The 72,089-nt window shown below is 38.4% G+C and overlaps 6 protein-coding genes and 1 pseudogene across 6 annotated transcripts; 5 read left to right on the top strand and 2 right to left on the bottom strand.

Moving 5' to 3' along the window:
- Positions 1-511: 511 nt before the first annotated feature.
- Positions 512-1,447, bottom strand: LOC131914677 (olfactory receptor 10G6). Its single transcript, XM_059267258.1, has one exon. The coding sequence runs from the start codon at positions 1,445-1,447 to the stop codon at positions 512-514; it is 936 nt and encodes a 311-aa protein (XP_059123241.1).
- Positions 1,448-12,190: 10,743 nt separating this feature from the next.
- On the top strand, positions 12,191-13,117 carry LOC131914246 (olfactory receptor 10G9-like). Its single transcript, XM_059266836.1, has one exon. It carries the CDS (start codon positions 12,191-12,193, stop codon positions 13,115-13,117), a length of 927 nt encoding a protein of 308 aa, XP_059122819.1.
- A 5,724-nt stretch (positions 13,118-18,841) lies between these two features.
- Positions 18,842-19,777, top strand: LOC131914245 (olfactory receptor 10G9). Its single transcript, XM_059266835.1, has one exon. The coding sequence runs from the start codon at positions 18,842-18,844 to the stop codon at positions 19,775-19,777; it is 936 nt and encodes a 311-aa protein (XP_059122818.1).
- Positions 19,778-29,682: 9,905 nt separating this feature from the next.
- LOC131914243 (olfactory receptor 10G7) lies at positions 29,683-30,618 on the bottom strand. Its single transcript, XM_059266834.1, has one exon. It carries the CDS (start codon positions 30,616-30,618, stop codon positions 29,683-29,685), a length of 936 nt encoding a protein of 311 aa, XP_059122817.1.
- An 8,489-nt stretch (positions 30,619-39,107) lies between these two features.
- Positions 39,108-40,867, top strand: LOC131914676 (putative olfactory receptor 10D4; annotated as a pseudogene).
- Positions 40,868-52,730: 11,863 nt separating this feature from the next.
- On the top strand, positions 52,731-53,699 carry LOC131914242 (olfactory receptor 10D3-like). Its single transcript, XM_059266833.1, has one exon. It carries the CDS (start codon positions 52,755-52,757, stop codon positions 53,697-53,699), a length of 945 nt encoding a protein of 314 aa, XP_059122816.1. The 5' UTR covers positions 52,731-52,754.
- Positions 53,700-67,193: 13,494 nt separating this feature from the next.
- LOC131914241 (olfactory receptor 10D1B-like) lies at positions 67,194-68,087 on the top strand. Its single transcript, XM_059266832.1, has one exon. It carries the CDS (start codon positions 67,194-67,196, stop codon positions 68,085-68,087), a length of 894 nt encoding a protein of 297 aa, XP_059122815.1.
- The last annotated feature ends 4,002 nt before the right edge of the window (positions 68,088-72,089 follow it).

The raw sequence follows: 72,089 nt of genomic DNA, 5'->3' as shown, positions 1-72,089 counted from the left end.
AAGTACAACTGGAGTTTGTTTGTCAAATTAAAACACAGAAAGAAGAGAGTTGGGAAAGTCTTCCTGCTTCCTTGAATTTCAGTTCCTCCATAGTTGTATGATATTGACAATAATACTTAACTAACACAAGGTTTGCTTGTCAAGGTTAAATCTGACAGTTTACATGTGGGTTATTTGTGTCAACATGGGACTTAGAAATTAAAATGCACACATAGATGATGCCACAGCCTTTATGTGACCATTATACGTATCGTACAACTTTCCTGCTAGAAGTCGCCCTTGCCCATTGGGATTTTTGACTGATATTCCATAGTGCTGAAGGATGACATGGAAAAATCATGAGTACCAAGGGGTTACAATGTGGAACTTTCTAGGCTCCTGCTTTTCCTAACAAGGAGTCCTTTCCTTCCCACACTAATCCTCTTTTCTTTTTCTGTTCTAACTCTTCCTGTTTGGCACAATGTCTGTCGTCTTCGTGCTTGTGTGTACAATAGGCCTGTACTGGATGAAGTCAGCGAGGCTGCACCTCCTTGAGGCCCCCCAGCCTCCGCAATGCTGCCTTCATCTCTTTGTTTCGTAGTGTGTAGATGATGGGGTTAAGCAAGGGAGTAATGACTGTGTAGAAGACAGCTACCACCCCATCCAGAGGTTCCTGTGAGCCAGGCCGTAGGTAAATGAAGGTGCAGGGCACGTAGTAAACGATGACCACAGTGAGGTGGGCAGCGCAGGTGGAGAAGGCATTGCGACGCCCATCTGCAGACCGGATTCTCAGGATGGCAGCCACGATGTAGCCGTAAGAAGTGAGAATGAGCATAAAGCACGTGAGGGCCAGGAAGCCAATGTCTACAAAAGTGACTAACTCATTGATGGTGGTGTCCGCACAGACTAGACGGAGAATGGCAGGGATGTCACAGAAGAAGTAGTCAACTCGGTTTGGGCCACAGAAAGGCAGCCTGAATATGAAACTGGTTTGGAAAAGTGAATGGATGGTCCCTCCAATCCAGGTGCCCAAAGCTAGGTAGTTACAGACACTGCGAGTCATGATGGTAGCATAGTGTAAAGGCTTACAGATGGCCAGGAATCTGTCATAAGCCATAAGCGTGTAAAGAAAACATTCGGTGCAGCCCAGGAAATGGAAAGAAAACAGTTGAATCACACAGCCCCCAAAGGAGATAATTCTACTATCCAAGAGAAAGCCAGCTAGCATCTTTGGTACAATCGCAGAAGAAATGGTCATATCCAAGAAGGAGAGGTGACATAGGAACCAGTACATGGGCCGGTGAAGCCGGATGTCCACCAAGACAGTGAGGATGATGAGCCCATTGCCAGAGACAGTGAGGAGGTAGATGACAAGGAATGCTAGGAAGAGGGGGAACCCGAGCTGAGGTGGGTGGTGCAGGCCCACCAGAATGAAGTGAGACACAGAAGTCTGGTTGCCGCTTTGCATGTCACATCTGACAGAAGATGACAGTCACATCTGACAGAAGATGACAGTCACATCTGACAGAAGATGACAGAAGGAAAGAAAGGCTTAATGCTCTTGTGAAGTCTCCAGCCATGGCACATATATTCTGCAGTATTCCCAAACAGGCACAGAAAAGATTTTCTCCCTTCCCTCTTTCCATGCCTTCCTCCCCCCTCCCTCCTTCCCCCTCTCCCTCTCTCTATCTCTCTTTCTCTTCCTCCTTCTTCCTCCTCTCTCTTCTGTATCACTCACTTGTTCCTTATCATTTTCCCCCTCTCACCCCCTCTGATGGAGATTGTATTTGCTTGCAGAGAACATCTCAGGGCTAAAGCTAATGAACGATTTTCCTTGTCCACAGTTTTGCTTTCCAAAGTTTTAGTTACAGTCACCCATGGACTGAAAATATTATTTATCTTACTTTGTCATGAGAGTAAGAACACAGAACTTTTATGGCAGTATATTATCAGTTTTTATTAACGGTTGTTGCAAATCTTATCTTTCAACTTTCTGGACTGCCACAGACATTGCTGTTCTCAGTGACAAGTTTGCACACTACATCATCAGTATCCAGCATTCTGATCTGTACAGTGTTCATGAAGGCTTGTGACTGAGGACACCAGGGCCCATGTATCTGCTTCACCGTTATTTTATGTACCTTAAGATAAACTCTGAAGAGCATTTGGATCAGAAAACTCCAAGACAAGACTGACCTTTGCTAAATGGCACTCAAAGACTCTCCTGTCATATGCAATGCTTTAGGTCTCAGCTGTCTCCTCTGTTCCCAACCCCTGTAACGTTTAATAAAGTCGCATCTCCAAAGGATCCCCGTTACTATACCTCTCCCTCCCCTGCTCTTCCTGGAGCCTGCTGATGAGCTCTGCCTGGATGAGAATCTGCAGTGAGGCCAGCTGTTTCCCTCAGCTTCTTGGGTGTTGCTGCTCCGTAAGGAGACCCATATCTGCAGCTTTATGGGCCGTGACCCTTCTTGCTTGTGAAACTGTGCTCTTTCTGCTTCCCCTCTTATAGCCTATGTGATGCTGTGGGCAGTGGGGTCCCTTGGTTTTGGCCTCTGGAGTCTTGTTTTCTGCTAAGCAAGTTCTTCCTTCCTGTTAATCAGGTTCTTCCTTCCTACAGTCTCAATGGGGTAGGAGTTAAGGGGGTGCTGAGATTCACTCTGCCTTTTCCATTGGGGGCAATTAACTACCAAGCGTAAATAAATTTCACTGGGCTTTGTTCTCAGAAGACCCTTTGGAAGTTTGCTGAGTGGCCAGTAGTGTCCCTGTAGCACAGGATCCTGCTGAGAGCAGGTGCTTGGTAATCCATGAGAGGCCCCTTCCTCTTCTCTGGGTTTTAGTTTTCTCACCCTGAAACTTCAGATAATTCTGAATTGCTCACATATTCCATGAAAGTTTGGGTGGAAGCTGAAAGAATATTAAAGCTACAGGTATTGAACCAATGCCACTTATTAATTACTTTAAATGAGCCATTCAAATTTAACTTGGAGTCAATCACTGGGGTATTGTACTAGAGTATGTCACACCATCAGGGGCAGAGTGGTGTCTGGTTATCAGGATGAAAACAGATGAACTGTGAGGGTCTTTGAATAAGTGATTCAGAGCACATACCATGCTACTCTTGAAGAAATGGAATTATGGCAAGTAAGGTTGTCTCCAAAAGTTAATGTCATACAATTGAATGAATTAAATCATATTCAGGTCTATGTTGACAGATGACATGAATTCATTCAGATCTAGGCATGGAGAAGCTTGTAGTTTTGAACTAGAGAAGGCAAACTACAGATAGCAAAAATTTGCTAAAATATATTTTGTCCCGTGTTTAACATAGTTTAATTATTAAAGAAATTGTTACTCCACTTTTCAGGAACATATTTGTGAATTAACACATTGCATTGGGCCTGTTTCTGAATAAATTATTCTGTAATTAAGGAATCACACTGAGTACTTTGGTTTGTGATTATCAGCTTATTTCCCTATTGCATGAATATTATTTTCTTTACTTCCTGATTATGGAAAGTGTAAATCAAATTTATCATTGCTAGTAGATCGTTCCACATAGAAAGTAAGGTGGGAGGGACTTAGGACTCCAGCTACATCATCCTTCCATTACATCTAATATTCCAGGTGAAAGTACACATTTAAAAAGAATAATATGAGGAAAGGGAACATTTGATTGTACAGGAGGCTTTGGCTTCAAATTCTGGTGTGGATCTCTGGTCTTCCGAAGTTAGGACAGATGTTTATCTATTTGGGAAACTAAATGATTGTTAGTTTGTTAACTCTAGACCTCCAGTAATTTGATTTTCTACACAGGTGAGTATATGGAAGGAAGGAGGAGAGACTTTTTTTAAGGAGACACTACTGTATTTTCTTACACTTTGAAACAGAAGGAAAAAAAAAGAAAAGAAAAACAGGGCAGGAGAAAATTTGTCTTAAGAAGATAAGTAGAAGGGAAGGAGAGCACGGAGGAAGGGGAAGGCCATCTGGGACTCGGAAGGTAGATAAGAGTCTCCTAACTGGAAGTAGGAACATCTAGGTAACAGTGAGTAGGATTGCCGGCTGGTTGGATTGCTCAGTGTGTAAAGATGTTTCTGCCCAAGCCTAATGATCTGAGCTTGACTTCCCAGAATCCATTTACAGATGACTGCAGAGAACCAAATTTACCAAGTTATACCAAGGCAGGCACATGCCTCATCCTGCCATGGTACGTACAAACAAACTAATAATTACTATAAACATTAAAAATTAAAGAAAGAATAAGTGAGATTTTCTGAGAGAAACAAAAAACTTTATAGTGAACAATCACAGATTTTGAAGGGGGGTTATTCATATTGTTAGGCTTTACGTATTTTAAACTCTATGTAAATCAGACTATTTCTTGTTATGAATTTAGATATACAGACACTGGGGTCTAGAAACTCCATTTCAGGAACATATTGTTAGTAGAAGCATAAGTACATAAGTTTACTCAATTAAGTATTTGTGCTTGATACATGGTTTATAATGGCAAAACAGTGGAAAACCAAGTCAAGATGATTGAATAAGTAAAAGTACTTTTTTTGTGAAATACAAAATTTGTTTATTTGCTTGAGTACTTACAACAGAAACCATATGGTCCGGAAATGATAAATTAATATCTGGTTCTTCAAATAAAACATTTGCTTTATCCTGTGATAAACAATCAGTTCTCTGTTGACCACATCTCCTGCAACTTTACCTTCTCTTTTCTTCTTCTTCTTCTTTTTTTTGTTTGCAGGCAAATGGATGGAACTAGAAAATATTATCCTGAGTGAGGTAACCCAGACTCAGAAGGTATCACTCATAAATGGATACTAGATATAAAACCAAGGATAACCAGACTGCAACCCACAGTTCCAGGGAGGCTAGATAGTAAGGAGGACCCTAGGAAGGACACATGGATTGCCCAGTGATGGAGAAATGGATGAGATCTACATGAGCAAACTGAGGGTTGGGGGGTAACGGAGGGCAAGCGTCGGGAGATGAGAGTTTAGGGGGGCGGGAGGTTTGAGCTGGAACAGGAACAGAGTAGGAGAGCAAGGAAAGAGATACCATGATAAATGAAGACACCATGGAAATAGGGAGAAACAGTGTTAGGGAGGTTCCCAGGAATCCACAAGGATGACTCCACCATAGACTACCGGTAATAGTCAGAGGGTGCCTGAGCTAGCATACTCAGGTGCTTGGATGGCTGAATAACCTGTCATCATAGAACCCTCCCTCATCCAGTGACTGATGGAAGCAGATGCAGAGGTCAACAGCCGGGTCCCAAGTGGAGCTCCAGGAGTCCAATCGTTGAGAGAGAGGAGGGATTCTATCAGCAAGGGATATCGAGACCATGACTGGAAAAAGTACAGAGACAACTAGCCAAACTAGTGGAAATGCATGAACTGTGGACCAATGGCTGAGGAGCCCCCATGGTACTAGACTAGGCCCTCTGGATAGGCAAGACAGTTGTTTAGTGTGAACTGTTTAGAGGGCCCCCAGGCAGTGGGATCGGAACCTGTCCCTAGTGCATGAGCCGGCCTTTTGGAACCTAGTGCCTATGGTGAGACACTTTGCGCAGCCTTGGTGCAGGAAGGAGGGGCTTGGACCTGCCTCAACTGAGTGTACCAGGCTCTGCTGACTCGCCATGGGAGATCTTGCCTTGGAGGAGGTAGAAATGGGGGGTAGGTTAGGGGGGAAGGCTGGGAGGTGGGAGGAGGGAGGACAGGGGAATCTGTGGTTGATATGTAAAATGAATAGAAAAATCTCTTAATAAAAAACTTTTTCTAAAAAAATAAAGTACTCAACCCTAAAAAATTGAATAAGTAAAAGTATTATACCACCATGAAATATTAAATAGCAGTAGAGAAAACTAAACTATAACTACATTTTTTAAAATATTGACTGTCTTCTTGTGATAACTTTAGTTGGTGAAGAAGGCAAGAGCAGAAGTGTGGTTAATCCTGTACCATTTTTCTAAAGCAAAAAAGATAATTTTGCTATTGTGAACATAGAGAAAGGGGCACAAGAACATAAAACAGATTATTAGTATAAAGTTAGGTGATGATGGTGATTTAAAAAAAAACAGTCACACCTAACCTAAAAATAAAAGTGACACTGTAGCAAGTATGACATAACTCTATACTGTAGAAGAGTGTCTTTGTCTCTCTTTCTCACAAATGTACATGTGGTATATTTTTGCCTGTGCATGTTTTATTGTGTGTGTGCTCTATTGTGGAAGCCAGCGGTTGATGTAGGGTGCTTCCTCTACTGCTCCCACTTTATTTCTTGAGACAGGCTCTCTCACTGAGTTTGGAGCTCAGTTATTGCCTAGACTGGCTGGTCATTGAGTCCTGCAATCCCCCTGTATCTGCCTCTTAGCACTGAGACGGCAGTGCATCAGTGATGGCATCCAAACTCGGGCCTTCAAAGTTACGCAGCAACCCTTTACCCAAGTGCTTTTCAAGAGTGTTATAAGCTATCTTCCCAGGCACCCTGTCAGGAATTTTGTACTGCACCAACTAATAATGAATACACTTTGTGATACTGTTTAGCTTTGTTCTGTTGTGAATTATTAATTATTAATTCTTTGCTTAGTCTTCCATTTGAAGGATGACTCTTATTGATCTGTGGACACAGCATAGTCTGGAACTCAACTCTTTGTCAAATATGGGTACTGTGAATATTATTTCTCACTCCAAAGCTTGTATTTTCCTGTTTAAATATTGTTGTGTCATGAACAGTAATGATGAACAGCAAGAAAAAAATACCTATGGAAAAAAAGATGCCATGCATAATAACACCTAACAAATTTAAATAATGAAAAGATTCTTAGCTTTATTTTTATTTGGAAAATGAGAATTTTAACAACATAATTCAATGCTGGTCTATACCCACCAAAGGACTAAAACGAAAATGTTGGCTATAGCCATATAAGGAGGAAGTGGAACCTTCAAGCCCTATTAACAAACCTTTAGTTAACAAACTAGGGGTATAAATTAAAGCAATCATAAGCAGTTCTTAGAACTCAGAAATTCTACTCCGAGGAGTGTGTGTATGTGTGTGTGTGTGTGTGTGTGTGTGTGTGTGTGATCAATTATGTATATACAAATCAAAGTGTGTGCCGAAAGACAAAAGTATATAATGTGTAATTGTTTGACAAATAAAGCTTCATAACAGTATCTTTAGTTACATTAGTATCTGAAAACACATATTCTAGACAGTTGTTGCAACATGATTTTCAACAGTGAAAAATGGACACAAAAACTGCTGGAGTTGATTGAAAATCGATTGATGTACAAGCAGGGAATTACTCTGCAATCTATGGTAACATATGTGTTTGTGCTCTGCAAGCATACTTCTGATGTGTTATATTCATCTATGTTTATGAAGGTTCAACATAAAATGTAATGTATCTATTCAACTTAAGGATCATTGACTCTGGGCTCAGTTTTGCATCAGTAATATCATTTGGTAACTTGTGGAGATGTTAAATTTCATGAGCATGGGCAGCATAACCTTTCACAGTGCAGGAACAGCCCGCAGGAAACTCATTTTGCCTAAAATGCCAATAATGCTGATGATGACCAGGACATTAGTATAAAGATGACTAACACTATGAAAATAGAATTAGCAAAGTACTTTTGTGATCAACACAGAAGTTGCTGATAACACAGAGGGCTGTGGTATATTCATAGAGGGGAGATTCAACATTTGAAAGGAACCCGTTCTACTGAAGTTGTATAGATTTGAAGTATTACCAGAACTTCAGTTCTACACACATGAGAATGTGGATCTTAAAGTGCACACCACATTGAAATGGAACAGATGGCATGACTGATCAAGTTAGTCTTAGAGAAATTAAAAGCAAAAAAGATAAGAGTCCCTAACCTACATGTAGAAACCCACTAAGGAGCTAGCACTTGAATGAGGATGGAAAAATAGCAAAACAGAGCATGCAGAAGAGCAATTATACAGAATGATATATACAGCAAATTGATGCTTGGTGTGGTAGAGAAAGGCAGTCTTCTTCAAATGATTGTTTTGGGTTATGTGGAACTCCAAGTGAGAAAAGTCTTGACCCTGGTTCTCAAAGTACACACCAGAAAATCAATCACATGTGGACCGTAGCATTAGTTGCACCAGCCTTTATGAGACTTAGGTAAAGATATAACAGGCAGAAAAGGATAAACATATGAAATTAAGCACTGTACTTCAGCTATTTCACTGTGAAAAGAAGCTTTGCAGTTTACTCTTTAATGTAACAGATGAAACACATCAAGTGATTTACAGAAAGGAAACCGTAATTGGAAACTTAAATTTCTAAAAGAGCACACCAGTTAATGAACTAATGCCTAGCATAATCCAAAATTATCTAGGAAATAAAACCACCTTTATATAAAATCTAAAGTAAAATTAAAACCAAATAAGTAATTGAGAATAGTCATTTAAAGTACTAAATATTCTGTGAGAGAAAACTGATAAATGTTTTTGCAAGAGTAAACTTTGGTAAAACAAAATACCAACTTTGAAACTGTACTGGAATCCTTAGATAAAATTTCCCAGAATAGTAAAAAAATACATGGGAACAACAATACTTAAATGATGACAATATTAGTATTTTTCCATTTGTAAAAAGTGTTCATATGAACCAATAAGAAAAACACTAGTACTCTAAAGAAAGAAAGGAAGGAAGTCCCTTATGAGACAATTTACAAAGAAGCTAGCACAAGCAGTTTTTAGGTTTGTGAAAACAGTGATACAGAATAGGTAACATATGATTATGACATACAATTGGGAAGTCATTATGATCTGTAGGCATTCTTTTGGGAATAGTAACCCTAATATCCTAAGTCATAACAACAACATTTGGAAATTCTAGATATTTTATCTGGGTATAAAGATGGTGAAAGAAACTACTGAACTGGAGTGTGCAGAAAGCCATGACCATCCAGATTCTGAACAGTGTTCAAGAGCAAGTAAGATTTCATCGCAAGAGAGAGAAAAGGATAGCAATCCAGCTTCTCCCTTCCTAGGGATAAGGAAGGAGACAGACTTTCCCAGGAGGAGTCAAGTAAGAAATGCACTGGGAAATGTGCCTATGCACATTCCTTGGTGACTTCCTGTTTTTGTGCTCTTTGAGGGAATATGGAAACTCAATTTCTTCCTCTGATTCAGGGAACAATGTCAACCAAGTTAAACACCTGCTCATTTAGTCATGTTGATTTCCAGTCTCCACATCTAGTTAGCTCTTGATAAGAAATGGACCAGTTTTTTTTTAAATTAATTTGGTGTATTGGTTCTGTGAGTGACAGTTTACAGACTAGTACCTGTCTACAGCACATAGGAGGAAAACCATTTGGAGGAAAAATTCAGATGAATTTTCTCCTGCAATAAACCATATCCTGTAAGGTGAGTTTTAAGTAAGTTTAATAAATTTTCTCCTGCTTTCACTTTTCTTAAATTTAATTTTATATACAGAAATGTTACTTGACCATCATCTAATTTTAGTTAGGTAGTATTCCTATTAGATGATTTACAGGTAAGTAGATAGAGACAATGTAAACAGGAGATGGCAGAGAGACAGACAGATAGGATGGTTATAAATAGTGGCCATGTTGTTAAAACATTCAAGGACGTGGAATATTAACTTTTCTGATAGGGATTCCAGCCATGGATATAAACTGATAAAATGTTTAGCCTGATAAAACATTTTTTCATCAAACCTAAAACTGAAGTTCTCTTTGTGATTTCATTCTGTTAATACAGTATAAATCTTATGCATATATTTCCTCTCTTTAATGAGTCCTGAATTAAAATTGATGATTGTAACAATCTTATCTCTATTAACTCATATTTGAAAAAAAAATGAAGCTTTAATTTTCCTGAAACCACATTCCCTGAGGCTAAAACTCAATTTTATTTTATGTGGTCTCTTAGTAGCAGATCCCAATTTCTGTTAAATGGTGGGCATCTTTCACCATCTTTGTCCACAGAATAATTAACTATCATTATTTCAAGATCAATGAATAGATATTAACAACCACAGACATAGTTTTATTAAGTAAAAATAATTATACTTCATTTCAGCTGTTTGAGATATCAATTTTTCTTGACATCAATTTCTTTTAACTGCCTTGGTATCATTTTCCTGTGTCAGGTGGTAAGTTTTGAAGAAGCAGCATAGACTTGACAAAAATGTTTCTCATGAGAGTACTGTCTGTGTTTAAGGAAAACAGGAGGTGAATTAAGATACAATGTGATCTTAAGAAAGTTGAAGTCACAAAATATTCAGAAAACTAGGTTAGAAGGGTGAATTGCAGGAACTGTTCTCCTTCTAATAGATCCTACCTGGTACAGCACAGAAGAAGCTGATGTTCTTAGATCCTCATAGACGATTATCAACTGGATGAGGACAGGCTGTAAGTCATGTATGAGGTTTAATATTTTCTAGGACATGAGAAATGGTGTAGGGACTCTCACTGAGGAGGCTGAATGATTTTATTGCTAACTCTGAGAGACTGCAGAGAAGCCCTGTGATAATCAAGGAGTGATGTGGGCACCAACAGCAGTGGCAAGGATGAAGGCTTTCTGAAAAACTACTTTTGAAATTGAGAATTGTCTTTAAACACAAAGATAGTATACCTATTCTTTTTTTTTGTTTGTTTGTTTTTTTTTGTTTTGCTTTTCGAGACAGGGTTTCTCTGTGTAGCTTTGCGCCTTTCCTGGAACTCACTTGGTAGCCCAGGCTGGCCTCGAACTCACAGAGATCCGCCTGCCTCTGCCTCCCGAGTGCTGGGATTAAAGGCATGCGCCACCACCACCCGGCGTACCTATTCTTTCTGTAAGTTCAAATAAGGCAATTCTGTAATGTTTCTGCAGAGTATACTGATTGGCTATTAGTAATTAAGCAGTTATCACATGCCAAAGTGCTATACTAAGTTCTACACATCTATCATCTTATGTACTGAATGTGACTTCTCAGGGATGTGATATTAGTAATGCCAGGTGAGGGTAACAGCACGATTTAAGGTTGTTGTGAACTTAAGAAAGACTCACTACAGCAACTAAATTCTTGTCTCTGTAAGTTTTTACACCAACTTTGGAGAGTAAATAGAGAAAGAGAGGTAGAATTTCCAGAAAGCTGACAAGCAGTATATATTTCCTACACAACCATCTCTCCCTTCAGTATGCTTGAGTGTCATGAGTGTGATGGGGTACCACTGCACTGACTGCACTGTATCATTCAACACTTTGTCACAGTAATGGGGAAGTGGTTGTCCTTATAGCTTTGAAAATGTAACTTCCATGTTATAAAAATCCAGGTGGCTATGACTTTATATCACTCAGGTTTGCCTGAAGAATCCTAGAGCAAAGACATCTGCCACTAATCACAAAGAACATAGAACCTCACCCTGGAAACTTCAAGGAATAAAGTTCTATTAGCAATCTCAATAGCGGTGTAAGAAGTTCCAGGGTTGGAGATGAAATTTATTCCCCAAATAATTCCTTTATTAAACTTTCATGATACCTTGAGTAGATACACAACTGATCTGATTCATAAGAAATGGTATGGCTACCACATTTGCATTTCATTCACCAAATTTTTGTAATTTATATCAATGGCTGTGGTTGGGTTAGATAAGTGTCCACACAAAGACTTGACAAGGTAATGGGAACTTTTAAGGGGTGGCTTCTAGCTAAGAGGGCTTCTCATCATAGAGAAAGCACCCTTAGAAGAGGATTTTTGGATCTCTGCACCCTTCCCCATGTTCTTTCTTTTATATACTGGTCATGAGATAAATAGTATTGCCGTGTTACTACTATAATGCTGTGGCTTGGTGAGACACAAAAGAAATGAGGCCAGCCAATCAAATGCAATAACCCTTCTTCCTAAACTGTTTTAGGTATTTGTTACAGTAACAGAAAGCTAAAATGTATACCAATAAAAAGGTAATAAAACATTATCCTCTTTTCTCTCTCTCTTTTTGGTGTGTGCATGTTTTTGTGTCTTCTTCTACATGCCTGTGCTTGAGAGAAAAGAGATACTGAAATCATTTCATCGTCTTTACCAAAGAAGCTTTAAAATGCACAAAACTGAGTAAACTTTAGAATTATCTGTCATGGCTAATACAGTGGCCACATAGAGAAGTGATTCTCAGTTCTCAGTTACGTGCAAATTGAAATAAACAAAAGATGAGAAGAAATGTCCAATGTGACCCTAGTGACCACGTTCTTCCTCTCAGGCCTTCCCCACCCACCAGTCCTGGACACCACGCTCTTTGCAATCTTCCTGGCGATTTACATTCTCACTGTGCTGGGCAACCTCCTCATCCTGACGGTGATCAGGGTGGATTCTCACCTCCACACACCCATGTACTACTTTCTCACCAACCTCTCCTTTATTGACATGTGGTTCTCCACAGTCACAGTGCCTAAAATGCTGATGACTTTGGTGTCCCCAGGGGGCGGGGCCATCTCCTTCTACAGCTGTGTGGCACAGTTCTACTCCTTCCACTTCCTGGGTAGCACTGAGTGTTTCCTCTACACAGTCATGTCCTATGATCGCTACCTGGCCATCAGTTACCCACTCAGGTACAGCAGCATGATGAGTGGGAGAGTGTGTGCCCTCCTGGCTGCTGGCACCTGGCTCACTGGATCCCTGCACTCTGCTGTTCAGACGTCATTGATTTTCCATTTGCCCTACTGTGGACCCAACCAAATCCAGCATTATTTCTGTGATGCTCCTCCCATCCTCAAGCTAGCCTGTGCAGATACTTCAGCCATTGAGATGGTCATCTTTGTGAACATCGGGGTGGTGGCTTCGGGCTGCTTTTTTCTGATTTCTCTCTCCTATGTGTCCATTGTTTGCTCCATCCTGAGGATCCGCACCTCAGAGGGCCGACACAGAGCCTTCCAGACCTGTGCCTCGCACTGCATCGTGGTCCTCTGTTTCTTTGTGCCTTGTGTTTTCATCTACCTGAGGCCAGGCTCCAGGGATGCTGTAGATGGGTTGGTGACAGTTTTCTACACTGTGCTGACACCCTTACTCAACCCTGTTGTGTACACCCTGAGGAACAAGGAGGTGAAGAAAGCATTGATGAAGCTCAAAGACAAAATAGCATTTTCTTAAAGACAGTGATACCGTGAAGGAGGCATTTAATTTTTAAAACATCAATAATATAACTTAGTTTTAAATCATTGCTTAAAATCCCCTTCTCAGGATTACACGGTTTATGTTTTTAATGGTCTTAGAAGTTACATTTATATCCATCATACATGGCAAATATGCTCATATTCTTATCTATGATCTCCCTCCCAAAGATTTATTTATTTTTATCTTTAAAATGTACCATTGTGCCAGGCAGTAGTCATGCATACCTTTAATCACAGCACTCCAGAGGCAGGTGGATGTCTGAGTTTGAGGCCAGCATGGTCTACAGAGCAAGTTCAAAGACAGCTAGGGCTACATGGAGAAACCCTGTCTGGAAACAAACAAACAAACAAACAATAAATAAATAACATTGTGATGTGGTCAAGATTCAGTGTGAAGGCTGAATTGTTTTTCTTTAGCCTGAGCTCATATGTTGCTTTTGCAAGGCTTATTTGTCATGCAAATACGTTTAAGAGTATGCAATCATTGTGCTGCTGTTCAGAAGCAGTGGCAATTCTCAGAGGTCATGTTATCCTGAGACTGTCATTCTTCAAGTTTGTATTTTAATTCTTTTACTAGTTCTCTTTGTATTTTAGTAAGGCTAATATATTAAAAACAAGCTATATATACATAATATACAACATAATATATAATACAACCTATAATACATATAAACATAATACAATATATAATATATCATAATATATAATATACAGTGTGTATGTGTGATTATTATATATTTATACAAATTTGTATTTCTAGAGATGCTAATGTTCGGATAGGCAGAAATAGGAAGCTACTCAAATATGTAAGAATTGACTGAAATAATACTTTTGTGTAAACACATAATGTATATTTTATTTTATTTTATTTTTTTGGTTTTTCGAGACAGGGTTTCTCTGTGTAGCTTTGCGCCTTTTCCTGGAACTCACTTGGTAGTCCAGGCTGGCCTCGAACTCACAGAGATCCGCCTGGCTCTGCCTCCCGAGTGCTGGGATTAAAGGCGTGCGCCACCACCGCCCGGCTTAATGTATATTTTAAAGCAATGGTTTAATGATGATCTAGAAATATTTATAAAATGTATTATGAAACTGTTATTTTGACTATGTTTATTAAGAATCGATATAATAAAACCCAAGTATTTATGTGGGAGAAGTGGTCATTGGTTAAGAGCACTTTTTGTTTTTGGAGAGAACCTAGGTAGGTTTCCAGCACACATGGTAGCTTATAACAGTCTATAACTTCAGTTTCAGGAGCTCTGACACTCAATTCCAACCTCCACCAGCATCAAGATGTATATGGTACACATACACATATGAAGACAAAACAGTTATTCACATCAAAATAAAAAATGAAATTTAAAATATTTTTAAAAATCAAGTGCCTATTAGATATGTAGATTAACAACTTCCAACTAGGGGTAGTTTTGCCTCACTAGGATGATTTGGCATTGTGTGGAGATCTTGTTGATTGTTATGGGTAATGGCACCCTGTGGCTGTATGTCAAGAATCCAGATAAACACTATAATCCATGGGATAGCCCCAGAACAACATTTATATTGCCTAAACCTTCAATAATGTTCAGGGTAGGAAATACCTGGCTATAAATATAAATATAAAAATGAGTATGACCAAAACAATGGGATCTTATAAAATAGTTTATATATATATATATATTATATATATTATATATTATATAAATGAAAAGAAATGGAGGATTGATTGTGCTTACATACTGGGGTATTAAACTCCCACATACTCCTCATTGATTTAGACTGGTGCCTTCCACCTGTGTATTTAAAAGATCTCAGGTTGTCATGGTAACCTTAAAGAGAAGAAGAAATGAGATAATTCACAGCTTCTAACAACTTGAAAAGAAACTCATTAAAGATTGTTAACAATTCAGAGTAGTGCTTATGTGAGGTCTAAAAAACTATAGGAGAAAGGAGAGTAAAGATACAGGTTACATGTTCACCTGACAATGATAACCTGCTTGGCATCAGGGAAAGATGGACATCTTTAAGAAGTTATTTTGAGGTGATTATGTAAAAAAGAATGCATTTTGACTACATCTCAAAATATAGACATAAAATTCATCCAGTTTAGTTTGATTGCTTATATTGGTAATCCCTATGATATTTGTTTAGATAGTATTATTTTGAAGCAGTCAAAAGAGGTTAATCAGACAAATTATGTGTCAGGTCAAATTTATTAAACCATATAATGCAAATTTTCTATTTTATTTTCATCAATCAGAATTTAATAAATCTAAAATAAACAAGAATATATTTGAATATATCTGATAAAAAACCGTTGCAATTAGTGAAATAGTTATAGCTGTAATTTTTAATTATGGAGAAAAATCACTCATTTTTAGTATGATAAAGATCTAAAAGGGAGAATACCTTGGAATCTCAAACTTCATTAAATTTTATTTAATTTGAAATGTATTAAAATTTTTATATATATACAATATTTTTAATCATATTCTTTCTCCTCCTCCAAATCTTTTCTACCTCCCTTACCCACCCAACTCTATGTTCTGTCTCTTAAAACAACAATAATAAAAAAAACCAAAAGGAAACACAGACCTAAATAAACACAAAGCCTCAACAAGACAAAAAAAAAAAAAAAGAACATATCAAAAGAAAACAAAGAGCACAGGAAAAACCCATGCAGTCTGTTTTGTGTTGGCAAACTGCTTCCGGATGTGGGGCCTGCCCTGCGGTGTTGCTGATATACCCAGTGACACTCGATTAGAGAAAACTGCTATTCATTTTCACCAGAGCTATCAATTGAAAATAGCTTCTTGGTTAAGGATGGGACTTTGTGTCCACTTCTCCATCTCTGGAGGTCTTTCTTGAGCATGCTGTCAGTGTCTGAGAGTTCCTAAGTGTATCAGCTCTGTTGTATCTGGAAGATGCTAGAACATGAAACTTTTATATAAGTGAAAGGTAGTAAGTTTCAAGTGTCAGGAAAGCATATTCATGTTGGAATCAATTGGAAGAATTCACTGGAACCTTCAAAACTACACAAATGTTAGGAATGTGCGATGCTTGAGTTGATGACAATAGACGGTGTAAGAAACAGTGGCATGCGGCTTCAGACAGCAGTCAAGTGATGCTCGCTTAGACTTTGGGAAATTTTAAGTGGAGAACAGGCACTGGAAAGACCCAGCAAGACATGAGACATTCTGAGGAGAGACATGCATGTTTACAAAAAGCCTTTCCTTCATGTCTTGCTGATGTATTTTTGCTCATCAAGGGAACGTGGAAACCCCAGGGCAACTCCATCCCTTGAGACCTGAAACCAAGCACATTTAGTCATGCTGGCTTCTAGTCTCTGAATTAATTAGCTTGAATTCTAATTAGAAAAGGACATCTTTTTCTCATCTCAGATTATCTCTTTATATGATACCATGAAAATTAGTGCTTCTCCATAACATGTAGAAGGTGAAACAGTTTTGGAAAAGCTCAGGTATGTTTTGCTACTAAAATGCACCATACTTCATAGATGTTCTTGAGTGAATTTAACTTGTTTTTTTGTTCAGTTCCTTCTTCCTTTTAGTGTGCATATTCACATTCATCAGTGACATTTGTAAATTCTTAGACTTTGTCCTAACTTTAGCTGCCTGGTCTCTCTCACTAATTAGAGAGATACATAGGCAGGTAGATGGTCAATAGATAGACGCAATAACTGCAGGACTTCAAATAATACTGATGTTGTTTCAGTAGCCATGTAACTTAAACACTGACCTTGATTGAGATTCCTGCTGGGGTGTCAGGCTGCCTTGCACTTCTCTTCATGGATATTTTCTTTTCTATCAACTCTGGATGTATTTTCTCTGTGATTGGGTCTGGTTGCTGCAGTAGACGTTTCAGAGCTCTATTTCCCCCGATTGAGGGGGGTCCTCATGGTCATCGTGGTGACTTCAATAATCTGGTTTCTACTATTTTTTCGCATATTTGTAAAAAGACAACTTTCCTGTAGCCAAAGCCACACTCCTTGTGGAGAAGATACATTTTATCTGGAATCTTCTAAGAGCAGATCCTTTATTCTTTCTTAGTGAAAAATGGTTTCACAAGTCAATTCACAACACAGTAAAGTTAAAACAACTAAAAAATAGTTGTTAGTTCTAGACAATAATTTGTATCAAGTAAAAATAATCATTTCAGTCTTAGCCATACACAATATTACCATGACTGAGTGGTGTGGGGCCTCTCTGTTTGCACTGGTTTCAATTTTATGTCATAGGTGTTGAATAAGCAACACAGACTTGACAGGATCATTTCCTTCTCTTAGAGCACTGTTTTTGTTTGAGGATTATGAGGAAAGAAGGTGTGGATAAAATGTGGTCTCTAAAAAAGCCATCATCAGAGAGGAATCAGAATCCTAGTGTAACATATGCATAACAGAAAGCTCTTCCTTACTCAGCATTTTGTGGTTGAGAGAATTTGATCTTCTTAATGATACATAGAGAGGAATCAGGGATTTAATATGTATGAAGCCTTTTATTTTCTGGACATAGGGGATGTTGTAGGTAATCCTACTGTGTAATGGGGCACCTGATATTCTTACATGACTTGGAGACTCTAGAGAGACTCTTTGAGAAGCAGGCAGTAATGGGGCATCATTAAATCGGCAGGAACAAAGCCTTTAAGAGTGTAATGTCAAACTGGGAGGTCTATGGGATTCCACCAGAACTGACATATTCACTTTCTAAGATTCAGAAGAGGCAACTTTGCAGTACTTCAGCAAGGCTCAGTCCTGTATGCTCCACCGTCATTCACTGAGCAGAGACTGAATGCCAATCTTTGCTCGCATCTTTTCAGTCAGGGAGACAGAATCAGTATTGTTAAATAACACATTTAACATCAAATGATTGAAATATACCATTGGTTTCAATGATGCTTGCTAATGTCAGCAATTTTGGTTCTTGAAGTTTCTGTGGGAATCCAAAGGAGAAAACTGATTCTGGTAGGTAGAACTCTAGGCTCCAAGATTACTACAAATTACTAAACTCTCCCTGAATAATCACACTTTCCCAAATATGTACCTGGCTATGAACATGGCTGGAGATTACTTACTTCACTGATTATCTTGTATCACATTTTGTTTTAGGGAAAGTGATTCTCCAGGTAACAGAAAAAGGACTTGCCATGTTGTGTCATGACCAGATGCATAGAATTGTATAGGTCCTAGAGTGACTTCTAGAAGCCTAGAGTGACGGAATCTGCTAAGAACCATTATACAAATCAGAAGCTCAGATCTAAAACTGTACAAAACTATATTCTATCAACAGCTGTACTAGTGTAGAATAAAATTCTGACCCTCAGGTGAGATTATATAAATGGTTTGCACCTTGAGATTTAAGATCTGTGAGTTATACCACAGCAGGCCTCATCCACAAAATGTTGAGAATAACACATTTGTATGTTTTATGTAGCTGTGGGAATTCATGATGCCCTCAAATAAAACTAAAACAATGACATTTTCTTGTTTTCTTTATACGCATTTGTGTATGCTAATGTTTGTATTCCTAGGCCTGTGTGTGGGAGAGATGCTTAATCATTTCACCAATATCACTAAATAAGACCTAAATGAAGTAACATAAAGTGTAATATTATGAAACACAGATAATTATTCATTAATGTCTGAGTGATCCTTATATCTCTATAGGGAGAATGATTCTGGGTGAAAGAAATGTCAAATGTGACCCTAGTGACCACGTTCTTCCTCTCAGGCATTCCTCACACACCAGCCCTGGACACCACGCTCTTTGCACTCTTCCTGGTGATTTACATTCTCACTGTGCTGGGCAACTTCCTCATCCTGATGGTGATCAGGGTGGATTCCCACCTCCACACACCCATGTACTATTTTCTCACCAACCTCTCCTTTATTGACATGTGGTTCTCCACAGTCACAGTGCCTAAAATGCTGATGACTTTGGTGTCCCCAGGGGGCGGGGCCATCTCCTTCTACAGCTGTGTGGCACAGCTCTACTCCTTCCACTTCTTGGGTAGCACTGAGTGTTTCCTCTATACAGTCATGTCCTATGATCGCTACCTGGCCATCAGTTACCCACTCAGGTATAGCAGCATGATGAGTGGGAGAGTGTGTGCCCTCCTGGCTGCTGGCACCTGGCTCACTGGATCCCTGCACTCTGCTGTCCAGACGTCGCTGACCTTCCGTTTGCCCTACTGTGGACCCAACCAGATCCAGCATTATTTCTGTGATGCTCCTCCCATCCTCAAGCTGGCCTGTGCAGACACCTCAGCCAATGAGATGGTCATCTTCGTAAACATTGGGGTGGTGGCCTCAGGCTGCTTTCTGCTGATTTCTCTGTCCTATGTGTCTATTGTCTGTTCCATCCTGAAGATCCGCACCTCAGAGGGCCGACACAGAGCCTTCCAGACCTGTGCCTCGCACTGCATCGTGGTCCTCTGTTTCTTTGTGCCTTGTGTTTTCATCTACCTGAGGCCAGGCTCCAGGGATGCTGTGGATGGAGTTGTGGCCGTTTTCTACACTGTGCTGACACCCTTACTCAACCCTGTTGTGTACACCCTGAGGAACAAGGAGGTAAAGAAAGCACTGGTTAAACTCAAAGACAAAGTAGCATTTTCTCAGAGCCAGTAAACACTGATAAGAAGATACTTCATTTTTCCAACATCAGCAATATAATTTAATTATAATTCATCATTGAATGCACCTTCTCAGGAATATTCAATTCTCATGTCTTCTAGGGATTTTCAAATTGCAATTAGATCTCTGACATGTGACAAACGTGCTCATAGTTTGATATTTTTCCCTTTGCAAATGATTTGTTTTATTTTCAAAAGGTAACACTCACAAAGCAATATGACATTATCTTGGTTGCTTTATGAAGCTGAAATTCTCTTTTAGCTGATATGATAGAATGTTCACTTTGGGTTTGTTTCTCTTGTGCATGTACCCAGAAGTCCATAGTCATGGCTTTACAGCAATTAGCAGAGGTCATGTTTGTCTCTAGTTTAGCCCTTCAAAGGCAGATTTTTACTTTTTCAGTTGTTCTGTGTTTTTCTTTGTGCATCATATCCAAAACAAGGTTCATAATATGTAATACATAGTTTTCTAAGAATAATTCTACATCTAAATGTATGTATGTATGAATAAATGTATGTAATACTTTTATAAAAATTTAATCTCTAGCAATGATTCATTTCTAGTGGGCAATATTCAACTATTCAAATGCATAAGAGTTGAATGAAATTATATTCCTTTATATTTACATAATGGAGTGTTATAAAACAATGGTCATGAAGTTCTACAACCATTTATAATATGCATTATAGAGTTATCAGTTTTGAATATATTTGTTATGATTCAACACCTAAAAAATCAAAATATACTAAATATACACATATGTTGAATCATAACAAATATAGTAAAAAATAAAATCTTAGTCATCTAGCCTCCATACAACATGGCAGGTACTTTTTCCATCACTAGGAGAGGCACTTTCTCATTGGTAAGACAAAGTGTGGTACAATACAAGACAACCCGTGAAGTAAATGACCTCCAGTTATGTTCACAGCTCAGTACATATTTGGGGAAATGTGATTATCCACAAAGAATTATACAGACTGGGAGATTCAATATTTTAAAGATGCTAATTCTCAGACTAGATTACATACACTTAGGATGTATCAGGAGGTTGGGGAAGACTGGGATGAATCAGTCTCTTTTGGACATGACAGGATGGGTGCACTCATGAACTCATAATAGCTATGGTTACCCACACAAGAAGTACACAAGATCCACCTACTCAACACTTCAGCATGGAAGGAGGAGGGGAAATGAATACCCAGAAACTGAGGTGCTATTGATAATTGATGCCTTGTAGAGAAAGGGGAGTCAGTTTTCTCTAGGGGTGTTGTTTCTCATAAGTTGACCATTCTGTAGTAGCTCGGGATGGGATAGTGCTAATTAGATTCAGTGTGTCATTAACAAGAATGAAAATAAGAAGTTACGAAGTTGGAAGAGGGATGTATGTGTTGGGTACCTAGGAGGTCTTAGAGATTTTAGAGAAAAGGGGTGAACATGATCCAAATACCTTGCATTCACATGTGAAAGTCTCAAAGAATAGATAAAATATTATATTTAAGAAGTTTAACTCAAAATATTAACATTAATTGATCATGTCACTGTGCTATCCTTGTTTTTGTGAACCCCCCATTTCATCCATGTAAAAAGTGTAGATGATAATGCCACTGCCATTCTTTTATGATGAAGATTAGTCTATTTCCTAATCATTACAACCTTTGAATATTTTAATTTACAGGGCAGAGGGGGTTTTGTTAATTTGAGTAAGTTTCTTAAATGAAGAGATTGTCCTGGATTAATCATAAAGGTCCTCATGTAGTAATCATAATGGTCCAAAGTTGTCAGAAGGCATAAGAGAAAAGTTCAAAGTCACAAGCAAGAGCTATAACAAGAAGGTAGAGGCTGGAAAGATAAACACAGAACAATTAAAAGGTCTAAAGTGGAGGACTATAGATCAAAGTTAGAATCTAGAAAAAGCAAGTAAAGAAATGGTCTTCTAGAGTGTCCAGAAGAAATTAATTCTGTCTACCAACTGATGCCCAGTTTGTTTAGTTTCTGTTCCTCAGAACTATCAAGACAGTGAACTTGTGCTGCCTTAAAAAAAGAAATTGAGGTGTCTGTGTCTGTATAGAACAGCTTGAGGATTGGCAGCACATCACAGAAGTAATGTTGGATCTGGCTGAGTCCACAGTCGGTCCAATGGAAAATCAGTGTGGACAACAGAGTTCAGGGACCTATGGAGCCAAATGCTAGCAGCCAGGGAGCACATGCTCTCACACTCATCATACTGTTACACCTGAGTGGGTAATGGTGAGCAAGGCATGATCATAGGACATGATTGTGTAGAGAAAACTTACTTAATCCTCTATTATAGATGACTGGAACTTTTGTGTTTTGCATTCTGCAGCATCTTTTTTTTCTTCCCCCTTCTGAGTTTGGACTGGCATGCTTTCTGGATACCTTCTGTTACAAACTCAAAATTTTGGAAATACAGAAAACTACAGCCACCCAGGTACAGAGTTGTCATTAATTGCAAAGATGAGCCAATGATGTTTTTATTTAGAAAATAGAAAAGTAAAAATATAAGTACAGGTTTTCAATATGTTTCTCTTAAAAATTAGGAAAATAGATCTCCATATTCCGAAGCCTAGCTCAGGTCACATAGATCATGAACAGGCACAGGTAAGTGAGTTTCTCAAAACCTCCATATATTGGGACACAAAACAAATCTCAACAAATACAGGTAAATGAAATAACTCCATGTATCCTCTCTGCTCACAATACAATAAAGGTTAGAATCAATAGTTATCAATAGTAGAGAATCAAAAGAATCTCTACTCATTACACAAACCCCTGGAGACTGACTACCACATTACTGAATTGTAAGTGGGTAAAATAAGATATCAAGAAACATCATGGAATTAAGTGAAAATCAAAACACAACACAATAATACCCACGGGACAGTTTAAAAGCTGTCCTAGGAGGGAAATGTATAGCTCTAAGTGCCTACATTAAAAAGATCTAAAAATACATGAGAGAAGTTGCCGGAGAGGAAAGAATATGTAGAGTCAGAGAAAAAAGAGAGAAAGAAAGAAAATTGAAATAATTTTAAAAAGAGGAAAAAATCAGAGAGCATGGATAAATGACTTAATGATACAACTCAAGAATTTGGGAAAAGAAAACACAAACAAACCAAACCTAAACCGAGCAGATAGGAAGACATAACAGAAATCAGAGCAGAACTCAATGAAAACTAACAAAGAAAACAACACAAAGATTCAACAGATCTAAGAGCTGGTGCAATACAAAGGTAAACATTGACAGAGCTTGGCCCAGCTAACCATAAGAAAGATACAATCTAAATTAACAGAGTCAGAAATGATAGACACCAAAAAAATTTAAAATATTAGGAGACCTTGACAAACCTATACTTCATTAAGTTAAAAACAGCAATAAAATGCATTGTACTGAGAAATGTCCAGGCTCGGATGGACTCTTAGCAATATTCTGCCAGACTTCAAAGAGATCTATGACCAATACTTCTTAAATTATTAAAAAGACAAGAATCAGAAGAGTTCCTTCTGTAAAATCAGTGTTACTCTTATACCCATACCATGTAAAACACATTAAAAATAAAAAGAAAAAAACTATAGTTCAATATTCTTATTAAACATAGATTAAAAATTCTCATAAAAATACTTTCAAATTGAATTCCGGCTATATAAAAAGGATCATCCAACATAATCAATTTTTTTTTATCCTAGATGTTCAGGGATAGTCAACATACATAAATCATCATATAGATCACATAAATAGACTTAAAGTAAAAACTTACATGATCTTACTTAAAGTAAAAACATACATGATCTTTTCAATAGATACAGAAAATTCAGCCATGCTTTTATGATTAAATTCAGACAAAACTCAACATGTCTTTATGATAAAATTCCTAAATAGAGAGGGAACGTACCTCAACACAATAAATGATGTGCATGATGAATTCACATCCAACATTAAGAAGGATGACACCAACAGACCTACTAATGTGGAATGGGGAAAGTACATAAGACCTCAACCCTATGTAAAGAAATACATGCCAATAAGGAATGCTATGTCACCCCAGGAAATAGCACACCAATTGGTTATCCAATACCAAATGGTTAGATATGAAAACACACACGCACACACACACACACACACACACACACACACACATCATTATATGGACTGAGAAGAATATATACATATATATTTCTTTGTATATATGTAAATATATATTATACATGGAACAACAATTAAAGAAAAAGAAGTCATAGATTTAAAGAGTGAAGTAGTTATACATGGGAGGAGCTGGAGGAAAGAAAAGTGTTATAATGTAATAATAATTATATTATAATCTCAAAATTATATATATATATATATATACACATACAGTACCCTAAAAGACATAGGTGTAGGAAAGAACTTTCTGAGTAGAATTCCGTTTACTCAGGAATTAAGACCAATAATTGACAAGCTAGTGTCTTTTGGATATGGCAGGCAAGCTGCTACCATGGATCTCCATAATATGGTTGCTTAAACAAGATCTTTACAATGACAACAGCTGTTGGCACGCCAATGTGGATAGGGGACGTTCATAAAGACCCCCTCCTCCAAGGTGAAGAGTTACAGGAAATCGATGTTTACTGTGAGGGGAAGATTTTGTTTTTTTTCAGGGATGAGCTCCCTGATAAGTTATCCAGTCACAATTGGTCAGTCTTAAACATGTACATATGAGCAACGGTAAAAAGATATACATGTGTGTATGCCCACATATATGTAAAAATTAGAAAAGAAAAGTAAAATCATAAAACATGTATTGTTATATGTAATAATAATGAAAAAGAGGTCATTAATTTGAAAAAGTGTTAGGGAGGCATAGGAGGATTTAGAGAGGAGAGAAAGAGTGTAAGTGAAGTATATACAATAAGTAGGTAGCCAAAAACTTCTCCACTCCTGCCTTGCCCAGCAGTCTGGACAAATCTCTCCCACAGACGGTCACATACCTGTTTATAAAATAATCACTCAGAGGCTTATATAATTATAAACTGTATGGCCTATGGCTTTAGCTTCTTGCTAGCTAGCTCTTTCATCTTAAATTAAACCATTCCTATTAATCCATACATGGCTGTGGCATTACCAGTCTGCTGGCATCTTGTTGCAACTTTGGTGGTGGGCTGGCGACTCCTTGACTCCACCCTTCTTCTTTCACTATCTCTTTTGGATTTTCCTGCCTGGTTCCATCCTGCCCTGCCATAGGCCAATAATGTAGCATGAATCTCAAATGGTCTTATTAATAAGAACAAACCTGGTGCCAGTTATTGGATGAATGCTGGAAGATCAGAGAAGCAGAACAAGCCACAGTCACCTCACCTGGCCAATTCCTCAGCTGATCCTGTTTCCTCAGACTGGAAGCCTCTGAGTCCTCATCCAAATGGATCTCAGCTGAACTCCTGCTCAAAAACCTAAAAGCTTAACCAAGCTCTGGTTCCTGGTCCTCACGCCTTATATACCTTTCTGCTTCCTGCCATTACTTCCTGGGATTAAAGGCGTGAGTCACCATGCCTGGCTGTTTCCAGTGTGGCTTTGAACTCACAGGGATCCAGATGTATCTCTGCCTCTGGAATGCTAGGATTAAAGGCGTGTGCTACCACTGCCTAATCTCCGTGTTTAATATTATGGCTGTTCTGTTCTCTGACCCTCAGATAAGTTTACTGGGGTGCACAATATATCAACTACACAATGAAGCTTTATTCATTATCCAATGAGAGGCACACATATTCACAGCATACAGAAAGATATCCCACAGCAACAGTATTGTATGATACTTTCAAAAAAACTCAAGAAATTAAACTTTAAAAATAGATAAATAATGCTAGATAAGATAAAAAGTGATAAAATGTATGAAAAGTAGAATGGACCAACCTTGTTCTTGTAGTCATTTCCATGTAATGGACTAGATTTTTGAGTTTTGGTAATATCTACCATTTCACATTAATGGCTTGATTTGTGTTTTCTTGATGATTAGTGATATTGAAGGCATACATCTTGGCAATTCATATGAATTGTTTGGAAAATATTCAAGTCTCTCTTTGGAGACTCATCTCTCACACATGCATGCAATATTTATGTACTTATACACATACCATATTAAGTGTTTTGAATGGTCTATTTTGGATAGCAACTCTGTATCAAAAAGATGACCTGCAAATGTTTCTTTCAGTCCAGGGTTGTCATTTTCTGGAGTGTTTCCTTTGGTGTGTACAACTTTTTTGCTGGTTGGAATCACAGTTGTCTGTACTTTCTCTGACAGTTAAACGGTATTTTTAAGGAGGCAGAAATGTAAGTTCTTTTGATTACTGATAAATTGCCTTAATAAATATAATTATTTACAACTCAACCATTTTTTTTCTCTTTTTGATTTCTTGAGACAGAGTTTCTCTAGTAACAGCCCTGGCTGTTCTGGAACTCAATTTATAGACAAGGATGACCTTGTACTCACAGAGATCCACCGGCCTCTGCCTCCCAAGTGCTGGAATTAAAGGCATGTGCCACCACACCTGGCTCAATTCAGCCATTTTTATGTCCAGTTAATTATCTTTATTTATTTTATATACCCATATTTATTAACTTTGCAACAAATATAACTATTAATGAAGTTTATATAACATTAAAATATATCAAATTAACATTCAAAAAAGAAAACCATAGACAGTATTGAATTGTGAAATATTATATACTTCAACTGGATTATCTCCATTTAATCTTTAGGAGAAATTCTGATAGGTGCTGTCATCTGAATGGGCATGACAAGTAAGGAATATGGTCAAGCTTTGATCCCATACTATCTGGTACCAAATTCAATACACTATCTTTTATGCTATGCTGCTTTTAGACAACTTCCAGATTACTTCTTTCTTGCAGGTCAGAGTAACATCAGTGAGCAACAGTAATCATTGACTTAAGAAAGAACATACTTTTGTGTAGTTATGCTTATATATGTGATATGATTTTTGCCTGTATATATGATTATATTCATAGTAATTTAATTTTTTCTTGTTATTACTACCTCAAAAAATGTAACGTGAAACGTACAATTTCTGTCCTCAACTCTCTTCAGAGCTGACACCTTCATGCAACTGAAAAATAGAGCAAGGGATAAAGAAAAAAACCGAGGAGATGAGGGAGGAAAGAGGGCATAAACCGCTGGTAAAAGCTCTGAAAGACAAAATAACGGACCTTTAAAATTAATAATAAACTACTTACATTACCAGGATAACGTAATTTTACAAATGTGTGTGTCTTTATTAGTGCTCTGAAGAGCTGTCAGTACGATTTTCAAAGGAAATTTCAGAAGAAAATTACAAACACCACCACAACAGCCAGTGTTGGCTTGCAGTCGACATACACAACGTTGAAACTTCAGATGATCTTTGACCATAGTCTACCATATTTTGTTCTATTTACTTGGAAGTTTTTCTCAAATTAATATCTCTTGAAGCATCAAACTATAAAAGTATCCACAGACGCCAGTAACCAGGGACACCATTTCCAGGTAAATCTGTATTTGGTATGGGTGTGTTTTATGACACATCTGATGGATTTTTCTGGAATTGTGTGTTCTGGGCTAATTAACAATGGAAAAGGATTTAAAATTGTAAGTAGTAACTGGATAACACGTAGGGACTCATATCCTTAAAGGTTAGAGTAACATAATAATCTCAGTGCTGATACTTGTGTTCATCAGTTCAGCCCTATTTTCTCTGTAATTAAACAATGCAGCAATTTCTTCAATTACTTTAATTAAGTGACATCTACATCTCAGGAACAGAAGACACCGAGATTTAAGGCATGTTCTGGAGCTCCAGGGCACAATGAAAAAATGGTGGGTTTTAGAATGTTACAAAGTATATATGAGACGGCATGGTAAACCCAGGGTGTCCTGCAAAGATGAGGTCAGGAGGTTTGTCATCTACATCCAAGAAAGGTGATGATTTGCACATATAAGTGACAAAGGCATTTGTTAACTGTGTGGTTTTTAATGAAAATTTCATATACCGCGCATAAAGTTTATGTGTTATGCCCTCAATTCACAGAGCTTTTGATTTGTATGCCAAATTACATTGTGCTTGAATCCTCTAATTCTGAGGAGACAAAAATTGGTCACTAGAGACCCCAGCTAAAGCATTCTACATTTCTTTTAATTCCTTAGTAACGTCAACATCCAGACTAGGCATATTAGTTGACAGGGACCTGTATCTAACTGGACAGACAGCCAAGGTTGCTCGTCCCGATAGAACCAGAGGGAGGCTCCAGCTGGCCTGCTTTAAGAGGTTAACTATAAAATTTACAGTTTGCTGTAATGCCTTTTACACTGTGGGAAAAATTTATAAAACCTAAGCGTGCCTTATTCTCTTCCTGGTAAACTAGGGGGACATTTTCAAAGAGAGTGTCATATACTAATTAATAGTTATCACTGGGCACATTGTGGTGGTGCACAGCTGTAACTTACAGGCTGAGACACGAGAACTGAAAGTTCAAAGTCAACCTGAGCCACACAGTGAGATGTTATCTTACAAACAACAAACAGATAAATAAAAACAAGACAGTCCAATGGTAGAAATTCTGGGTTAGAATAAAGTCATCCCAGTGGATAAGTGCTTCTGTGCATTGCCTTTTGACCCTGCAAAATGAGATGAGTTATATGGTGGGCCCTTGCCATTGCATAACCTTGTGCATAGGTCAGGACTTTATGAATGTTGTGTGCCAGGCTACCAGAATTAGCAGGATTTTATTCTCAGCACAGTGTCACAGCTTATTCAAGGAAGCCATGGCAAGCTAGCATAGCTTATTCTTTCTCAAATACCTCTGAAATGCAGTTGAAACAAATATTAGGAGTCTTGGTACACTTCATGTTAGTGTTCCAGCTCCACCTTCCTCATCTGCTAGAAAGGGTGGCATGTATTGCATTAAGAGGATGCATGTGACATGTACATGAAACATTTTTAGGAAATACAATTCCCACTTTCTGTATATATGTGTACAATTGATTGTGGGACTTATGGTGCAAATCTTGCTTCTTACGAAGTATCCAAATTACAATTTATACTTTAAATCAAATAAACGTGGCTTGCAGAACTAGCATAATTATATGAGAATCTGTATAAATTGGAGAATAAACTCAATGAATACTTTTGATCCTTTTTCTCTAAGGACATTTTTTTTTTTTTTACACTTAATGTCTGTCCTTACGTTTTTACAGAATAAAATTTAAGATTTCTGAAATGGACACTTGGAATTTGGACAAAATGTCAGGAATTTTCCAGAGGACAGCTGATAGCTGTTATCAGTAACCAATAGGAAACATACAATGTATATGTCACATTCATGGATATAGATCTCATAGTTGTCAGAGTATTAAAAATGTTAAAATCTACAATTGTTTTACCTCCTGAAAGGGAATAAAGACAGTTTGGGGAATAAAACTGTTTTGTTAAGTCTTTCCTAATACATCAATTTCTTCATAAGCATACCATGTTTTTTAGTGAACTGTATTATATATAATTTTTATTATGAAGTGTATAAAACACACAAAGAAGGAGATTCATTTGAATAAAGCATACGGTAGGAATATGACACTGGATTGCAATTCTTGAAAATATTTGTATAGGTAGTAAAATTAAGTTGTTTTTCTCAGAACACAAAACAAAGCAGCAGTGTGTCCCTTCTGCTGAGACCACACTCACAGGGATTTTCTGTGGGATTCGTACAAGTGTTTACCAAGGAGTGAAAAATTATCAGTTACTTCATTAGAAGTTAGGGTTCGCTATTTGAAGTGCTCTTTTGAAATTCTCATCGCCACATTGGAAGCATAATTTAATCAGAGATTTTGAAGACATTAAGCATATTCTTTACTTGATTATTTACCCTGAGTAAATACTGACCCATATTTTAATTTCAACAGGGCTTTCTTCACTTCTTTGTTCCTCAGGGTGTACACAACAGGGTTGAGTAAAGGTGTCAGCACAGTGTAGAAAACGGCCACAACTCCATCCACAGCATCCCTGGAGCCTGGCCTCAGGTAGATGAAGATCCCAGGGCCAAAGAAACAGAGGACCACGATGCAGTGCGAGGCACAGGTCTGGAAGGCTCTGTGTCGGCCCTCTGAGGTGCGGATCCTCAGGATGGAACAGACAATAGACACATAGGACAGAGCAATCAGCAGAAAGCAGCCTGAGGCCACCACACCAATGTTTACAAAGATGACCATCTCATTGGCTGAGGTGTCTGCACAGGCCAGCTTGAGGATGGGAGGAGCATCACAGAAATAATGCTGAATCTGGTTGGGTCCACAGTAGGGCAAACGGAAGGTCAGCGACGTCTGGACAGCAGAGTGCAGGGATCCAGTGAGCCAGGTGCCAGCAGCCAGGAGGGCACACACTCTCCCGCTCATCATGCTGCTGTACCTGAGTGGGTAACTGATGGCCAGGTAGCGATCATAGGACATGACTGTATAGAGGAAACACTCAGTGCTACCCAGGAAGTGGAAGGAGTAGAGCTGTGCCACACAGCTGTAGAAGGAGATGGCCCCGCCCCCTGGGGACACCAAAGTCATCAGCATTTTAGGCACTGTGACTGTGGAGAACCACATGTCAATAAAGGAGAGGTTGGTGAGAAAGTAGTACATGGGTGTGTGGAGGTGGGAATCCACCCTGATCACCGTCAGGATGAGGAAGTTGCCTAGCACAGTGAGAATGTAAATCACCAGGAAGATTGCAAAGAGCGTGGTGTCCAGGACTGGTGCATGGGGAATACCTGAGAGGAAGAACGTCGTCACTAGGCTCATGTTTGACATGTCTTCATATGAAATATGGCCATTGAATTTTCACTGATGAAGAACACAAAATGTAAATTGTTTTATTATATTTGATATAGACATTCAGTTCAAATGAATGATTGCTTGCTTATGCCAGCCATATCCCTGTTAGCCATATGAAAAGAATGTAAAATTTACATGAAATGATTGACTTTTAACAAGAGGATCAAAATTAGTATTCTTGGTTTTATAAAATTAGAATAATCATGCTCAAGTAATAACTAGTGCTGTTAAACTTCTCCCAACACCAACCATCATTCTAATATCCTTCTTTCCTTTCCTTTAACACGTGTGGGTGCTTGTGCATGTATAAACACACACACACACACACACACACACACACACACACACACACACACACACCTTCAGTCATTCATTCTCCCCGTTTGATCATTAAATAATTGCATTTGAAGCTGGGCAGTGGTGGCGCACGCCTTTAATCCCAGCACTTGGAAGGCAGAGTCAGGCGGATCTCTGTGAGTTCGAGGCCAGCCTGGGCTACCAAGTGAGTTCCAGGAGAGGCGCAAAGCTACACATAGAAACCCTTTCTCGAAAAACAAAAAAACAAACAAACAAAAAATTGCATTTGAATGAGAAAATGACAGCAACCTTCCTTCTGGATGCTCTCTGGTAAGATACCAGGAGCAAATGTGTGTGCCTACAATTTTTTTTGTATTACAGAGACTCTGCCTTTTTTCCTGTGTCCTGCCTTTCTGGTCATAAGAAGAGCTGAAAACTAGTACAGTAATGGTCAGAGCACATTTCCTCCATCCTTTCTTATTTATCACAGAAATAATGCTGGATCTGGTTGGGTCCAGGAATTTAAGCTAGTGTTTATTCTATGGAAGTGTGATCAAATGATCTCTGTGCATTTTGAAATGTTCATGAAAAATTGTGCTTAAGTTGTCAAGAGAACTAAACATGTCTCATCTTTGATTATCAGGTCTGAATTAAATATAATAACATATTTTGCTATGAAATCTAAACATACAAACTGTATACACAGTCTGAAATTATTTTTGTTTGTTTGTAGGATATATATTATTTCAGAGATAAGACAATTTTTTTTCTTCGAAGAGCAGACTGGTGTCTCATAAATGATACAGTTAAATTTAAAAAGTAGTGAAAATTCATGGAACCTCAATAGAAATCTAGCCAGAAATCTAGACCTAGCCAATTAAAAAGGAGTGTCACTGACTCAGTTATTAGGATAGTTCTGTGTTTGTCACCTTTGCCTTGCTATCACAGACAGCCTTCCTGTGTGGAAGTCACCTTGCGCTGTGTTCATTGTTCAGAGATGTAATGCTATGGTGTACAGGGAAAGAACTTAATTGACTGATGCATTATATAACAGACCTTTATTAAACTATGCAGTGTTAGCTAAGTCACAACTAAGGCATTGTAAACTGACTTTAAGAAGACTGAAGAATCCAAGAGTTTCTGCTTTAAATAAATCATAGACTTTCCAGTGTGACCAGCCAGGAATGAAATGTCGAGTTTAGACAATTTTGGCTGCTTACCAATTGTGGAGTTCTTTTTGGATCACGAGGCAGATATTAAGGTTTATAGAAGCTCCATATCCTTGATGAGTAGTAGCCGTTATTCCCCTGCATGGTTAAAAACAAGAAGAAAAACTGTAGAAACAAGATCCTTTTGAAATAGAGTTTAAGATTGGGTTGATATTTCAGGAGATAATATTTTGGCCCTAGATTCTTCATAGGCAAGCATATTTCAACATTATTATAAATGTTGATAATTCTAGCCAAATGCATGTGTGTAAGCTGGTTCTGCTTTGATAGGCCATCATTCTTTTGACCTTTTTATTTTGCCAAAATGTAATGAATAACCATCAAAGTCTATCTTCAAGACTTCTGCAGGGAATGATTAATATTTGTCCTAGATTTCTTCTGTGATTTCACAAGTGGAAAATAAGGACTTTTATGCCCTAGGGGGCAATTCTCTGTAGCGGCTACAAATCTCTTTGATGAATCTTTAACTTTTCTAGGCTCCAGGAATACTCAGGTGGTGGTTCCTAGAGACGCAGCTTACTAATTAAACCACTCCTCTCCAGGGCTTCCCTCCAGAAATCGATGTTATCTCACATTTGCTGGCTCAGAGATTTCTTTGGAACTTCTGCCTTTATTCCTTCTTTACGTTTAAAACATGTTTGCATTTTATATGTGAAAGTGCTTTTTTTTGTTTGTTTGTTTTCACATGAATTAATGAAACTAAAGAAAAAGAAGATGTTTCCTCCTGGAATTAATGCATGTCTTAATTACTAGGGAAAGGGTTCTCATAAAAATAAAAAGCAATCCAAAGCCCACACTGTGCTAAAAGCAATGCTGGCACCTATAGATTCTTAGTATTCCTCTCTGTGGAAGAGTTTTGAATACTGGAAGCCCCTTAAATGAACGTTCCTGACAAACTACCGGAACACTCAATTTTCTAACATTTGGTGTCTACTTAAATTAAGATATATTTTATCTATGTAAAACCACCACAATTTTTAGAAAGTTTATTTTAAAAATTACTGTCAGTTTAGTTATGCTTAGCATATCTTAATATTACATTATTAAATTCAAGCAGTTTTGGTATTTTATTCTCATGAGAGATGCACATCCTGTTCAGTATAGGTTTTCTATCAAGAGGATCTCAATGATGGCATTGAATGAGTTTGATCTTTTCAGCAAGAAGAAAAGAATTATCCATTTTTTGGACTCTCCTTCACAATACAGTGAGAATCTATGTGATAAACAAACTAGAGCTCCTGGCATCATCAAGAATTCTGCACTCAGGCAAGTGAGATGGCTCATTAGGTAATATGCTTGCTATACAATCTTGGCAACCTGAGTGGGATCCCTAGGACCTACATAAAGGTGGAGAGAACTGGCCTTCAGAATTGTCCTCTGACCTTCACAAGTCCAGCATGGCACGTATACCTTCTCATACACATCATACATACACAATGATGATGGTAATGATAAATAAAATTAAACTTAAATATAATTCTTTACTTGTAGACTTTATATAAGATAATGCCCCACACCACCCAGACCATTCCCACGTGATGGTGTCGTCTTCTGATGCTCTGCAAATGAGTAGATAAGGACAGAACTCCACGTGCCTGTATTTAGCAACCATTTCATTATTGGACTTGCTCTGCCAGTGTTCCTCCTTGAATGTTTGGTTTTTAAACAATGACTTTTGCTATTCAATGTTCTTTGCACTTCTATGTTATTTTGGAATCAGCTTTCTAATTTCTACAAACAGATCTGTTTAGGTTTTAGTCAGTATTGCATTGAACATACAGAGTAATTATGGGAGAACCAACATTTTATAAGCATCGTGTCTGACCCATGAGTACCACATATGTCTTTTATATCTTTCAACAATGCATTGATTTCAGTGCTCAGACCTAGCTCATCTTCCCAGATTTATAATTATTTCCGGTCTTGATATTTTAAGTGATAATTTTAGCATGTAGAAAGATAATAGATGTTTTATCTCAGTATTGTATCCTGCAGTTCAGCTAAACTCACTGATTTAGGATAATGCATCAGATTAATTTTTCTTTAGATGATCATGCTGTCTGCTTGTTCTCTATGTAAGACCCCTGACACCACAATCCATTCTTTGAAACAAAAGTGTTCAGCTCCTAAATTTTCCTTCCTCAGAAATTTTGGTTGTCTGCACTTTTCCCGGATCTGAAAGCACCTGTTTTTATGCATTTTGGTCCAGTTTATTATTCACTTGGGCTGGTTGATTAAATATAAACCCTGTTAGTGTGTGGACCAGGATATGAAATCTACAGTATATCTATTTTTGTCACTTTCTTTATATAATCATATGACAAGCATATGGATAAAATTTTATAAGCATACCTACACAGTTCATATTTATTATGAACTAACAATCATTGGGCACCTCATCTCCACTTGCCTTTTGTTTCCATTTTGACCTCACTTGTCTTTGTTCATCCATTCTTAGGAGTTCTTTATTGTGATTTACAATTTCTTTTCAAGGCATTGTTATTTTATATAGTTAAAATGTGCATTTTTTGAAATTTAATTATGTGTAATTATAAGGCAGCATCAAAACATACATAGTTTGTTTTACTTAACATTATATTTTGAAGACATTTATACATTGATATGTTGTATTAGCTTTCCATTGCTGGGACAAAATAGCGAAGTTGATAAACTGTAAAGGAGGGAAGATTTACTTTTGTTTATTGTTTCAGACATTTTATTCTATGGTCATATGATTTCATTGCTTTGTGACTGTGGCATGGCTGATCTCTTTGGTCAGAAATAGCAATTGTGACTGCTCGCCTCAAATGGTGAGAAGGCAAAAGAGTGGTTCAGGTGCTAATATACCCTTCCTGGTCACACCCCTAGTGACTGCTTCCTTCAAACTAGGCTCTGCCTTCTTAAATGTTGACCTCTACATAGTGTCATTGATCGAGGGCCAAATTTTCTACACATGGGACTTGGGGAACTAAATAATAGAAATGCTTATGCATGATGAGTTGAAGGGGAAGGTAATGAGCGAGAATTGTTGAGACCAAGGTTGGATAAAGCACAGGGACAAATAGCCAAACCAACGGAAACACATGAAATATGAACCAATGGCTGAGGGGTCACCAACTGGATCAGGCCCTCTGAGTGGGTGAGACAGTTGATTGGCCTGATCTGTTTGGGAGGCATCCAGGCAGTGGGACCGGGTCCTGTGCTCATTGCATGAGTTGGCTGTTTGAAACCTGGGGCCTATGCAGGGTCGCTTGGCTCGGCCTGGGAGGAGGGGACTGGACCTACCTGGACTGAGTCTACCAGGTTGATCTCAGTCTGCGGGGAAGGCTTTGCCCTGGAGGAGATGGGAATGGGGGGCGGGCTGGGGGGAAGGTGAGGGGGGCGGGAGGGGGGAGAACAAGGGAATCCGTGGCTGATGTGTAGAACTGAATTGTATTGCAAAATAAAAATTAAAAAAAAAAAGACTGGATTTGCAAACAAAGAATTTTTCTGATTCCACGTCTTCAATCTTCCTTCTACAAGCCAGTTTTGTGAACACAGATACACACATATACACAGACACACACACAGACACACACACACACACACACACACACACACACACACACACACACCACCCTTAATACACACACATACAATTTTATTCCCAACATGCCTCCCCTCCATTGTGTCCTCAGTGAGGAGTTACTGATAGGTCTTGGAACTTGCCATGTATAAGAATTCTCTTCCACAGGGTGGTGGTGGTCCATGCCTTTAATCCCAGCACTCGGGAGGCAGAGCCAGGCAGATCTCTGTGAGTTCGAGGCAAACCTGGGCCACAGAGTGAGTTCCAGGAAAGGTACAAAGCTACACAGAGAAACCTCTCTCGAAAAACAAAACAAAACAAAACAATTCTCTTGCATGTGCTAGGATTCTCCTCTCCTTGTTTGTGCAGGTGAAATGACCACAGTGCAAAGCATGCCCCACAGGACAGAGGAGGCTAAGGGGGAGAGAGTCATATAAACAGAACAAGGGTTAGCAGAAGCAATCAGAACTCCAGACATGAAATAGCTGCAGGAGAACACATTTAATGTGGAAGAGAGATGGGTTTTTTTTCAAGTTTCTAGGGTAGCAGGATGTGTTTCTAAGACAAACTCCTATTTTGAATAAGATGGGACTGCACAGAGGCTAAAGACAAGATTTGCATTTTCTCCTTTTGAATCCAAGACACAGACCACACACTCATCCTTGTTATATATCCAGCTTATTTCAAAGGGTTAGTAATTTTCAAAATTATTAATAAGTGCTTGGACAGTAAATTCAAAAGTTCATAAGAGGTTTATAATAACATTTTAGAATTTGGATTGAATGAAGCATCTAGTCTTCCATCTTTGCTAAAGAATGGCTCTTTGTTTCTTGAGAGATGGTTCAAAAAGTTCTATTGGAAGTCTGCTTTCATGGAAATTCAATACTATCTATCATCTATCTATCTATCTATCTATCTATCTATCTATCTATCTATCTATCTATCTATCTACTTTAGTTTCCCATCCCTCCTCTCCTCCCCTCCCCCCACAATCCACTCCTTCTCAGTTTCTGTTCCGAAAGGGGCAGGCCTCCCATGGGTATCAAAAAAGCATGGCATATCAAGTTTCAGTAAGACTAAGTGTCTTCCCTTGTATTTAGGCTAGACAAAGCAATCTAGTATGAGGAATAGGTTCCCAAGAGCCAACAAAGCACTAGGGACAGTCCCTGCTCCCATTGTTAGGAGTCCCACAACTAGACCAAGCTGCACAACTGTCACATATATGTAGAGGGCTCCCTGGTTGTTGGTTCAGACTCTGTGAGTTCCTATGAGCCTGGTTAGTTGTTAAAAACAATGACATCAGGAAATCTGAGAGCAAATGGAAGGGACTAGAAACCTGACTCAAGGGAATCTCCCAGGAATCTACAAGGATGACCCCAGCTAAGACTCCTGGCAATAGTGGATATATAGCCTGAACTGGCCATCTCCTGTGACCAGATTGGTGACTACTCCAATTGTCATCAGAGAGCCTTCCTTCAGTAACTGATGGAAACAGATGAAGAGACCCACAGCCCCACGTTATGATGGGTTTGGGGAATCCTGCTGAAGAGAGGAAGGAAGGATTGATTGTAGGAGCCAGCGGGACATCAATGACATCACAAGAAACTCCACAGAAATTCAGTACTTTTTCAAAGAATTCTTCATTCTGAATGAGAACTTGTTTTGGATGTTTTTCACTGGAGTGATATCAGATCCTTTTAACACTTACTTCATTTTATTATTTTTTTGAGATATGGTCTTAATATGTAGCCATGACTGGCCGGAACTTACTATGTAGATCAGATCTTTGAACTTGCAAAGATCCTCCTGCTTCTGCCTCCTAAGCATGGGGATTAAAGTCATGGCTTCAGATGTTTTCTTGAGAAGAGATGTGCAGGGGAGGTATTGTGGGGATGAGGAGAAGGATCTTGAAAGTGTAGTCAGGTAATTTATATGTTGGACTTTGCCCAGAGCAGTATGCCATAGACAACTACCACTTAGCATTGTGAGTTTATTTAGAAACAGAAAGGTACAGATTAAAAGGAGAGTTTAGTAACTTCTAGTAACTCCCAGTTTACAAAATAGTTTAAAAATTTTCCAGTTTATGAAAATAAAATACGATTTAGAGTCTGAATAGCACTTTTTAAAAATCTGTGTGATTTACTCTGTTCATTAATAGTCCCACAGATGCTCAGATTTCATCTCTTATCCCGTTTGCAACATTTATTACAGCTGCATTATCACCTTTACTTCTGTCTCACATGCAGGAGGTTTAGTTGCTTTTGCACTGCAAAGAAGTGTTTGTCTGTTGTGACTACATTTGTGGTGGGGTCTCATTGTATTACCACAGAGGCTCTGGCTATTCCGCAGAGGACAGGGATGAGAGTCAGAATTCCTGCCTCCTTCACGTCTTCAGTCTTGACAGTACTGACACTTACTGAGATTTTTATCCAGGGAAAAAGCGATTATACAGGTCAAAGTGAAATAAAGCAGGAAATGATCAGAGTAACAATTTTATAACACAGTGTGAATAGAATTATCAGATTATTTCTTGTAGATAAATGTGATCACAGAAAAGGAAGGTCAGTTACATATTGTGGCACCACATGAAGGATTAAGATAAAATGTAGTACAAAACTTGAGAAGAAATTGGGGATCAGAAATCACAATTCAAGTTAGTCTTTAGGATTATATAATACTTATACTGGTTGCTACATTTAAGTAACGATAATGCTACTGCAATTTTCAATTAATGAGTTCTATAGCTTCTAAGCAAAACCTGAGGGTAGAGTGTCAAGGTACTTCTATCCCCATGAACAGTGCTCCTCCTGGACCCTATTCTCTTTTTGTATCTGTGTGGGAGGATTATAAGTAAAAATTGACAAATTGCAAACTTTTCTATTACATATAAATGGTGAGGAATGCAGAGAATATTTTGAAAAGTAGTTAAATACACATTTATATAAATATATTACAATATTTAAAAATTATATATATGTATAATTTCTGGTTAGGTGAAAATCCCATTTCTGAGTAGCTGATTAATGATGAACAAACTATGAGTTGTCTGATATTAAACTTTAGTTGTCACCTGACCCCCTTCCCCCAGAAAAACTCATAGAAATTAAGTAGCAGGCATGATTCCTGATAAACCAGAGGTAGAAATTTGTGGTAAGAGGTGATTATTGTAACATATTTATCAACTACAAACTAGATTCCTGTTTGGGAAAACTGAGGCTGAATGTGAAGCAGTACTTGAATTCAAGGGCAGATTCATCACTGGTCCCCTTCCCCTCACTGGCCTTATTCCATTTGCAACCACGGCCTTAGATAGCTGTTCTCAGTCACTCATGGACAACATTGCTTTACTTCTCCAGGCCTGCTGTCCCATGAGCATGAGGAACTACATCTTTGTGACAGAGTTCATCCTGCTGGGAGTTTCCAGCAGTGAAGGGCTAGAGAACATGTTAGCCCTATTGTTGTCCTGTTCCTGGTCTTCTATATCTTCGCCTTGTTGGGGAACCTGCTTATCTTCCTCACCATCCTGGCTTCCCCCAATCTCCACATCCCCATCTATTTCTTCCTGGAAGTGTTTGACATATTTTGATTAGTGATTTCTCTCAAGATGATGCCCTACTTAATGAGGCAGGGCTGTACCATCTCTTATAGAGCTGAGCCTTCCAGCTCTTCTTATCATGTTTGTTTCAACTGTTTGTTTTTTCTTGGCTTTCTTTAAGGGATTTATTCACTTCTTTTTAAAAGATATTTGTCATCTTCATAAAGTTGGTTTTACGGTCTGTTGGGAGGTCTTGCTAGTCAGCGGTTGCAGTCTGTCATGACCTGGCAGCCCTCTCCAAGCTCAATAACATGAGGGACTCTTTTTCCAGTGAGATATGTCTTGCTCTCTACCTGCCTTTATCTGGAGAATGTCTCTAGGCCCGGAGGACCAACCTTATCTGAAAATTGTCTCAAAGCCTGAATGCAGGCATAGCTCCTTGACATAGCTCCCTGCAAACGCTCTTCCCCTGCTGACAACACGGTAGTTAAGTAACATGCTCTAGCTATTTTCATAAGGCCATGCTGCCACTAACCCAGCTTGATGACAGGCACGTGCTGTTTGATGCAAATTAGATGACTCCTCAGCTACATTCCCAACCCCAGTTCGTATACTCTGGAACTAAGTTGAGTTGTCTCACTGAAGTCATGTCCCGGGAGGCTGTCTCCATTGTATCCACAGCTGTCCGAACCCTGTTCCCAGTTTCTGCTCCCTTCACCCTCGTGGACTAGTGGCCAACGATCTTGAGGAAGAAGGAGAATCACAAAGGTCTTTTCCTTAACACTTCAGCTGTGTTAGACTATTCAGGCCTTGCTGAATATGGTGGGATGGCTGGGCTCTGTTGGTGACATATTGCCTTTGCTGTTGTTGAGTGTGTTCTTACACTGGTGTCTAGGCATCTGGGTTTGTGGTGATTATAGGTCAGGTGCCAATTTCTGGCTTTGGCTTTGTTGGATGGGTGTTTTATTTTTTGGGTTCTGTTTCTTTTCTGGTCTCTGTCCTAGTTGAGGGCTTGAGTTCTGGTGGATTGCTTGGCTCTGCTACATCAGGGAGTCTCTTCCTGAGCTGGAGGCTGGTACTGGGTAATGAATAGGGGAGGGAGGATTGGGAATAGTGTTTTTTTTTGGGGGGGTACCAAGAGAGTGGAGGAGGTCTGCAAGCGGGTGACCTACCTAGAGTTCTGTTAGCCCTGTGGCCTCTGGTCAAGCATCTCCCTTAAGTTGGCTAATGGGATATGGCAATGAAGAGGGGAAGTGGTATTGGGTACTGAGTGTTTCCTATATACAGTGAAGGCCTATGACTGAATTGTGGTCATTTGTTAAGTATGTAATACATAGCCATCATGAACCACAGGGTTTGTACCTGCTTCTCAGAGAGCAATTGGCAGGGGAGAGGCAATTTGTACATGGGCGCATCCTCACATTACTTATCTTTAAGTTATCCTATTGTGTCCTCAATGAAGTGGACAGTTTCTTCTGTGACATTTATGTTGTGTTGTTCATGGCATGTGCAGACACCTCGCTAGAACAGATTGTGTGTTTTACCATCCTTTCAGGATACATGAAACTGGGTATTATCTTAAAATGTAATATTATTTAGCAGTTAAAGATACCTTATTTTTTACTGGCAAACTGAATCCAAGAACACATGAAAAAATTATCCACCATGACCAAGTAGTCTTCACCCCAGAGATGCAAGGATGGTTCAACATATGAAAATCTGTCAATGTAATATACCATAAAAACAAAACTGAAAGAAAAAAAACCCACATGATCATCTCATTAGATGCTGAAAAAGCCTTTGACAAAATTCAACACCCCTTCATGATAAAGGTCTTGGAGAGATCAGGAATACAAGGAACATATCTAAACATAATAAAGGCAATTTACAGCAAGCCACAGCTAACATTAAATTAAATGGAGAGAAACTTAAAAGTGATTCCACTAAAATCAGGAACAAACAAGGCTGTCCACTACCCCAATATTTATTCAGTATAGTATTCAAGTTCTAGCTAGAGCAATAAGACAACAAAAGGAGATCAAGGGGATACAAATTGGAAAGGAAGAAGTCAAACTTTCACTATTTGCAGATGATATGATGGTGTATATATAAGTGACCCCAAAAATTCCACCAGGGAACTCCTATAGCTGATAAACACCTTCAGTACTATGGCAGAATACAAGATTAACTAAAAAAAAATCAGTAGCTCTCCTATATACAAATGGTAAACAAGCTGAGAAAGAAATCAGAAAAGAAACATCACCCTTTACAATATCCACAAGTAATATAAAATACCTTGGGGTAACTCTAACTAAGCAAGTGAAAGCCCCGTATGACAACAATTTTAAGTCTCCAAAGAAAGAAATTGAAGAAGATATCAGAAAATGGAAAGATCTCCCACGCTCATGGATAGGTAGGATTAACATAGTAAAAATGGCAATCTTACCAAAAGCAATCTACAGATTCAGTGTAATACCCATCAAAATCCCAACACAATTCTTCACAGACCTGGAAGGAACAATATTCAACTTCATGTGGAAAAACAAAAAACCCAGGATAAACTAATCCTGTGCAAAAAAGCAGCCAGCACCATCCCTGACTTCAAGCTCTACTATAGAGCTATAGTAATAAAAACAGCTTGGTATTGCATTAAAAACTGATATGTGGACCAATGGAATCAAACTGAAGACCCTGACATTAATCCACACACCTATGAACACCTGATTTTTGACAAAGAAGCCAAAACTGTACAATGGAAAAAGAAAGCACCCTCAAAAAATGGTGTTGGCATAAGTGGATGTCAACATGTAGAAGTTTGAAAATAGATCCATATCTGTCACCATGCACAAAACTCAAATCCAAATGGATTAAAGACCTTAACATAAATCCAGTTACACTGAAAGTGATATAAGAGAAAGGGGGAAGTAGTTTTGACTGCATTGGCACAGGAGACCACTTCCTAAATATAACACAGTAGCTCAGACACTGAGAGTAACAATTAATAAATGGGACCTCCTGAAACCGAAAAGCTTCTGTAAGGCAAAGGACATGGAAAATAAGACAAAATGGCAGCCTACAGAATGGGAAAAGATCTTCACCAACCTCATATCTGACAGAGGGCTGATCTCCAAAATATATAAAGAACTCAAGAAACTAGACAGCAAAATCAAAACAATTCTGAGATACCATCTTATACCTGTCAGACTGGCTAAGATAAAAAACATTGATGAAAACTTATGTTGGAGAGGATGTGGAGCAAGGGGAACACTCCTCCACTGTTGGTGGGAGTGTAAACTTATACACTCATTTTGGAAATCAGCATGACAGTTTCTCAGAAAATTGGGAATCAATATACCTCAAGACCCAGCTATCCCACTCTTGAGCATATACCCCAGGAATGCTCAATCATACCACAGGGACACATGCTCAACTATGTTCATAACAGCATTATTCGTAATAGCCAGGACCTGGAAACAACCTCACTGCTCCTCAACCCAAGAATGGATAAAGAAAATGTGGTACATATACACAATGGAGTACTACTCAGCAGTAAAAAAAAAAATGACATCTTGAAATTTGCAGGCAAATGGGTGGAACTAGAAAATATCATCCTAAGTGAGGTAACCCAGACTCACAAGGACAAACATGGTGAGTACTCACTTGTAAGTGGATACTAGAAGTAAAGCAAAGGATAATCAGACTACAATGCACAACTCCAGAGAAGCTAGCTGAGAAGGAGGATCCTAAGAGAGACACATGGATCACTCTGAGAAGGGGAAATAGATGAAATCTTTGTGAGTAAACCATGGGTGAGGTGGGGCAATAGAGAGTAGGGGATAGGGTATAAGAACATAAGGGAATGGGATGGTCCAGCTGGAACAGGGACAGAGTGGGAGAGCAATGAAAGAGATACCATGATAGGGGATAACATCATGGGGATAGGGAGAAACTGGTTGCTAGGGAAGTTCCCAGGAATCTACAAGGATGACCCCAGCTTAGACTACTAGCAATAGTGGAGAGGGTGCCTGAACTGGCCTACCCCAGTAGTCAGATCAGTAAATACCCTAACTGTCATCACAAAGCCTTCATTCAGTAACTGATGGAAGCAGATACAGAGATCCATAGCCAAGCACCAGGCTGAACTCCAGGAGTCCAGTTGAAGAGAGAGAAGAGGGATTCTATGAGCAAGAGGCATGAAGATCATGATGGGGAAACCTACAGAGACAACCAAGCCAAACTAGTGGGAACTCATGAACTTTAGACCAACAGCTGTGGAGCCTCCATGGGACTGAACTAAGCCCCTCTGCATAAGCAAGATAGTTGTGTAGCTTGATCTGCTTAAGGGGCTCCCAGGCAGTAGGATCCAGATCCATCCCTGGTGCATGAGCATGCTTTTTGGAGCCCACTATCTATGGTGGGACACCTTGCACAGCCTTGATGCAGGGGGAGGGGCTTGGATTTGCCTCAACTGAATGTACCAGGCTCTGCTGAGCCCCAATGGGAGGCCTTACCTTGTCAGAGGAGGGAATGGGGTTGGGTTGGGGATGGAAAAGCTGGGGAGCAGGGATGAAGGAAGAGAGGGGGAATCTGTGGTTGGTATGTAAAATGAATAAAAATTTCCTTAATAAAAAATGATGCCTTATATTTATGTTTTATTTATATCATAGATGAATCTTGACAATGCTATGACAATCTCAAAGGCTCTGTTCAACTGGTACTGTACTATTTTTCTTATATGAATGTCTAGAAAAGACACATCTATGTTGACTCAGGAAGGCTGTTGCTTTTTGGGGAAGATAGTGAGAGCAAGAACTGACTGCTCGTGGGCACCAGGAACCCTGATGATGTTGCAAGTGCTCTGGGGCTGGGCAATGATTGCAGGAAACTATAAATGTTCTCACTATAATTCAACTTTCCATTTTAAGTAGGTAAATTTTATTACTTATAAATTATTCTTTGAAAATATGTTAACAATAAAAAACAAGTGGGTACTGGACAGAGAGTACATAGCTACTGTTCTAGGGAGAGATAGATACATGATAGTGGAGAGATTCCCCCCTCATTTTCATTGACAATAGATTGTTTTCTTATACAATATATCCAAATAAAATTTCCCCTCCTTGTACTCCTCCCAGTTTCTCTTAACCTCCTCTCTCATTTGGGTCCTCTTCCCTTCCTGTCTCTCATTAGGAAAGAACAGGCTTCTAAGACACTCTATCAAAAAAGATACTAAGATAAAACAAAAACCATCACATCAAAATTGGACAAGGCAAACCAGTAGAAGGACAAGAGCCTAAGAGAAGGCATAAGAATCAGAGATCCACTCATTCACCCACCCAGGAGTCCCATTAAAACACTGAACTGAAAGTTGTAATATACACTCAGAGAATTTGATGCAGACCCATGCAGGCCCTGTGCATGCTGCCTCATGGAAAGTACATTAATATGTTGAAGGAAATACTAAACTGAAAGTGAGCTAGAAAGGAAATATTTGAATATAATAATCCATTTCATTTGGCCTTAACTTTATGTTTTCAAAGAAGCCTCCTCAGAATGGATTCTACAGTTCATGTTTACACAGAATAAATTATAGGGCCTTGCTAACATGTGTGTGCTTGTGAGCACAGTAACATATCTGTCTTTGTAAATTCATTATAGTTTCAATCTATATAATGCACAAATAACACATTTGTAAATTCTTTACCTGAACTACACATGAGTCTTGGTAAGCAATGGGCTTGGGCTATGAACCTGCTTCATTCTGGCTGGCTGACAAATAAAACATTTGCAGAGGAAACTTGGTTAATGCCTGAAGGCGTTGAGACTGAGAAACAAAATTGTAACAAATGACACCATTTCCAGCTGTTGTGTCACATTATTTAATGGCTCAGGGTTTTGCCAAGAACTCCCGTTCTGGGAAATATCTCTCTCTCTCTCTCTCTCTCTCTCTCTCTCTCTCTCTCTCTCTCTCTCTCTCTGCAATAACATAAATATGTCGGGGTAGTAATTATTAGATTTGGATTAGTTTCTTAGAATTACATAGAGGAAAATTTCAAAACATAATTATAATTATAATAAGAGCAACTGAAAAAGAGATGTTTATAAGTTATAAGTTATATTACTGTTGGGCTGATTTTTCCTAACTCAGTGTTGTTTTTTTTTTTTTTTTGGTTTTTTGAGACAGGGTTTCTCTGTGTAGCTTTGCGCCTTTCCTGGAACTCGCTTTGGAGACCAGGCTGGCCTCGAACTCACAGAGATCCGCCTGGCTCTGCCTCCCGAGTGCTGGAATTAAAGGCGTGCGCCACCACCGCCCGGCCAGTGTTGTTTTTTATAGTGATCCAGAGAGAAGAAATTGAGATGATGAGCTGGAACTGATTAATTAATGACACACATGTTATTTTCTACAATCACTCATGTAACTGCTTAATACATAATACAACAATCCAAAATAATTCCTTTCTGACTAGATGTTGACAATGATTTTGAAATTAACAAATGGTTCTAAGTTTGTACCAAGAATGTCTGAGGGACCTAGAAATGGAATTACAGTGTTAGCATATGGTCCAGGAAACACAAATGGAAATTACCCACCATCAACAGCAAAACAACATACTGGTTCTATATATGCAAAAACAAGGTTAAAGAAGTCAGCTCAAAGAAGCACATATTTTATAATTCCACATAAAATAATTCCTTAAAATGCAAGTATGCAGAGGTTGAGAATAAATTGGTGTGTTGCGGGATATCTGATCACACTGTGTAAAGATGTGTCTCTGTCCTTCCTTATCTGCCTAAGGCACCTTCTGATTGCTTTAGTAAAGAACTGAATGGTCAATAGCTAGGCAGGAGATGATAGGTGGGACTTCTGGGCAGAGATAGGAACAGTGGGAAGAATCTGGCATGGGGGATATACCAGCCAGACATGGAGGAAATCTGACGTTTGATACTGAAGAGAGGTAATGAGCCATGTGGCAAAATGTAGATTAACATAAACAAGTAATTCAAGTTTAAGAGCTAGTTGGGAACAAGCCTAAGCTAGGGCCAAGCTTTTATATTTAATAAAAGGTCTCCGTGTCATTATTTGGGAACTGGCATTTCACAGAAAGTCCGATTACATTCGTGATTACCTGAAGCTGGATGTGTGAAGGATTGTAAATGGGAGTGAGGTTTGTCAGTGTGAAGAAAATACTTTTCCAGTTAGGTTGTGCAGATTGATAAGTATGCATTGACTATAAATTCAGTGCTGTGGATTCTTTATTTTTCTTCTTTCCTTTTGTATGTGTATGTGTGGTGCACACATGTGTGTGTTTTCATGTGGAGGCCCCATGTTGATGTTGGGAATCTTTCTTGATGGGTCTTCAACCTCATTCACTGAGGCAAACTTGTAGTCCATTGATGATGCTAAGGTATCTCTCAATCTATGTTGAAAATGGATTAGTTTTATGATATTATAAACTATATGTTAGCAAAGCTTTTTGAAATACTTGTGATATTTCTACTTAAAAAAGAGAGGTTGTTAAGAGAAATACTATTATAAGAGTTTGCACATTTATGGAACATAGACAGACACACATAAAAAGAGGCAAAATGGAGTTACCATATAACACAACAATGATCCCCATACTTGACTCCATAGACTAACAAATTAAAAATCCAGCCTCAGGAATAGGTTATATGTCTTTGGATTTTTGACAGTGAGGTACCATAGACCTCCAAACAATCCAGGCTATTGCAAATGGTATTGATTGCCTTCAAAAGTTGTCATTAAGACTCTCCTGCTGAAGACAATATATACTTGAGTCATAGAACATGGAGAAATTGAGGTGGTACTGACCTGAAAGCTTCATCCTTACTGGCTAGTTTTCAAAGTGCTGGATATATGGGGTAAAATTAAGACTAATTTTACCCAGCTATGAACACTGTGACCTACAAAAATTACTGCCCTGTAAAGACATGACCACTAGTGCAGTAGTGGAGTGAACATGATGGGAATAATAAATCACTGACTGAATTTAAATAATACTCCACAAGATGAAATACACACCTGGAAACATTTTCAGGCCAAGAACCCATGGCTAGATAGATTATAGCTCCTATTGAAAAACTCACTATTATTATTTTGCTAAATAGATACAGTATTAAAAATAATCTCTCTTTTAGAAAACAAAGTTAAATAATAATATTTATTTGCCTCTTTTTATGTGTGTCTGTCTATGTTCCATAAATGTGCAAACTCTTATAATAGTATAATGGATAAGAATTAATAACTAAGCATGTTACTACTTTCAAAGTTAAGGCTGAAAATATTTTCTATTTCCTTAGAGTTGAGCATAAGTTTTAAACTCATGAAGACTAAAATTCAAATTCAATTACTATGGCCGACTTTTGAAATAAACACTTGAAGCTAATTATTTGTATTTTCAAAGCTATCTTCTATTTTTTAAAAAAGCAATATGTAATAAAGGTGCAAGTAAGAAATGAAAGTGTCTTTAACAATGTGATTAGAGGAAAGTTTATTGAAATATGGTAATTACTAATTCAAATTGGGACAAGAAGGTTTTTGTGTCTTTTCTGCACCTACCCAAGACAATGATTATAAAAATGTTGTTAAGATTATTTAAACTCTGAAGCCCTTGTCACATTTTATACCTTCATTGTTCTAAAGGCAGGCCAGCCAACAGTTTTAGTAAGTGTATGAGACTGTTGTGTGGGCATCAGTAAAAAAGTGTATATACAGACCTACTACTTTTATTAATTATGAACAAATACCATTTTTAAGTTTAAAAATGTTTGTAATTGATACACAAAACACAAAATTGCATATTAATGGAGTACTGTGCAATGTTTTGATGAATATGCATGTTACATAATGTTTAATCATGGTGAACATACCTATTTTCTTTATGGTGAAAACTTCCAGGTTATTTTCTACTAGCCCTTCGAAATGTTAAGCAATTAATTTTCTTATCCAGTTATCTTACTTTGGTGCACAAGCACACTAGACTCTTTTACTCTCTCTAAATCTAACTTAGACTTCTTTGACTCTGAAGGCCTCACATGTGAATGAACCCATGCAATACTTGTCTCTTAGTGCCTGGCTTATTTCACCTCACATAATGATCTTCACTTCCATCCATGTTGTCACATACATTCTTACTTTTTTAACCAACAAGAATTAGTCATATATTATATATAATATATATCACATTTCCTTTAATTGATGATATATAGTGATTCTATTGTTACTAGTTCCACAATGGACATGGGAGGGCAGATACATCTTTGACATAAACTTTTCTTCCTTTGTTTATATACCTGTGAATGAGATTGCCAGATCACATGGTAGTCCTATTTTTCATTTTTTGATAACCCTCCAAAGTGCTTTTTTATAACAGCTATACTAACTTATATTTCTAGCAATGCACACAGTTTCTCTTTTTTTAATATCCTTGCTAGCACCTATAGTAGTATGCAATATATATGGTGGTAGTATGACTATATATAATAATTCACTGCATATTTCTATAAAAGAAGAAAAACACACATTTTATGGTACTTCCATTATTAATGTATCAAATTATAAAATTATGAATAGGGGAATGGAAACAGTATAAGGCAAAAGATGGGAGCCTATAATTATGCTCCATTTTCCTTCACACTTCTTTCATCTAGGGATAGAGCCATTGGGGACATTATCTCAAAAGAAATCATGTACAATAATACTCTGCAGCTTGAAAGCATTATAAAGTCAGACATTTGAAGCCTATTAATAGCAGGATTGTGTATAATCAATATCTTTAATTCAAAAGGAGAAGATGCATCATCTTGCCTCCATGCTATTCTAGCTTACGCAAAATAAAACTTTGGATTAGAAACACGTTCTTCTACCCTAAAGACTTTAGGAAAAACATCTCTATGTATTTTTGATCAGCTGGTATGTGGTTAGAGCGCTTCCTGTTTTTGCTTGTTACTCTTGCTCTGCTTACATGACTCTTTTTTGTTATTCTCCTCTGTACTACAGGGACACAGCCTGTGTCTGGTCATTTGACCTATGTGAGCAATGGAAGGAGGAGAAACAGAGGACTTCAGAGCACTCTTACATGTGACCAGATTCTGTAATGGATTACCGAGCTCTCACAGACAAAGCATAGAAAGCAGACACATTGGGAATGAAGTGGGGTGTGTGTGTATGTGTGTGTGTGTGTGTGTGTGTGTGTGTGTGTGTGTAGAATGGCTATTAGGGAAAAGTGGGAGACAAAGAAGGAGATATGTTAGATTCTTTGTTTGGGAATCTTAGTTTTCAATTATAAAATTAGAAATAATTTCCCCTGTTAACTTCTATTCATCTTACATAAGTAGGATTCTTATATAAGTATTCACCTTACATAACATACTTATCTTACATGAATCTGTTCATAGACAACAAATACCAAGAGAAAAAGTTCAGTGCAGTGAATATGATGATAGTGAAATTCAAAAGCTTTCTAAGTCAGAGTTGATTACCCTTTTTGTAGAAAATGACAACCTCATCTGTTTCCCTGAGAGGGTCTAGCAGTTTGAATTATCTGAGATGGATACCCAGTACATTCTCAACTGACTCTCCCAAGCTGAAGGAGAGCTCATCTGGGATATGTTTCCAGTGGATAGACATCAGATTTTTCTTGAGAAGGGTATGCATGGAGGTGCAATATTGAGTTAGACTAGAGGAGATGAGGATTTAGTGAGGTGATGTGATGTTTGCACCTGCCCAATGCAGTATGCAGGAATACCTGTGCCATTCACCATTGTGTACTTGGTTCTTGACCTAGAAACAGTTCAGATAAAGAGAGGGTTTATGAACTTTTAGTGTCCACAGTGACCTTCTATTTCTGCTGGCATGTTAATATCATGTTTAGAATCTGAGGGAAATAACATTTTTCCTGGCCTGTGTGCCTTATTCTATGACCTTCAATAGTAATCAGACCCCACAAACACACAGTTTTGATGCACCAGTCACACAACATGTAAGTAGACTAGGTTCCTAGGGAGCACCTGCCTGTTGCTCCAGCTATGGGGGAGGTTAACGCAGAACTATGAATTCAGGGAAATTCATAACAAGACCTATTTTGAAAACCCAGACTCATGAACTAACACCCTTTTATAAATAAAAACAGTTTTAAATGCTATCCACACTTTAACATCCATTTGTAATTACAGTTTTATAACACCTGCAGTTTTTCTGTTTTTACAACATCACTCAGTGTTATAAGCACAAGATTTATTTGTTGAAAGTAACTTTCTTGTGTGTACTCTCATTAGTGAGAAAGACTAATGCAAGCATCTCATCTTCTGTCTTCACAAAGAAACTTTTCAAAAAAAAATCCATTTTCTTTTGACAGAAGGAAGGAACTTCAAGTTCCAGAGGTAGCAGACAGCTTCTAGGTCAAGGCTGAATGGTAAATAATGGATTTGTTTGATTGCTTATTTATTCGTAACAGAGTGTTACTGTGTAGCTTAGGCTGACTCCAAGAGTGTTACTGTGTAGCTCAGGCTGATTCCAAATTTGAAATCTTCTTACTTCAGCACCCCAAGGGCTGGAATTACAGGTGTGGGCCTCTGATAGCAAACCAACCACAATGAGTTCTTCAAAAGAAGATACATTTTTTTTTTCAAGTAGGAAGACATGATATGTGTGAAATTGAATTGATTACTGGACTCCAGAATATGTTTTATTGTGTAATTAACATTGTTGTATGATGTTTTCACATGCACACACACACACACACACACACACACACACACACACAGAGTTATACACTGCTCATCTTTGTCCCCTCCCATTACTCTCCTCTAACCCTTCCCACTGGGCCTGTTCATCTCCCTAAACAGTTCCCTGTTTGCTTTTCTGTTATATGGTAGATTTTTTTTTTTTTAGTCTTTTAAGGAACCTCCACAGGGGCCAAGCTGATTTACATTTCCTGCAGCAGGGTATAAGGGTGCTCTTCCTGTATAACCTTATTAGCATTCCTTGTCATTTGTATTCTTATTCATAACTATGCTGACTGGGGAAAGATGGGATCTCAATGTAGTTTGATTGGCATATCCTTGATACTTAAAGATGTTGGTTACTTATTCATTTTTTGGTCATTTTTGTTATTCTGAAAGCTGTCTGTTCAATTCGTTTATTTGAGCATTTATTTGTTGTATGACTTGTTTGTATGAATGTTATATATTCTAGATTTTAAGCATCTCTCAGGTGGAGAGTTGCAAAAGATTTGTTGCTATTCTGTAGACCAATGCTTGCCAGAGTTCATGTGAATAGCATTTTATTTGGGAAATAATTCTGTGTCTTTGGTAGAGTCTCAGTTTATTTCTACAGGTTGATAAGGACTAGCTTCAGTCAGGACCTGGCTCTTCATTGAGATCAGCAGTGATCCAAAGATCTGCTCCCTTCATTATTGACAGTAATTATTGAGATTTATGCACACCGCACAACACAGGCTTTTACCAAGGCTAAACTTGTAATAATATACATTAGAGTACTATGAAGCAACATGGATAGTTTATTAGGTTACTTCCCCTCAATAATACTCATTGTAGCAGATATAAGAAGTTGTATTTTGTCTAACATATTGAAGGTTAAGATCTAACTGGAAACATAAAAGAAAGTGAGATTTTAGAAAATGTGATGAAATTTGTTGTTCAGGCTTATGGAGTATGTATTTCCATCAATAAAGCAACATAATAGGCATCGTTCTGTGTCCTATAGAAAGAAACCCTGAGGGGAGAGAATTATGTGTTAGAACATAGGGATTTCTTGCACTGTGTAATACCTTTGACTCAGTGCACTTCCTGTCTGTGTACTAGTGGGTTGGAATGTGAATTGAATGTGTTTCTCTCGGATGTAAATGAAGAATGACTAAAAGCAAAACTACAAAATATTGGGGGGAACACAGGAAGAGCTACAGGGGGAGACAAGGACTGGAAATGATGAATGTACAATGCTAAAGTATAAAATCCTCTAATAAAAATTTAAAATATTTTAGGAAGGAAAGCATGAGTTTATGTTTGAAATCACAATTTTATGCACATATTAGACTAGGTAGTCTAATTACAGATTGAGTTGGCTGGTGTTAATATGGGATCCTTTCTGGGAACAAAGGTTTTGTTGATAAGACAGTACAATGTGAATTATGCCAGTTTATTTGATGTTAGGCCAGACTGGAAGACAGTAAACAGAATTGGTGACAAGTGTTGATTACTTTAAGACAGTTGAATATATAAAGATGAACTCTTCCCTTATATAACTTAACACATGAGGACACTGAGGCCCAATGTGTCATAACACTTGACTGACTGTCAAGGGCAGATTCATCACTTATCCCTTTTTACTCACTGTTTTTGTTTTGTTTGCAGCCACTGCCTTGGATAGGAATCCCTTGGTCAGGGAGCTGTTCTCAGTTACTCATGGGCAATGTTGCTTTACTTCTCCAGGGCTGTCTGTGCCATGAGCATGAGGAACTACACCTCTGTGACAGAGTTCATCCTGCTGGGAATCTCCAACAGTGAAGGACTAGAGAACATGCTCTTTGTCCTATTCCTGGTCTTCTATGCCTTTGCCTTGATGGGGAACCTGCTTATCTTCCTCACCATCCTGGCTTCCCCCAACCTCCACACCCCCATGTATTTCTTCCTGGGGAACCTGGCAGTGTTTGACATACTCTTCCCTTCTGTGAATTCTCCTAAGATGATGGACTGCCTAGTGGGGCAGAGCCGCACCATCTCATACCAGGGCTGTGTCTCCCAGGTCTTTTTTTACCATACACTGGGTGGCACTGAATGCTTCCTGTATACAGTGATGGCCTATGATCGCTTTGTGGCTATTTGTCACCCTATGAGATACACAGTCATCATGAACCACAGGCTGTGTACCCGCCTCACAGTGGGCACTTGGCTGGGGGGCTTTGTACATGGGAGCATCCTCACATTTCTTATCTTTAAGTTACCCTACTGTGGCCCCAATGAGGTGGACAGTTTCTTCTGTGACATCCCTGTGGTGTTGTCCCTGGCATGTGCAGACACCTCTCTAGCACAGACTGTGAGTTTTACCAATGTTGGCGTTGTTGCACTCACGTGTTTTCTTCTCATTCTCGCTTCTTACACTCGTATTGTCATTTCCATCTTGAAGATCCGCTCTTCGGAAGGCAGGCGCAGAGCCTTCTCCACCTGTAGTGCCCACCTGACATCCATCATCTTGGTCTATGGTCCTGTGATTCTTGTTTATCTCAGACCTGCTTCTAGTCCCTGGCTGGATTCTGTTGTCCAGGTGTTTAACAATGTTGTCACCCCTTCCTTGAATCCTTTGATTTACACCTTGAGGAACAAGGATGTGAAATTAGCCCTGAAGAAGGTGATGGCCCAAGTGGCCCAGCCCTTAGGGTATAAGGAGTAGGAGAAATTCCTTTCTGAGTTGGTGGTTTGTTTTTTTTTTTTTTTGTGGCTGCTTCCAGCCCACTGCCTCTATATCTCTTCCTCTAGAAGAGTCTTAACAGTAACGCCTTTGAATTGGTGTGGATGTACTGAGTTTCAGATTTATATCTCCAGCCATACTCTTTAGATTATGCCTGTACTTTCTCCATTTTCAGTTTGCTAAAGCGATATATCTTTTCTGCTCCAGGTACTCTGTGCCTGTTTGAACCATTTCAATTGGTTATAATGAAATGGCCTGTTTCTACTTCATGTATTTAATGGAACCTACACACTGTGCTATTTCTTCCTTTCTAGCTCCATTCCCCTATTTCCTTTGCATCCAGAGAAATTGTGTTTCGTTCATGGTTCTTTATCTCTCAAGAGAGAAAGTGGCCATTGAGCAATGTTTCAAAGTGTCAGAATAGAGACTGTAAATTCATAAAATATTTTTGAGCCAGAATTTTCTATGCATTTTAGGAATTCTTTGTTCTGTAAAAGCACTATATATGTCACTAACTAAAATTAAAGCAGTAACAACATTAATTCTTTATTTTGGGGTTGTTTCATCATTTAGAATTTCACATTACATTAATTTCAAAACCATAGCTCTTATTATAGAGTCATCTACTCAAAAACTTAGAATAACAATTGAAATTGGAATTCCTCTTAATTTGTACATGACAATGTTTGAAATATTTTACATTCATTGACTAAAAGAATCACAGTGTCATAATAGATAGATTCTATGTACAGTCATTTTACAATGGGAGAAACTATGAACAAAGAACTGTTCACTGCTGGTGCTTTTGGATCTGTAACTAAACCCTCCGCCATTTCTTATGATAGCCTGTCTCATTAGGAGAACTGCAAGATCATCAGTTTAATATAATGACCCGTTGGGTGGAGGTTTTACGTTAACCCTTCTCTACATATCATTCATTGTCTGCATTACTTTTGTGTAGTATCTAGTATAACCCTCACTGTATCTCCATATTTACCAGAGAGCTGAGTACAGGGCAATTGGCATAGTAATGACATCATGGAAATCAGAGCAGGGCTGGACTCCAGGTAATATCTAGAGAGACAAGCAATCTTGAGACAATGATTTCAGGCCATCGCCACTCTGATGTAAATTCTGTTGTAAATTGTCCAATTAACTTAAAATCTCCACCCAATTGGTATGAGGAGCTGATTCGTAAGGATGGAATGGGTAGTTCTGTCCATTATATAAATCAAGCAAATATAAGTCACCTGGTTTACTACCCCCTTGTGTATGTCACTACATTGTCGGCCATAGCTGGCTTAATTTCCATCATTTGAAAGTTCTTGGGTTCCCTGCTCTCTCTATGGTATTGTATTTGATGCTTATCATATTCCAACAATTTACTACAGTTTAGAAAAGAGTTATTATTTTAGATGGTCAAAGGTGGTCAGGAAGACTGGAGGTGGCTTAGATGGGGTTCTTAGCCCAGAATCTAATAGGATGGTGCTATTTCGTTGTCAACTGGGCAGCAGTCCTCTGATGGGGCTTGTATTTGCAGAGTGGCTCAGTGCAGGCCTCTTGTGAGGAGGCCTCACAGTACATTGGCATTTCCAGTTACCCAGCCACATCTATTAACACTTAGACCCTGAAAGCTGCTTTCCACACAGAGCACGCCCAAGGAAGGTTTAAACATTTATTTATTTTTATTTTATTTATTACCTTGTCTTCAGGGTCATATACAGTCACTCCTGTTGTCATGAAGAGTAGAAACATAAGATACAGTTCATACTTAGGTGAAGAGAAACTAGGTCCTGTATTGTGAAGGGACATTAAAAAATGTAGCCAAGTTTCCAGTCACCACAGATCTACTTTAAGTAAACACTTCCATATTGGAAATATTTCTGTTTAGGGATATTTGTTATGTTAACACATATTTTATATGAATTTCTTGATTTAAAAGTTACACTTTTCTTTACCAGGCATGGTATCATATGCTTGTAATCCCAGCACATAGGCAGTATAGGCATGAAAACGAGGCATTGAAGGGCATCCCTATCTACATAGTTTGAAGCCAGCCTGGGCTACACCAGGCTTTATTTTTTAAAAAGTAAATAAATAAATACAGCATCCTTACTTTGTGAAAAATCACATCTTTTAGATTTTATCAGTCTTTTTCATTTGCAGAGAACATTTGCTACCTACCATTGCAAAGTATTTTTTTTTACTATTTATGAATCACTTTTGTCATTAAAATATAAAAATTTTGATGCTTTTCAAGTTGTTACTCAGAATATTACACACTTTGCAGTTTTTATATTCAACAATTTATGAGTAGACTAAGATGAAATTTAATTCAAGGGATAGACATTAGAGGATCCAGATGTTTATTGGAAGTTTACTGTTTATAAGGCATAGCGCTTGAGAGAGAGGACATAGTATAAGATAGATTTGATTCCAGCATGTAGCCTGTAGGAAGAAAGTCAAGACAGACACAGAATTAAAAAATGTGGGATAAATGCTGTACAACCTAGAGTTCAATATCACCTGCAAAGCTGAGGAAGGAAGAACGGATCTTAGAAAATGAGCAACAGAGGAAGTTCATGTGTGGGAGCTTCATAACCTCACTTTCAGCCTCTATAATGCCAATCTGGTGCACTTGAACTCTCTAACTGTTTCAAGTTGGCAGTGGGAAATGAGTTAAATCACACTTTTGAAATGAATGAAATGACACATTAAAAACATCATATAACACTAAGAGTATTTGAAAAAGCAATAGGGAAGCATATTATATTTACCTAAAATTACACACACACACACACACACACACACACACACACACACACACATTTAGATTGATTGCTCCCTGGAGAGCTGTACAAATTTATGTACCATTTCTTTCAAGTTATTGGTCAGGGGAGTCCAAGCATCTCCCCAAACATTGTATGCCATTGCCTTTGGTCACCTCCCAGAGGTTGAAGGTAAGATCCTCTTGCTGAAGAGACCACACATTTTTGACATAGATCTCAGAAGAAACAAGATTGATCTGACTCCATAAATATCTTCCCTGAAGACTAGCTTTGACAGTATCAGAAAGTGTTATGCAAGCTTCCAAGGAAGAAAAGCAGTAAATATCTTGCCAAGCTGTGACACCTACAAACCATGTTAATGACTAACTAGCATGGCAAGTTATCCTTAAAGGTGCAATATTGTAGCATTTACATCCTGATAGTAACCAAGAGCAGTCTACTTGGACTCAAGGTCTGCTTGATAGGTATCATGCCTGGTATGGTAAATTTAATACAAAAGAACTGAACACTGATGTAAATGGTTGCAAAAACATTTCAAAATACTTATCATATCACAGTGCCTTGTTATTGCTTGTTCTTTTAGTATGTCCAAGTGGCTTCTTGGGTACTATTGCAGTATATTGCAATGACTTCATGTTGAGTGTCCTTGCTGTCTGTAAAAAGAGAACTCTCTACTGAGGCAAATTTACTATAATGATATAGTAGTTAAAAAACACTTAAATACATACAAACAAATTTCAATTGTGAAACAAAAGGAACATTAAATGAGCATACTCAATTATACAAAGAATAAGACATAATTACTCTTTTATAGTTTATTGTTTTTAGTTGATATGTAAATGATTGCACATGTCTATAGGGTCAAGATACTATGAATATAGATGCTGTATTGTTTTTCTGTTGCTGTGATTAAACACCATGACAAATGCAATTTAGGGAAGAAACAGTTTGTCTTCTGGTTCCAGAGGGATAAGTGTGTCATGGTGGGGAGCAGCAGGAGCAGAGGCTGAGCTTTCTTATTTCCAATCACAAGTTCAAAGCAGAAAGAACAAGCTAGAAATGGAACAGGCCTTGAAACTCTCAACCTTGCCTTTAGTGGCACACTCCAACTCCTAACCTTCCACAGACAGCAACACCAACTGCCGAGCAAGTGTTCAAACTCATGAGCCTTTGGAGGACAGCCTCGTTCGAAACACCACAGCCGCACTGTGGTCAAACCAGGTCCATTAGCACATTCACCTCTTCCAGTATGTGTCCTTTCTTTGTCATAAGAACATTGAAATTTTACTTACTAGCTTCTTTGAGTTTTTCTCGTTTTATTTTTATTTTTGTACCCTGTTCAGTTGTTGAAATCTTTGTTTGAGATTTTAGAATGATTTTATTATAAGACTGGAAATGGTTCAAACAGGACAGCAATCAGCTTTAATAATTTTGTTTAGATTTTCAATTCAGAATGTTGAATTCTTATTTCAAATGGATAGCTCAGTACAAGAGAGCTCCCCCTAGTGACCAGTGTAAGTAATGTGTCTGCGTGTTATTCTGGTTTATTCCTCTGATGAAAAAGCTCTCAGCATGGGAGAAATACCTAACCCTCTGAGAACAGGCAAAACTCCCCATATATATATATATATATATGGAATATATATGGAATATTTCCTCTGATCCTCAAATTCTATACAGAGGAAAAGTCATATTATTGCCTTCCCTGTACCTTAGATGAGGAGACAGGAAAGAATGGAAATGTCATTAGCCCATTCAGTACAGTGTAAGAAGCCCTGGTTTGGCAATCAGCAAACCCCCAGGGTTTCAAGGGTGGCACTCCTTACAAGACTGTATCTCCATGAACAAGCTGATTCACCTATATGGCTTTGATTCCTCACACTGAACATGAAGAGGCTGAACTTGCTGTCTTAAAGAATTCTTTCAGTATAATCATTACAAATACTTTTTAAAAAGATTTATTTTTTAAAAAATATTTATTTACTTATACATTTATTTAATTTCTTTATTTATTTTACATCCCAACCTTGGTTTCCCCTCCATCTCTTCCCATTCCCTTCCTCCACCTCACCTCTGCCCCCACCCCCACCCCCCTGCAAATCCACTCCTCTGTTTCTATTCTGAAAGAGGCAGGTCTCCCATGGATATCAACAAAACATGGCATATCAAGTTATGGTAAGACTAAGCACCTCCCCATGTATTAAGGCTGGGCAAGGCAATCCAGTAGGAGGAATAGGTTCCCAAGAGCCAGCCAAAGCATCAGGGACAGCCCCTGCTCACATTGCTGGAAGTTCCACAAGTAGACCAAGGCATAAACTGTCACATATATGTAGAGGGCCTAGGCTGGTCCCATGAAGACTTCCTGGTTGCTGGTTCAGACTCTGTGAGAGCCTATGAGCCAGATTAGTTGTTTTTATGGGTTTTCTTGTGATGTCCTTGATCCCTCTGCCTTCTACAACCCTTTCTCCCTCTCCTCAGCAGGATTCTCTGAGCTTGAAATAAAGTTCGGCTGTGGGTCTCTATGTCTGTTTCCATCAGTTACCGGATGAAGGATCTCTGATGACAACTGGGGTAGTCATCAATATGGTCACAAGAGATGGCTAGTTCAGGCTACATATCCACTATTGCTAGGAGTCTTAGCTGGGGTCATCCTTGTAGGTTTGTGAGAGTTTCCTTTGCATCAGGTTTCTAACTGACCCCAAAATGGCCTCCCCTTTCCAGTAATCTCTTTCAGTATTCTCCCCTCCACCCATCACCCAACCCAATCCCTCAAGTTCCCATCCCCACCTGCCCCCAGTTCACCCAGAAAATCTCTTCTATTTCTCTTTCCCAGGGAGATCCACGAGTCCCCTCCTCCACCTTGTGCCTTCCTTGTTACCTAGCTTCTTTGGGTCTGTGGATTGTAGCACGGTTATCCTTTACTTTACAGCTAACATCCACTTATGAATGAGTATTAGGAAATAGTCTTAAATGCATTGGCACAGGAGATAACTTCCTGAATAGAACACCAGCAGCACAGACACTAAGATCGACAATTAATAAGTGAGACCTCACATGAAACTGAAAAACTTCTGTAAGGCAAAAGACACCATCCATAGGACAAAATGGCAGCCCATAGTATGGGAAAAGATCTTCACCAACCCCACATCTGACAGAGGGCTGATCTCCAAAATATATAAAGGATTAAAAAAAAAGTAGACATGAAAACCCAAACAATCCAGTTAAAAAATGGGGTACAGACCTAAACAGAGAATTCTTGACAGAAGAATCTCAAATGGCCAAGGATCACTTAAAGAAATGTTCAACATCCTTAGCCATCAGGGAAATGCAAATCAAAATGACTCCGAGATTCCGTTTTACACCTTTCAGAATGGCCAAGATAAAAAAATGTAAGTGACAGCTCATGTTGGAGAGGATGTGGAGCAAGGGGACACTCCTCTATTGTTGGTGGGAGTGCAAACTTGTACAGCCACTTTGGAAATCAATATGGCAATTTCTCATAAAATTAGAAATCAATCTACCTCAAGATCCAGCTATACTACTCTTGGGCATATACCTAAAGAATGCTCAGTCATACCAAAAGGACACTTGCTCAACTATGTTAATAGCAGCTTTATTCATAGGAGCTAGAACCTGGAAACTACCTAGATGCCCCTCAATCAAAGAATGGATAAAGAAAATGTGGTATATATGCACAATGGAGCACTACTTAGATGTTTAAAACAATGACATCAGTAAATTTGAAGGTACCTGGATAGAACTAGAAAAAATCATCCTGAGTGAGGGAATCCAGATCTAAAAAAAGACATTTAAAATTTAATTTTTAAAAATGGTGCTGTTGAGATGGCCCTATGGTTAGGAACACTAATTGCTCTTTCAGAGGACCTGGGTTGGATTCCCAGCATGCCTATGACAATCATTTATAATTTCAGTTCCAGGGAATCTGATGGCCTTTTCTGGCCTCTGTGACCACATCATGGATGTGATGCTCAGGCAAACCTGTAGGCAAAACACCGATACACATAAAAAATTAAAAACAATAAAAATTATTATTATTATTATTATTATTGTTGTTGTTGTTGTTGGTGGTGGTGTGTGTGTGTGTGTGTGTGTGTGTGTGTGTGTGTTATGTGTGGTTGGGACTCCTAGAGACCATGAGATGTCAGATCCCAGAGAACTGGACTTAGAGGCAGTTAGGAACCCACATAGGAATCTTCTAGAAGGACAGGAATCATCTTAACTGTCGAGTCATCTTTCCAGTTTCCATGAATAATTTTTATAAGGATCTGTTCATGACTTTGAAAAGGAAAATGTATATAAAGCTCCTAATTTCTGGTTTTGTCGGGGGAAATGCTTTCCATTCTTCGTTGTCAAATCTTGCTTTTCAGTTTGGTCTCATCAAAGTGAAGCTGTGTCCGGGAGAGGGTGCTATTGAGCCACAAGAAACTGGCTACATCTTCCAGAGGCATCTCACCCCTTGCCTGTGGTTAAAAACCGGGGACAGAATTGAGAGGATCAAAAACAGTTGGGATGGACATTGATGATGCTGATAATGATGATGATGATGATGGTGGTGGTGGTGGTGGTGATGATGACGACGACGACGACGATGACTAAGATGGCGATGATGATGATAGCTGTGTGGGAGTGGTCAACAAATGATCATGGTTGCTGCTGGCAACAGTGCGCTGACATCTTTCTAGGGAACAGTCTTCAATTACTGACTCACTTGCTGCACTGCATGCTTTTGAGCCCTGCCACAGACACTTCTCTGGTAGCAGAGATCAGACGCAAGACACAGCGTGCGGCGATTGCTTCTGGCTTCAGAACCCAGATTATGTTTGAAGACTGAAAAAGGACGGCTTTATGCTTCAGCGCGCACTCCTTATTCCTCTTAGGCTGGAAGGAAGGGAGCTGAACTTTCTTTTCCTCCCTCCCTCCCTCCCTCTCTCCCTCCCTCCCTCCCTCCCTCCCTCCCTCCCTCCCTCCCTCCCTCCCTCCGTCCCTCCTCCCCCCCCCCCCCGTGTCCCTCCCTCTGTCCCTCCCTCCCTCCCTCCCTCCTTCTTCCCTTCCACCTTCCCTCCTCCCTCCCTACTTCTCTTCCTCCCCTCCTCTCTATTTCGTCTATCATGAAAAAGAACTTGTTTTCTTTATCAAGAAGCCCCAGGGATTATTTAAGTTTAGTAAATTTTGTGATGTAAGTTTTATATTCAACAAAAAAGTGTTTCCTTGTTTCCAAATACTAGGGTTTTTTGTTGACATCAGTGCCGACGATGGCATTTCGGTCTAACATGAGTACATGAATCTCATCTATAAAACCCTCTTACCTCCTGTGCTCAGAAAGACTCTACTCTGCACTGAGAGTCATACCCCGTAGTTTCCTTACTTTCCTCACTCTTCCATCTCTGAATTGCATTTATTAGTTTTCTGTTTACTGAATTGGGAACCCATCATAATACTCTCTGAAAGGCTAACTTAATCATTAGTTGCAATTTAATTCCAACTTAATATTTTTCAAGCTCTGTTATTACCAATCTTTAAATTTTATATACATTTGTTGCTGCTACTCATTCATTTTGGTTCTTTTAGGTCATGCAGGTGTGGAATTATGCATATATAAAATGATGCGGGTCTTTTCAAAGGTGTACTCCCCTCACAACTGTTCTTTTCGGTCCTGCTGCATTTATCGCTACCCATCTGTTTGCTATTCAGAGGTTAGTAAGATCCCTCATGTGAATGCAGAAACAATTGGAATCTTTCCTCAATGAGAAGAGATCAACAGCGATATTTGCTGGATTTTGTCTTTGTTAAGAATAAGAAAAAAACCATGCATCTTACAGGGATATGATTCACTAAAATCCAGTGACACTTGTGTAATGAACAAGGCAGGACTTCAAATATCATTAAGGATTCTGTATTGGAAGTTGCCGTTTTGTTTGTATTGTTTGGAAAAGTCACAGGTGAGCCCATCCCATGTTCTGGTGACTCTATTAACCCTAACAAACAGTAGAGAGGGGTGAGCTTTTATGTACTCTTGCTGAACCTTCACAGGAACTGTTACACCAGTGAACTGCTCTTAAAACATTATTTTTGCCGTTCAAAATCCTTTGGGTTTTTATATGAATTTTAGAACGAGTTTGCTATTTTCTACAATAAATTTGCCAGAGTTTTGATTAGTGTTTTATTCATTCCACAATCAATCAATCAGATCACATCCAATCATTAGTGAACTTACATCATACCACTATAAAGTGTCACTCATGAATATTGTATGCACATTTTATTTCTTTCAAGATGTATAACGTCAGTGTTCAGGTCCAGCCCTGTTTTATCATTATTTTCTATGTTGGTGTTATTTATACTGTTACTCTTTGATAATATACACAATTATAATTAATTTTTCTGTATCAACAATGTAAATACTGCAACTTAGTGAGCCTACTTACTCACTGAAACATTTTCAGCCATATACTAGGCATTCTATATGATCATGTTGTCTACAAAACCAATTTATTTTTCTTTAAAGTTCATTTTGTTCATACCTAATTGTCATTTTCAGAAATTGTTCAACGTTGGGTAGAAAAGGTGAGAACATTAAATTGCTCCCTAATTCTAGAGAGGAAATAACCAGGTTGTTATCAGTAAATATGACATAGCTAGTAGGAATTTTTGGTCTTATTTTGTTCTTTGATACTTTGGACATGATTCCATTTATCCTTAGTTAGCCAAAATATTTCACCAGAGATTAAATTTGCAATTTGTCAAATTAGTTTTGGGCATTGTGGTAGTTTGAAAGAAAATGGCTCCCAAAGGGAGTGGCACTATTAGGAACAATAGCTTTGTCCGAGTAGGTGTGGCTTTGCTGGAGAAAATGTGTCACTGTAGGGGTGGACTTGGAGGTTTCCTTTGCTTAAGCTTCACTCAGTGTGACACTGAGACTACTTCTTGTTGCCTGCAAGCCAAGATGTGGGACACTGGGCTACTTCTCCAGCACCATGTCTGCCTGCATGCCACCATGTTGCACCATGAGATAATGGACTAAACCCCTGAAAATGTTAGTCACCCCAAATAATGTTTTCCTTTATAAGAGTTGCCAGGGTCATGGTCTCTTCATAGCAATTGAACCCTAGCTAAGACAGGCATGTATCAAGATGATCATATACTTTCCTTATTAAATTTTCTATGCTACAGTAATCACGCTACTTGAATTTTAAATGTTAAAGACAATTTACACCCTAAGAATCAGTTTCACTTGATCACTTTGGAAGATAGTTTTCATGTGTCTGGAGGATGTAACCAGTTTCTTATGGCTCAATAGATTCTACTTCATACATTTTTTGTTGACAGTTTTTGTATCTTTATTTACAAAGAATGTAAATCATGGGATATATATCTATGAAGTTTTGTATAATATTTCAAAATATGCATGTGTATATTTTAGCCCATTAGTCCTCTAATGTAATTAGAGAAAACAAGGTAGATAAATCCAATCCCTGCTGTTGTACCATGAGCTAGAACAAAAATATCAGTTATTTTTATTTATTTAGTCATTTGCTTTGTGTTGTGCAACATTGAACATGTAGATAACAGTGCTTAGCTATAAATACGCAATATGAATTTACTATAAATCAAATACTCATGTGCCATCACTCATATTGAGAAATAAATCTCTGCCAGCCAGATCTGGATTCTCTTAACTATCATTGTAAATGCATTATTCTCCATCCACTATCATAATTTCAGTTCATTTATTCTATTTGTCTGTTTGCTTTATACTACTCCTGTCTTTGTTTCTACAAAGAAAACATTAAACAGTAACTTATACATTTATTTAACTCTAGATAACTAACAATGAATATTAAAAATACTTTGTTTTCAACTTATCATGAACACTCTTAACAACCTTAGAAAAGTTCATATACAATATTTGTTAAATTTGCTCTCATAGGCACTGGTGCTAACAAAGTAATTTGACCATTGTCATCCAAATTGTAGTTTTCATTAATTTTATAGAATTCCTACTTAGGCAAAATACAGTCTTAAAAGTAGACAACTCATAGAAACCAAAAGGCTTTAATATGTATTAAATCTGTAAAATTAAAATGTATTAAATATGTATCTATTTTTTGTTTTTCTACTAGTTTACTTTAGCAAATATGATAAACATATTCAAAAAGCAAAACAAAAGTAACAACTATCCAGAAGATGAGGATAGTTGAGTGAAGTCCATATGTGCACTGTGTAGATTAAGTGCAACTGCTAAAAATAAGCTATAGCATTGGAATGATTTTGAAAGGACTTTGACAAAAGTGAGTTAAAACTGGGTAAAACAAAAGACAAAAACTGCATACATATGCAGTGTAATTAATAATACTTAAGAATACATCAGAACTATGGTGAGATGATTGGGAAAATGACTCTAAAGTCTCAAAGTTGATAAGGAAGAGAAAATGCAGTTTTTCTTTGAGTTTTACCTATTCACTAAGTAAGTTACAAATTGTCATATTACTTCTACAGTGAGTATAGTAATGAGGGAGGGACTAGGAAAGAGTGGAGGGTGAAAGGAAAGAAATTAAAGCCTCTAATTATTCCCTTTGCTTATTCATGAATCTTAAGTCTGGAGATTGGGTCACTGGGGATATAATTCCCAAAGAAACCAGTTCTATGAATATTTTCTGGTTTTAAAAACATTATAAATTCATTATTTTAAGGTCAAATTAATAGTAGTACTGAGTGTCAAATCTACATCATAGATTCAAGAGGAGAAGGTGAAACATCTGTCTCTACACCAGGACACTTTCTGCACAATAGAGTCTTCTGTTAGAAAATTTTTACTAGAAACTTTAAAAACATCTGTCTGTCCACATTAGATGGGTTTTCTAGCTGCTGGTATGTGTGTAAAGCTCTGACTGCTTCTGATCACTCTTGGGCATGCCTTTCTCTCTTCCATTCTTCTGTGTTGATCAGATTATTTTCCAAAACAAAGAGGGGGAGGATCATAGAATCATAGAACTAAAGGGAAAGCTTTTTTTCTTTATTTTTTTAAAATGAGAAGTCTGTTGCTGAGGTTGGTCACCAACTTCTGAAGTCAAGAAATCTTTCTATGTCAACTCCCATAGTGCTAAAGCTTGTGCATATTACAGAGGTTTGAGTTCATTGATCCATTATTAAATTAACAATGAGAAAGCAATGAAATGGAGAAGTGTAGGTGGTGTGTGTGTGTGTGTGTGTGTGTGTGTGTGTGTGTGTGTGTGTGTGTATGTGTGTGTGAAGGCCTTAGGAAGGAAATGAGTAACATCAGGGAGCTAGGGACCTATTTTTCACTCAGCATAGATGCTAGAAATTACCGCTGTATCATAAACTGTCCATATTGCTATCTTTCCTCACCTTACCCATGAATGAGTACTTCCTGTAATGGGCATATGTTTATTGTGTCTCATGACATTTTATCGCCTAAACATAAGTGAATGTAGTGAAAGTGGAACTGGGATATTCACAAGAATTCATGTGAAATTTTACAATCTGCTTTTTGCCAAAACAAAGAGCAATTTTCACACTCCTCTCAGAAGAGTGATTCCCTCTCTGTCTCTCTGGCAGGTGGCCATACAGCTTCTAACTTGAAATCTGCTATGGTGGGAATTTGGAGTCTCCATGGTGAAGTGAGATACAGATTCAGATAGCTTTCCTGGTATCATACCCTTTCTTAGGGCATTCATCCATGAAGTATGAAACTGAGTTATGACTGCAGAAAGCCAGGCAGATGGATCCTGAACACACATGTAAAACAGCTGTGAACTCTATACCTTGCCTGGGGCAGGTGAGGGCCAGATAGCTGTGCAGTAGGAATCTGGTTAATGAGGAAGTCTATGAGTAAGAGAGTGTCTGAGCACTTCTAACCTACTAAACATTCCTTCACAAAACACATTTTTTAAGTAGAGGAAAATAATGTTTCCCAGATCAATGTATCTTGTTTTGCCTTCAATTGTAGGCTCCATGAATGTGTATGGTTAAACAAATATATAAGCAAATAGAATAATATTAAAACGTCCTACAACTTCTTTACAAACTGTTTTGCATTAGGTTTTCATCTCATCTGCAAGGATTTTGTTGTTATTTATGATTATTCTTACCTCAGGGTTATTTGCTAGAGGGTAACTTGTTAAACTGACTTCATTATTATTTGCTACTGAAGAACCAACAAAAATAACAGCATGGTAGTTTTATCTCAGTTAGTCCTCACAATTATAAGAGGCAGAAAATATCCATTTTCCTTAGAGTAGGTGAGCCATGATGTTGCTCAGGACCCAGAGGTACACATTGGTAGAGGAAGGTAATGGTCAGGAACCACTTTTCTATTTCTCTGTGTATTTAGGCATGGGGCTTCCATTTATCTTTATAATTTGGGCAGGCTGATAGAAGATGAATGTGTGAAGTTGCATTGATTGCTAAGGTCTGGAGTCAATGTCTAAATAGCTAGAACACACTTTCTACTTCCTATCTATAGCTTTGCTGGGATTTTAATCCAATCACACAGTTTGAATAAGAATTAGTTCAAATAGGAGCTTTGTAATTCTTTATTCTGATTTCAGCCACTGCCTTTTGATGGGAATCCCTTGGTCAGGGAGCTGTTCTCAGTTACTCATGGACAATGTTGCTTTACTTCTCCAGGGCTGCTTACAACGTGGACATGAGGAACTACACCTTTGTGACAGAGTTCATCCTGCTGGGAATCTCTAACAGTGAAGGACTAGAGAACATGCTCTTTGTCCTGTTCCTGGTCTTCTATGTCTTCGCCTTGCTGGGGAACCTGCTTATCTTCCTCACCATCCTGGCTTCCCCCAACCTCCACACCCCCATGTATTTCTTCCTGGGGAACCTGGCAGTGTTTGACATACTCTTCCCTTCTGTGAATTCTCCTAAGATGATGGACTGCCTAGTGGGGCAGAGCCGCACCATCTCATACCAGGGCTGTGCTTCACAGATTTTTTTCTATCACACCCTGGGGTGTACTGAGTGTTTCCTGTATACAGTGATGGCCTATGATCGCTTTGTGGCTATTTGTTACCCTATGAGATACACAGTCATCATGAACCACAGGCTGTGTACCTGCTTCACAGTGGGCACTTGGCTGGGGGGCTTTGTACATGGGAGCATCCTCACATTTCTTATCTTTAAGTTACCTTACTGTGGTCCCAATGAGGTGGACAGTTTTTTCTGTGACATCCCTGTGGTGTTGTCCCTGGCATGTGCAGACACCTCTCTAGCACAGACTGTGAGTTTTACCAATGTTGGCATTGTTGCACTCACATGTTTTCTCCTTGTTCTCACGTCTTACACTCGTATTGTTATCTCCATACTGAAAATCAGTTCCTCGGAAGGCAGGCGCAGAGCCTTCTCCACCTGCAGTGCCCACTTCACATCCATTCTATTGTTCTATGGTCCTGTGATTCTTGTTTATCTCAGACCTGCTTCTAGTCCCTGGCTGGATTCTGTTGTCCAGGTGTTTAACAATGTTGTCACCCCTTCCTTGAATCCTCTGATTTATTCTTTGAGAAACAAGGAAGTGAAATTAGCCCTGTGAAAGGTGGTAAGCCAAGCAATGCAACCGTTGGGGTATAAGGAATAGAAGCAACCATTCCTTTGATGTTGTTTCAGGATTTCTCTTCATCAGTACCGATGCCAAATTAGTGAGATGATCAAAGCTACTATATCCAGTTCTTGGGCATCCTCACAAGGCAGGGCTTATATGTGGGTTTAACCCTGTAGAGAAGACTTTTCACATGAATCCAGTGTTTTTAATGGTAATTTGCCAAAACAATGAATCTGTCTGTTCTGCAACATTTTTGTTCAGAATTCAGTTTTGATTGTTATTTATGAAGCTGTCCCTTTCTAGAAGCCATGGAGTATCTTTTGCTCCCTCCAATTCCTCTCATCACTCCTTTCAAATATTATCTTTCTGTATTCTTCTAAGTGTCTCTTTGGTCACTCAGTTAAGCTAATTACCATTAATAAGGTATGGAATTTGAAACTAGGATTGAAGTTAGTAACTGTATCTTTATCCTGTCAATTCTGATGAAAATCTCTAAGTCTAGAACAAAAAAGAATCCATCTATAGGAGACACCAAGTTCAAATATCCTGAAGAGTGGTCTCTATTTTCAGAAAGGATGGTGTCTTATTGTGTAAAGTCCAAGGTGTTGATTTGCTTGTTATGAATTGTGATTGGTATTATAAAAATTAAAATGTGCATAATGAAGTACTCAGGCACTCCCAGGAAGCCTGGGGAATTGATAGAGGATCCTGGTATGACTAGTCCTCAATCAAAAGCTAGTATCAAGGCACAAATATTGGTGTTAAAGAAATCAATCTAATTCAGAAGCCAGACCCTGAGAAGGGCTCCTTTTCCCAAAGACCACTTCAGGGACCTCAGGTGGGACAGAGCACCCATGCAAAACAGCAACAGTGGGACCATGTGCAAGGGCGACAGAATAGTGTGGTTTTGCCATCCTAGGTCTGTGCGTTTCATGTTTTTGCTACTGGAAAATTCATGGATAACATCAGTTTTCCATCCTATGCCATTCCCTTCAATTCTTTAGATAGGCACATTGTTTTCCAGAAAGTTAAATATTATTTTACCTTTAACTGAAGAAGTTAGCAAGTCCTGTGGTTGTCTAAAGACCATCAATCTTCTTGGGATTTATAAAATTAAAAGAAGTTCATTGATTAAGCAGTCTTGGCATCCATGTATATCTGCTTCCTTTTCTTGAAATATTTGAATCCATGCCACAGTATTTTAACCATTCAAAGGTGATTTTAAAAATTATAACACTTGTGAAAGGAAACAATAAAATTGACAACTATATAAGAAACAATTTACAGAGCAGTTGGTCTGAAATGTGGTAGTGTGAGATGCTCATGTCATTCTTGCTGGATGACTTAACACATGGTTACAACAGCTAATTAATTTCAGACCAAAATTCAGAGACCTATTCAACCTCCAAGGCCAGCATGTGTCTGGAGAAGTCTGTACAGAAGGTTCAGTTGAAAACCCCAGGTGTCTGTCTATTACCCTGTTTTAAAGGTATTGCCTATTACCCTAATTAAAAGGCCACTGGAATCCAATCTCAGTGCTCTAAGCCAATGCTACTCCACTCTGGATTTTTTCCCTGACAACACCGTGTTGGTAAATTCCTTCACTGTGTCTTTCTCCTCCTTACAAAATGTTTGCATTGACGATTTTGTCTTTTGGCTATCAATGACAGCTTCTGCTGGGATTCTTTCCTTATGTGTCATAAAAGGAGATAATCATCAATCCATTTCTGTAAACTGGGAGAACAAATTTTTAAAAATTGCAATGTAAAGAATATGATAGAGCCAGAAGTTCCTATTTTTATAACCACTCATAATTCCTTAAATGTAATAGAACTATAATTAATAGACATCAAGACATGAACAAAATCTACTACTTATTTTTGTAATATTTCAGAATTTATTCTTTTAACATTTAATCTAATAATTTTATGATTAGAATCATCTAGTTGTATTATCATGATTTACCACAGAAACACCTAGAGTAATACACACACATATGAGAGCCATCTGTATGTTCTTCTATATCTGCTCTTCTAACCACTTTGCATATACTGAAAATGAGATGTGAACCATGTATCTCCTTCTGTAGTAGTCCTAAATTGCCCTCAATAGCTTCTTAGCTAGTTATGGGGTCTTGGGAGCCTATTTCCCATTCATGGTAGAGTTTTAAGTGTTTTATCTTGTGCAGGTCTTATGTAGGTAATCAAGCTGCTGTGAGTTCATGTACCTAACATCCATGTAATGTTCAGAAGACAGAATTTCAGTATGCTTTGACATCCACTGGCTGTCACATTCATTCTGCCTCTTGTTCCATCAGTTTCCTGAACCTGAGGAATTGGGGGAGATTGATAATGATGCTCCTTCTATGTTGGAACATTCACAATCAGTTATTCTCAGTGCTTTGACCAGTAATGCATTTTTTTTCATTAAACACTGTCTCTTGCAAAAAGAAGCTTCTATGACCAAGGCTAAAAGTAGTAGAAATCTGAGGACAGCAACATAAATATTTAGAAGGCAGTTTGGCTATATTGGCAAAGAACAACAATAGGTTCCCACTTAGGGCTTATATTCTCACCAACCATGAGCTTTGACTAGGTTTAAGTACCAGGCACAAATTCCGTCTTGTAAAGTAGTGCTCACATCCAATCAGAAGGCAGCTTGTTACCCCCATAACAGTTGTGCAGCTATTTCATAGTTTGATCAAAGTATCTGTAAAGTCAATTAAAATGATTAAAATACACCCAAATAAACATTTGTAGTTGTCTTAAGGGCAAATAAAAAGTTTTCAGGTAAGAAATAAGATGTGAATTCAAGCATTTAAAGAAATAATAATGCGATATTATATAAAATGTTTGTAGAATACAGTGTACTAGTCACTTTTCTGAGATGATGATAAAATACTCTGGTAAAAAGTAAATTAAGGATGAAAAGGCTTTATTGTGGCTTACAGTTCCAAAGGGATAGAGTCCATAATGGCTGGGGAAGCATGGTAGAAGAGCAGGAAATGGGCTGATCACATTTCATTCCCACACAGAAAACAGCAGAGAGAGAACAGGAAGTAGATTAAGGCTATAAAACCTCAAAGTCCTCTCCCAGTGAAGTACTTTTTCCAGATTTACACTTCCTGAAGATTCCATGATCTCACCACAAAACACCACAAACTGGGGACCCACTATGCAATTGTATGAGTCCATGTGGATATTTCTCATTGAAACCACAACAAAATGTTATACAATAGGTTGTGTTTTTTTTTTTCTTCTTCTTCTTGAAATCAGTACAATTTTAGGTGTTTTCCACCTTCCTCTGATCTGGATCCCCAAAGAACTAAGTAATTACAAACATTTGAGCCCAAGGGATGGACTCCTCCAGGGAAAACTCCAGATTTACAATAAAGGAGCTTTACATGAATAGCTGGCTTGAAAACCACTAGGTGAGTACATCCTACTCTAGGGAGCACAGGAAGCAAAGTGGAGATGAGAAGGAGTGAAGGAACAAAAGCAGAGATCTTCCTAGCTAATTGATCCCTGTGTTCTATACTTTCCAGTCAGGACCACGGGGGAAGAGAGTCCCAAAGGAGACCCAAAGGAAACAACATCTATCCCTCCTCAGTGGCTGGCTAGCTGCAGCTCTTTCACTCAGGGCATGAGTCCTGATAGATCACAGATTCTAAGCCTCATCAGCTGGGTCTTAGGCTAAGAAGACCCCCACCCCTAGCTTCATAGCCAGGCTGTTCTGTTTCATCCCTTCCAACAAGAGAGGGTGGATGTAGGCGTGGGTTTCAACCCCATTCTACCATAATCTGCTTCAGTGTGTAAGTGCCTATTTTCTGGAATGTGTTCTTCTCTTAGCATTCTTTCTTCTGAGGTGTTTGCCTCCTTGAAGGAGTAAGAGCTTGTGCTTAGGTCTACTTGAGTTTGGATACTCATGTTACATTATGTACTACTTATGATATGAATGATGACCATGCACCTTACAAACACACATGTGGATAGC

The sequence above is a fragment of the Peromyscus eremicus genome, chromosome 7 (genome assembly GCF_949786415.1).
Source record: "Peromyscus eremicus chromosome 7, PerEre_H2_v1, whole genome shotgun sequence".
NCBI lineage: Eukaryota > Metazoa > Chordata > Mammalia > Rodentia > Cricetidae > Peromyscus > Peromyscus eremicus.
This window is presented reverse-complemented; position numbering and strand designations above follow the sequence as displayed.

Bases quoted from the DNA above. Each gene is read 5' to 3' on its own strand.
- LOC131914677 (XM_059267258.1), bottom strand. From the start codon at position 1,447: ATGCAAAGCGGCAACCAGACTTCTGTGTCTCACTTCATTCTGGTGGGC.
- LOC131914246 (XM_059266836.1), top strand. From the start codon at position 12,191: ATGTCCAATGTGACCCTAGTGACCACGTTCTTCCTCTCAGGCCTTCCC.
- LOC131914245 (XM_059266835.1), top strand. From the start codon at position 18,842: ATGTCAAATGTGACCCTAGTGACCACGTTCTTCCTCTCAGGCATTCCT.
- LOC131914243 (XM_059266834.1), bottom strand. From the start codon at position 30,618: ATGTCAAACATGAGCCTAGTGACGACGTTCTTCCTCTCAGGTATTCCC.
- LOC131914242 (XM_059266833.1), top strand. From the start codon at position 52,755: ATGAGCATGAGGAACTACACCTCTGTGACAGAGTTCATCCTGCTGGGA.
- LOC131914241 (XM_059266832.1), top strand. From the start codon at position 67,194: ATGAGGAACTACACCTTTGTGACAGAGTTCATCCTGCTGGGAATCTCT.